General features: G+C 43.6%; 2 protein-coding genes across 2 annotated transcripts; one reads left to right on the top strand and one right to left on the bottom strand.

The window, feature by feature from the left end:
- The first annotated feature begins 14029 nt into the window (after window positions 1–14029).
- LOC125510932 (protein argonaute MEL1-like) lies at window positions 14030–22823 on the top strand. The gene is made up of 22 exons (XM_048676222.1): window positions 14030–14833; window positions 17006–17211; window positions 17305–17454; window positions 17556–17689; window positions 17787–17896; window positions 18004–18110; window positions 18478–18616; window positions 18693–18809; window positions 18985–19092; window positions 19177–19248; window positions 19559–19678; window positions 19772–19940; window positions 20028–20149; window positions 20255–20395; window positions 20540–20682; window positions 20765–20827; window positions 20906–20969; window positions 21077–21212; window positions 21321–21394; window positions 21483–21577; window positions 21660–21691; window positions 22411–22823. The coding sequence occupies exons 1-22, from the start codon at window positions 14144–14146 to the stop codon at window positions 22596–22598; spliced, it is 3180 nt and encodes a 1059-aa protein (XP_048532179.1). The 5' UTR covers window positions 14030–14143; the 3' UTR covers window positions 22599–22823.
- Window positions 22824–24044: 1221 nt separating this feature from the next.
- On the bottom strand, window positions 24045–31826 carry LOC125510933 (cactin-like). Its single transcript, XM_048676223.1, has 13 exons — window positions 31458–31826; window positions 31281–31372; window positions 29922–30018; window positions 28869–28940; window positions 28718–28780; window positions 28488–28628; window positions 27362–27457; window positions 26714–26992; window positions 26281–26422; window positions 26042–26193; window positions 25270–25443; window positions 24591–24857; window positions 24045–24506 (listed from the first exon to the last, which is right to left on the bottom strand). The coding sequence occupies exons 1-13, from the start codon at window positions 31770–31772 to the stop codon at window positions 24387–24389; spliced, it is 2010 nt and encodes a 669-aa protein (XP_048532180.1). The 5' UTR covers window positions 31773–31826; the 3' UTR covers window positions 24045–24386.
- Between the last annotated feature and the right edge of the window lie 34717 nt (window positions 31827–66543).

Here is a 66543-nt window from a genome sequence, read left to right as displayed (position 1 = left end):
ATTAGGATTTGTCACTCCGATTGTCGGAGAGGTATCTCTGGGCCCTCTCGGTAATGCACATCACATAAGCCTTGCAAGCATTGCAACTAATAAGTTAGTTGTGAGATGATGTATTACAGAACGAGTAAAGAGACTTGCCAGTAACGAGAATGAACTAGGTATTGGATACCGACGATCGAATCTCGGGCAAGTAGCATACCGATGACAAAGGGAACAACGTATGTTGTTATGCGGTCTGACCGATAAAGATCTTCGTAGAATATGTAGGAGCCAATATGGGCATCCAGGTCCCGCTATTGGTTATTGACCGGAGAAGTGTCTCAGTCATGTCTACATTGTTCTCGAACTGTAGGGTCCGCACGCTTAACGTTACGATGACAGTTATTATGAGTTTATGCATTTTGATGTACCGAAGGTTGTTCGGAGTCCCGGATGTGATCACGGACATGACGAGGAGTCTCGAAAGGGTTGAGACATAAAGATTGATATATTGGAAGCCTATGTTTGGATATCGGAAGTGTTCCGGGTGAAAACGGGATTTTACCGGAGTACCGGGAGGTTACCGGAACCCCCCGGGAGCTAAATGGGCCTTAGTGGGCTTTAGTGGAAAGGATAAAGGGGCAGCCCAAGGTGGCCGTGCGCCTCCCCCCTCCCCTAGTCCTATTAGGACTAGGAGAGGTGGCCGGCCCCCCTCTCTCTCTTTCCCCCCCTTGAGGATTCCTATTCCAACTAGGATTGGGGGGGAATCCTACTCCCAGAGGGAGTAGGACTCCTCCTGGCGCGCCCCAAGGCATGCCGCACCTCTCCCCCCTTGCTCCTTTATATACAGGGGCAGGGGGCACCTCTAGACACACAATTGATCCCCGTGATCGTTCCATAGCCGTGTGCGGTGCCCCCTGCCACCATATTCCACCTCGATCATATTGTAGCAGTGCTTAGGCGAAGCCCTGCGACGGTAGAACATCAAGATCGTCACCACGCCGTCGTGCTGACGGAACTCTTCCCCGACGCTTTGCTGGATCGGAGCCCGGGGATCGTCATCGAGCTGTACGTGTGCTAAGAACTCGGAGGTGCCGGAGTAACGGTGCTTGGATCGGTCGGATCGGGAAAACGTACAACTACTTCCTCTACGTTGTGTGATCGCTTCCGCAGTCGGTCTACATTGGTACGTAGACAACACTCTCCCCTCTCGTTGCTTTGCATCACCATGATCTTGCGTGTGCGTAGGAATTTTTTTGAAATTACTACGTTCCCCAACACTTGGACCCCACGTCAAGGAAGGAAGGAGAAGCTCACGAGGGTAGGGGCGCGCCCACCCCCCTGGGGCACGCCCCCTGCCTCGTGGGGCCCTCGTGGCTCCCCTGATGTGCTTCTTCTGCCTATATAACTCCATATACCCTAAAACTTCCGGAATAGAGATTAGATCGGGAGTTCCGCCGCCAGAAGCCTCCGTAGCCACCGAAAACCAATCTAGACCCATTCCGGCACCCTGCCGGAGGGGGCAATCCCTCTCTGGTGGCCATCTTCATCATCCCGGTGCTCTCCATGACGAGGAGGGAGTAGTTCTCCCTCGGGGCTGAGGGTATGTACCAGTAGCTATGTGTTTGATCTCTCTCTCTCTCTCTCTCTCGTGTTCTTGAGATGATACGATCTTGATGTATCGCGAGCTTTGCTATTATAGTCGGATATTATGTTTCTCCTCCCCCTCTTCTCTCTTGTAATGAATTGAGTTTCCCCTTTGAAGTTATCTTATCGGATTGAGTCTTTATAGTTTTGAGAACACTTGATGTATGTCTTGCCGTGGATATCTGTGGTTACCATGGGATACCATGTGCCACTTGATGTATGTTTTGGTGACCAACTTGCGGGTTCCGCCCATGAACCTATGCATAGGGGTTGGCACACGTTTTCGTCGTGATTCTCCGGTAGAAACTTTGGGGCACTCTTTGAGGTTCTATGTGTTGGTTGAATAGATGAATTGAGATTGTGTGATGCATATCGTATAATCATGCCCACGGATACTTGAGGTGATAATGGAGTATCTAGGTGACATTAGGGTTTTGGTTGATTTGTGTCTTAAGGTGTTATTCTGGTACGAACTCTAGGGCTGTTTGTGACACTTATAGGAATAGCCCAACGGATTGATTGGAAAGAATAACTTTGAGGTGGTTTCGTACCCTACCATAATCTCTTCGTTCGTTCTCTGCTATTAGTGACTTTGGAGTGACTCTTTGTTGCATGTTGAGGGATAGTTATGTGATCCAATTATGTTAGTATTGTTGAGGGAACTTGCACTAGCGAAAGTATGAACCCTAGGCCTTATTTCCACACATTGCAATACCGTTTACTCTCACTTTTATCACTTGTTACCTTGCTGTTTTTATAATTTCAGATTACAAATACCTTTATCTACTATCCATATACCACTTGTATCACCATCTCTTCGCCGAACTAGTGCACTTATACAATTTACCATTGTATTGGGTGTGTTGGGGACACAAGAGACTCTTCGTTATTTGGTTGCAGGGTTGCTTGAGAGAGACCATCTTCATCCTACGCCTACTACGGATTGATAAATCTTAGGTCATCCACTTGAGGGAAATTTGCTACTGTCCTACAAACCTCTGCACTTGGAGGCCCAACAACATCTACAAGAAGAAGGTTGTGTAGTAGACATCAGTGTCCAGCGCCAGTTCCTGTTTTCTGCTTGTTTTTGGCTTTGTAGGACATCAATATATACCGAGGTCAAAATCACGTACTAATTTAATACGTTTTTTGGGCAACAAGGGACCCTAGAAGCTTCAGCAGAGTGCGGGAGGAGCTACGAGGAGCCCAAACGCCCACCGCACGCCCCCAGGGAGGTAGGTGCTACTTGTGAGCAGCATTGGATTTCCTCGAAGAGGAGAGAATGATGCAGTACAGTAGAGATAAGTATTTCTCTCAGTTAAGAATCAAGGTTATCAATCCAGTAGGCGAACCACACAGAACCTTGTTAGCAGCACCTACACACACAAAGGCAAATACTTGCACCCAACGCAAACAAAAGGGTTCTCAATCCCCTTGACGGTTATTGCTAGGATTAAATCTCGTAGTGGTACATAGATAAAATAAAATACTAGACAAAATAAAGGAAATAAAATTGCAACGATGTATTTTTAGATTTTTATATATGATAAAAGTAGACTCGGGCCATAGTTTTCACTAGACTTCTCTCTCAAACACATAGCATACGGTGGGTAAACAAATTACTGTTGGCAATTTATAGAAAAACGCATAGTTATGACAATATTCATGGCAATGATCATGTATATAGGCATCACATCTGAGACAAGTAGACTGACCGCTATACAGCATGCATCTAGGGTATTAAGTATAAAACAGAGTAACGCCTTAAGCAAGATGACATGATATAGATAAAGTAAATCCAAGCAATATGAATAAAGCCCATCATTTTATCCTTAATGGCAACAATACAAATACATGTTTGTTCTTTTTCTGTCACTGGGATAGAGCACCGCAAGATTGAACCCATCACAAAGCATCTCTCCCATTGCAAGATAAATCAATCTAGTTGACCAAACTAAATGGATAGATCGGAGAGAAATACAAAGGTATAACAATCATGCATAATAAAGTTTAGAAAAGACTCCATTAATATTCATAAATATTCAGATCATAAACCCACAATTCATTGGATCCCAACAAACACACTGCAAAAGAGAATTACATCGGATAGAACTCTAAGAAGGTCGAGGAGAACATGGTATTGAAGATCAAAGAGAGAGAAGAAGCCATCTAGATACTAGCTATGGACTCGTATGTCTGTGGTGAATGATACGTCTCCAACATATCTATAATTTTTGATTGTTCCATGTTGTTATATTATCAATCTTGGATATTTTATAATTATTTTATAGTCATTTTATATCATTTTTTGGTACTAACCTATTGACATAGTGCCAAGTGTGAGTTACTGTTTTTTCCATGTTTTACATCGCAGAAAATCAATATCAGACAGAGTCCAAATGCCATGAAACTTTATGGAGAATTTTTATGGGTCAAAAGGAACACAACGTATAGCTCGCATTCTTCCCGGTGAGCCTGCGCACTCAAGGACAGCTTGCACGCCTGCGCACCGGATGGCGCTCGCACGCCTCCCGTTCAGTCAAGGTCAAGCAGCTGTCCGCACAGCACCTCCTACAGCCATTAAAACCAAGACACGTGGCGTCATGTGAATGGTTAACATAATTTTGGATTTACTAGAATTTAAAAACCAGGCATCTCAATATTTTTCTGGCAATCAACGGTGCCCCGGTGTTTGAAATTCATTCCCATTTCTTGCATGGGACCTAAGCATGCACCCAAGGACACATATTTGATTTTTCAACCAATTCATATGCACTAGAGCATGTGCATGTAGTTTAAATTTGAATTATGCACATAAATGCATTGAAAACTTAGTTAATGCATAAATATCCAAACGAACCCCGAAAAATCACAAAAATTCACACAACACTCCTGTTGTTCTATGTTGACACGAGAAAAAAATTTGAAAGCAATAAGAGGCAATGGATATCTTTTCGTCCACAAAGGTGGAACGTTCCCTACCGAAAACCATCATGCTTGTTGTGAGAATCTCCGGTTTGTGAGAAGCATATACCCAAACCTGCCCCAAATGAGACAAAATTTGTACCACGGCATGTTGATGCCGCTCCATGATAGCATGCCAAGTTTCATGAATTTCAGACGAGTTTTGGATTTACTAGAATTTAAAAACCATGCATCTCAGTGTTTTGCCGGCAATCAACGGTGCCCCGGTGTTTGAAATTCATTCTCATTTCTTGCATGAGAGCCAAGCATGCACCCAAGGACACATATTTGATTTTTCAACCAATTTATATGCACTGGAGCATGTGCATGTAGTTCAAATTTGAATTATGCACATAAATGCATTGAAAACTCAGTTAATGCATAAAAATGTCCAAACGAACCCTGAAAAATCACAAAAAATCACACAACACTCCTGTTGTTCTATGTTGACACGAGAAAAAAAATTGAAAGCAATAAGAGGCAATGGATATCGTTTCGTCCATAAAGGTGAGATGTTCCCTACCGAAAACCATCATGCTTGTTGTGAGAAGCTTCGGTTTGTCAGAAGCATATACCCAAAACCTGCCCCAAATGGGACAAAATTTGTACCACGGCATGTTGATGCTGCTCCATGATAGCATGCCAAGTTTCATGAATTTCAAATGAGTTTTGGATTTACTATAATTTAAAAACCATGCATCTCAATGTTTTGCCGGCAATCAACGGTGCCCCGGTGTTTGAAATTCATTCACATTTCTTGCATGGGACCTAAGCATGCACCCAAGGACACATATTTGATTTTTCAACCAATTTATATGCACTGGAGCATGTGCATGTAGTTCAAATTTGAATTATGCACATAAATGCATTGAAAACTCAGTTAATGCATAAAAATGTCCAAACGAACCCTGAAAAATCACAAAAAATCACACAACACTCCTGTTGTTCTATGTTGACACGAGAAAAAAAATTGAAAGCAATAAGAGGCAATGGATATCGTTTCGTCCATAAAGGTGAGATGTTCCCTACCGAAAACCATCATGCTTGTTGTGAGAAGCTTCGGTTTGTCAGAAGCATATACCCAAAACCTGCCCCAAATGGGACAAAATTTGTACCACGGCATGTTGATGCTGCTCCATGATAGCATGCCAAGTTTCATGAATTTCAAATGAGTTTTGGATTTACTATAATTTAAAAACCATGCATCTCAATGTTTTGCCGGCAATCAACGGTGCCCCGGTGTTTGAAATTCATTCACATTTCTTGCATGGGACCTAAGCATGCACCCAAGGACACATATTTGATTTTTCAACCAATTTATATGCACTGGAGCATGTGCATGTAGTTCAAATTTGAATTATGCACATAAATGCATTGAAAACTCAGTTAATGCATAAAATGTCCAAACGAACCCCGAAAAATCAGAAAAATTCACACAACACTCCTGATGTTTTATGTTGACACGAGAAAAAAAATTGAAAGCAATAAGGGGCAATGGATATCGTTTCGTCCACAAAGGTGAGGCGTTCCCTACTGAAAACCATCATGCTTGTTGTGAGAAGCTCCGGTTTGTGAGAAGCATATACCCAAACCTGCCTCAAATGGGACAAAATTTGTACCACGGCATGTTGATGCCGCTCCATGATAGCATGCCAAGTTTCATGAATTTCAGACGAGTTTTGGATTACTAGAATTTAAAAACCATGCATCTCAATGTTTTGCTGGCAATCAACGGTGCCCCAGTGTTTCAAATTCATTCCCATTTATTGCATGGGACCTAAGGATGCATCCAAGGACACAGATTTGATTTTTCAACCAATTTATATGCACTGGAGCATGTGCATGTAGTTCAAATTTGAATTATGCACATAAAATGCATTGAAAACTCAGTTAATGCATAAAAATGTCCAAAGGAACCCTGAAAATCACAAAAAATCACGCAACACTCCTGTTGTTCTATGTTGACACGAGAAAAAAAATTAAAAGCAATAAGAGGCAATGGATATCGTTTCGTCCATAAAGGTGGGATGTTCCCTACCGAAAACCATCATGCTTGTTGTGAGAAGCTCCGGTTTATGAGAAGTATATACCCAAACCTGCCCCAAATGGGACAAAATTTGTAGAACGGCATGTTGATGGCGCCTCATGATAGCATGCCAAGTTTCATGAATTTCAGACGAGTTTTGAATTTATTAGAATTTAAAAACTACGCATCTCAATGTTTTGCCGGCAATCAACGGTGCCCCGGTGTTTGAAATTCATTCCCATTTCTTGCATGGGACCTAAGCATGCACCCAAGGACACAGATTTGATTTTTCAACCAATTTATATGCACTAGAGCATGTGCATGTAGTTCAAATTTGAATTATGCACATAAAATGTATTGAAAACTCAGTTAATGCATAAAAATGTCCAAACGAACCCTGAAAAATCACAAAAAATCACACAACACTCCTGTTGTTCTATGTTGACACGAGAAAAAAAACTGAAAGCAATAAGAGGCAATGGATATCGTTTCGTACCCAAAGGTGGGACGTTTCCTACCGAAAACCATAATGCTTGTTGTGAGAAGCTCCGGTTTGTGAGAAGCATATACCCAAACCTGCTCCAAATGGGACAAAATTTGTACCACAGCATGTTGATGCCGCTCCATGATAGCATGCCGCTCCATAGCATGTCCATTTTTTTATTGTTTCATGCTACCATATTATTACTTTCGTATACTTTTTATGCCAATTTTTATTATTTTTCTGGACTAATCTATTAATTTAGTGTCTGGTCTCAGTTGTTGTTTTCTAGAGAAAATCAATATCTATGGAGGTCAAAAACTTCTAAGAATTTAATACGGGGTTTTCAGGGCACGGAGGTTCCAGAAAAGCACCGGAGGGGCACGAGAGGAGCCATAGGGGCCCCACGCGGCCTGGTGGTGTGACCAGGGCCTTGGCCAATGACTATTCCATCACCACGGTGGCAACCAAAGGCAGGCACCCACCCTACAACTACAAGCGAATACACCTCCTTCCTCCCCCACTTCGGCTGATAACATCGATGAAGGAGAGAGGAAAGGGGGTGGTGGTGGTTGAATTTAACGGCCCTGGGCCGAACTTCGGTGGAGATAGGAAAGGGGGTGGTGGTGGTTGAATTTAACGGCCCTAGGCCGAACTTCGGTGGAGATAGGAAAGGGGGAAAAGAGAGAGCAAGTCGGTAGTTTGTAGTTTGTTGATGCAGAGTGGGTTGGCTAGCTATCCAGACCGGTTGTGAGATAGTTTGATCCAAGAAACCATCTCAACATTTGTTGTATTCATAGGTTAGATATTAGTGAACTGATAAAGGTTAATTGAAGAAATCTACCCAGATCAGATGTAACTTGACACATTTCTCGAATAAGTTCTATTTGTGATGATGTTGCCATTTCTAAATCAATCTCGTGTGGGAGAAGTCTATTTATCATGTAGACATATGTGTAGAAATCTCACTTGATAACGAAAAGACCGAGGAGAGACGCATACTTACTCTTTAATTGGTTTTACCAATGCATCAGAATTGATTTAAATGTTTTTACACGCATACGTACTCTTAAATTAAATGCACCAAATAAAACCGAAGATCGACAAAGTGCATGTACGTACCAAAAATCAAAGATTTCTCACCCGTTGGCAGCTCAATCATTCTCCGTCGATCGGAACCGCAGCAGCGGCCACAATTTGAATCGAAATTCGAGAACCCCCCGTGTAGATGAGGATTGCTTCCTGCAGACTTATTCCACTACCAGCAACATGGACGGCTTGAGAGCAAGCTAGGAAAGTGGCTGGCGACATGCCGGTGAATGGCGAGATGCCGGAGATTAGTGTGGTGATGTGCTTCCTTTTTGCTTGATCTCTCTTTCCCTATCTACCTCCTCTCCTGATCTAATCGTTTCCATAATTTTTCCACTCCAGTTCTTCCCTTCCTTCGCGTATTTTTCATCTGGTGCTCTGTTCTTGCGTAGATCCTAATCTCATCCGCTCTTCTTAATCTTCCATCCTTCTTGTCTAACCATCAATCCAAATATTCAATCCCTCACTCCTCTTATCCCAGCCTTCTTCTCACCGCCCAAACTTGCTCGCTCAAGTTCCTATGGATCTAAATAACCTCCCAGCCATTCATAGAGGAGGAAGAGAATAACTTAAACCTGCTGGGCGACTTCCGGCAAATGTCCGACGACTGGCGTGATGCCGTCTTCTTCCTCCTCGGTGCAGTTCCCCTTCCTCCTCTATCTCCTTTCTCCCCCTTCCTCCTCTATCTCCTTTCTCCATCCCTTGTTTCCCCTGAACTCCATCTGCTTCACCTCTCTTGCCCATAGCTGTTGCCTCTCCCAGATCCCCTTTTCTCGTTTCCTTTCTTCAACGAGATTCTTGGCTGGCAGCAAGCCGGCCTTGCCGTCCGCCTTCGACACCTCTGTCTCCGCCTGCCTCAGCAGTAGCGGGGCTGAACCACCGCCTGCCGTGACCCGCCTGTATTGCCGCCTCTGTTAAGGCCCGTGGTCTCGCCTCGCTCTCCACCTAAATCCTAGCGGGGCTTGCTGCTGGCTCTCCCCAACCTCTGATGCTTGTCTGATTTTTCTAGTTTACTCCATCAATCAACCCTTATCATCAATTTGAGTGGATCTCATGGGGGGTCAGTTGGGAGAGGAGATGAAATTTGATGCTGAAACAAACATGAGTATGGCAGATTCTTTTTAGCCTCGGATGCCATGAAAGCGATAGCTTGGAATTGTCTGGGTATGGGTCGGGGTCTCAGCAATGATCGTATGCTTTTTCTGGCTAATTTGATACGTTCTACTAGAGCCCAGGTAACCTTTGTTTCTGAGATCAAATCTTCTAAGGTTCGATCAATTGATCTTGTTAATAGGTTTGATGTTGCTAATAGCTTTGTTGTTCCTTCTAGAGGTGCTTCCGGTGGGCTGTGGCTTATGTGGAATGATGAACTCAAAGTTTCTGTTCATAGTGCCTCCTTTCACTATATTCTTGCTAATGTAGTTCATCTAGCTTCAGGTGTCCACTTTTGCTTGATTTGTATATATGGTGACCCCTATCATAGGCAGACTAGTACTATCTGGAGTCAAGTTGCTGCTTTTGTGTATGATAACCTGGGGAAGCCCATGATGTGTATGGGTGACCTTAATGACATTTTGTATGAAACGGATGGTTGTAATGGTAGTATTAATTATTATCGTTTGTCTGCTTTTCGTTTTCTTGTTAAAAATTGTGGTTTTTTTGATATTGGTTTCAGTGGTCCTGCGTACACTTGGCGTAACAAACAACATACAGCTAATCCTATTTATAGACGCCTAGATCGATGCCTGGTTAACTCTGAGTGGTGTATGCATTATCCTAATACTAAAGTGCTTAATCTTCCTATTATTCTCAGTGATCATGCTCCCATTCTTGTCTCCACTGATGGTAATTTTGTTAAGCCTAAGCAAACATTTAAATTTGAAAACTGGTGGTTACTTGAGAAAGATTTTAGCAACTTTGCTAAATCTGCCTGGAATAATTGTACATCTCACTCCTTTGCAACAAAGTCTTCTTCTTTGGCAGGTTCGTTGAAAAAGTGGTGCAAGAAGAAAAAGCCTCTTCAGCAAGAACTTTTGGAACTTGAATCAAGTATCAATCAGATACAGCAGCTTCCTTTACAGCAGCAAAATCATACTTTGGAAGGTTCTCTCACTCTTAGGTATGAGCAAACTCTTTCCAAACTTAATCAGTTTTACAAACAAAGAAGTACAAAGGGTTGGGCCACGGCTGGTGATCGCAATACTAAATTTTTTCATCAGGCCGTGATCAAAAGAAGAAAAAGGAATATTGTTTGTTCTGTTAAGGATGAGAATGATGTGATTCATTTTAAGCCTAGTGCTATCACTAATACTTTTGTCAACTATTTTAGGTACATCTTCTCCTCGCCTAACAATGACATTGGAAGACCTTTTCTCAATACTCACTTGCCTGTCAACTCTTTGGATCCTACTTATTTTCTTCCTGATAAAAATGAACTTTTGCAGATTCTTAAAGAAATGAAGTTGAATGCTTCTCCAGGTCCAGATGGTTTTAATGTGGAATTTTATTTGGCTGCTTGGGATTGGATAGGGGAGGAGGTCACTCAACTTGTGATTAACTTTTATCAAACTGGTATTTTACCTCCCCACATTAATGATACTAATATTGCTCTAATCCCAAAGAAGTTAGTTCCTCAGGTTCCTATGGATTATCGTCCCATTAGCCTTTGTAATGTTGTCTATAAAATCATTGCAAAATCGCTAGCTAATAGAATTAAGCCACATCTTCCGAACTATATTGATCCTGCTCAGCAAGCCTTTATTGAGGGTAGAAGAATTAGTGACAACATTATTATTGCTCAAGAGATTACTCACTCTTTCTCTCTTGCTTCATGGAATCATCATGCTTTCATGCTAAAAATAGATCTGGCTAAAGCTTTTGATCGTTTAGAGTGGAACTTCATTGTGTCTGCGCTTGCACGTAAAGGGTTGCATCGTCATTTCATTAATTTGGTGTATTCGTGCATTTCTTCTCCTACTTTCTCTGTGCTTGTTAATGGGCAGCCTTCACATAAATTTAGAAGTTTCAGAGGCATTCGTCAAGGCTGTCCCATGTCGCCTTATTTGTTTGTTATTGCTATCAATGAATTGTCTATTGCTCTCAATGAAGCTCTTGCTGCTCAAAATCTTCAAGGAATTTCGCTTGGACCAAATTGCCCTTCTATTCATTCTCTGTTGTTTGCAGATGATTTGTTGGTTTGTGGGCAAGCCACTATTCAGGAAGCCACTACTATGGCTCAGCTCATTCACCACTTTTGTTCTATTTCAGGTCAAACTCCAAACTGGGCTAAATCTGCCATTCTCTTTAGTTCTCGAGTTAGTCAACCTACTAGACAGGAGATTAAGCAAGTTTTTCCTGTTTCCTCCATGGATACCAATTTCACTCATCTTGGTCATCCGCTTATTCTTCCTGCTAAAAATAGAACTGCCGCCTATAACTTTGTTCTTGATAAATTTATGAATAAATTGCCTGCTTACAAAGCCAATATGCTTTCTCATGCTGCGAGGCTTGAATTAATTCGCTCTATTTTCTCTGCTATTCCTGTTTATTATATGTCTAACATCCTGTTCACAAAGAAGTTTATTGCAAAGCTCACTGCTGTCATTAGAAATTTCTGGTGGACAGGTGTTAGGGAGAATGATTCTTCAAGGAGTCTTTGTATTCGTGCATGGAAAGACATATGCAATTCTAAAAAAGAAGGTGGAGTGGGCATAAGAAATTTGAAGGCAATCAATGAGAGTCTTGTTCTTGCAGCTGCTTGGAGAATTGCTAAATCCCCTTTTTCTCAGCTATATTTAGTTCTTAAGGCTAAATATTTTCATGACTCCTCCATTTGGGTTGCTCATTCTTCTGCTCCTAAATCTGCTTTTTGGGCTTCGGTTTTAAAAATGATTCCTAAATTGAAAGCTCATTCTTTTTACCAATTAACTCAAGGTAATATCTCTATTTGGAGCACACCTTGGTGCTCCCTTTGGACTTCCATTCATGAACATCTCATTATTCAAGAACCGGGATTTAGATATCCTTCTTTAGTTAAGGATCTTTGGCTCCCTGGACAAAAAATTTGGAATAATGAGCTTGTTCATTTACTTTTCCAGCAACCTATGGCCTCAATTATTCTCCAAACTGATATTATCAATGATGATGGTCCAGACTTGCTTTGTTGGGATCTCACTCCGAATGGCATTTGTTCTTCCAAATCTGCTTATAAGCTTTGTTTGCAGGACATTCATGCAGTAACCAGAAATGCTCCTTCTGTTCTTTCTTTGGAATTGAAGAATCTTCTCAAAATGGTTTGGAAACAAAAATAGGTTTTGCCTAGGGTACAAACTTTTGCGTGGAGGGTTCTTAGAAGGGCATTGCCTACAGGTTTGCGAGCTAGTCGATTCTCTGTTCATATATCTAAAAACTGTTGTAGGTGTGGCCATCAGGAGGATGAATCCCATTTATTTTTTCTTTGTCCCTTTGCTCGTGCTGCTTGGTTTGACTATCCTTGGTTTATTAGGTCTGATGTTTTAATCCAAGGTCATACTTCCATGCATTCTATCCTTATTGCCTTGCTTCAAATGGGACATCCTAATGGTTCTATCTCTAACATTCTTAATTTCTTATGGTGTCTTTGGAAGGCTAGAAATGATTTTCTTTTTGACAGGAAAAACGCTCTACCTCATCATGTGCACATTGCTACTATGGCCTTGTCCTCTGATTCTTATAAGGACTTGCCTCATTTCTCTAAGATGCAGGTGATGCCAAAAGTTCTTTGTCCTCCTGATCATCTTCCTACGCAGGGTCGAACTCTTAAATCGGATTTGCTCATTACGGGGACCAAAATATTTTCTGACGCTACTTTCAGAAGTTCAAAAGTTCCTGGTCTATTACAGGGAGCAGTTGCTACTGAAATAGGGGTCTATCTTGTTTTGCCTCAAGATCGTTTTGAAATCAATGTGCAAATTCAAGCATCAGCTCCTCCCACTACTTCTCCTCTACATGCAGAAGCTCTGGCTCTTTCTTTTGCAGCTCAAGTGGCTAATAAGCTCAATATTCTTCAGCCAACCTTTCTCATGGATTGCCTCTCTTTATCTTCGGTGGCTGCTATCGGCAAGATTGTGGAATCTACCACCCCTTGGAGCATCAGGAAGCCTTTGGCTGATTTCTTCAAGCATGCTAATAGCTTGCAACCTCGAGTGTTTCACATTTCTAGGGAAATTAATGGCATAGCACACAATGTAGCTCATCAGGTTCTTCATTCTAAGGTTGAACCTCAAGTTTGTTGCTTCGCTTCAGCTCATAGACATAGTTCCTGTCCTGTGGTGTCTCTTCTCTCAAATTTTCAGGTACAGGAGTTTGTAATTCACGCTGTACACTGTTTCTGAGCTGAAATGAATTTGGCGCTTCGAGCGCCTTTTCTTGTTCAAAAAAAAAAGAAAAAAAAGAACCCCCCGTGTACAGCACCGTTTGCAGCTGACCCAAACCCAAACCCAACCGTGGTTACCATCCCACCTGACCCAAACCGCTCTACCATGGTTACTTTACCAAAGCAAACCAGGTGCGGACAGCCGCACAGTTTGCAGAAAAGCCCCTCGCGCCGCAGCGCATTCCCGAGGACGCCCCCCCGCGCGCGCGTTCTGATCCGCGCACCCGAAGCGAACCCAGATATTTCTCCTCTGTACGACGGCATTTTACACGCCGGTCCTGACGGAATCGCGTAATTCGGGCCACATCCCCCTCCCTCTCCCACGTACGGACCACGCCATGCGCTCACCACCCCGCTGGGCTAGGGTTTCGCCCACTCGCTCACCACCCCGCTCCGCCTATAAAAGCCGCCTCGTCCGCGCCGATCCTCCCACCAACTCACCGCCGTCCTCATCCACTCGCTCCTTTCTTCCTCTCCAATCCACCGCCGCCGCCACCCTAGCCTAGCCCTCCCACCACCACCACCGCTCTCCCTCTCTCCCGCCATGGCCTACCGCGGAGGCGGAGGCCGGGGAGGCCGCGGCGACCAGCAGTACGGCGGAGGCCGGGGCGGTGCGCCGGCTGGAGGAGGGCGCGGGGGCGGCCGCGGCCCCACGGGCTTCGTATGGCCGCCTCCGGGCGCTCCGTCGGCGCCGCGTCCCGCCGCGCCGGCGCAGTACGCGCCGGCCGTCGCTATCTACCACAACCCCAACGCCACGGGGCCGCACCAGGGCGCCTACCAGCACGGCGTCGTCGTCCGCAACCCCGCCCCGGCACCCTACGTCACCGTCCGCGCGCCTTCGCCCCCGGTCACCATCCGCGCGCCCTCGCCCACGCCGGCTACCATCCGCGCTCCTGCTCCGACGCCCTCGCCGGCCGCGGCCCCGTTCCAGCCGGCCCGCGTCTCCGCCCCCGCTCCCGCTCCGCCGACCCCCGCGTCCGTCGCCAAGGAGCTCGAGCAGAAGCTCTTCGTCACGGAGACCGCGCTGGCGCCGCCCGCCGCGGCGGCCGCGGCGGCGATCGCGGCGACGCAGCCCGAGGAGGAGAAGGCCCCCGACGTGGACCTCGCGCCGGTGTCCAAGAAGGGGCTCGCCCACCCGGCGCGGCCCGGCGCCGGCACCGTGGGCAAGAAGGTGATGATCCGCGCCAACCACTTCCTCGTCAACGTCGCCGACAACAACCTCTTCCACTACGATGTGAGCTGAACCCCATCCCGCTCCCTTACGTACCATCTCCGTTCACGTACTAGCTAGTTCTTGTTCGGATCTGGCGTTCCATGCATGTTGTCGTATCGTACGTCGTTTTTACGTTGTCCGCGCTAGCTTGCTCGTAGATCTACCAGTATACGATTGTGATGGTGCAGTTTTCTCCCGCTCTGCTTTCGTTTTTCTCCATGCGACGTGCGTCTCCGACCCCATCCATCCATCCATGGATGCTTGGTCGAGCGCTGTCGCTACACGTAGTGACGCCTCGGTGCTTCTCTCTTTTGCCGTTATAAAATCTTTGCGTTTTCTCCCGCTACATGCATGGATGGTTTTCTCCTGTTCTCATGCATGAACAGTGAGTTCTTGGAATGCAAAAGCCATCCTGCAGACAGTAGCTATCGCTTCTTGTTTCGTCGCTGTCGTTGTTATCTTGGAAACTAGCAGCAGTAGATGTAGACATTATTTCGGCAACTTTGCGGTCAAGGCTGCAGATTCTTGGGATCCGTTTTGGCTATAGACGGCAGGGGGTCGCCGTGAGATCCCGTCCCATGCAAAGCCACGTACCTTTTTCTTTCTTTGATTCATCTCCTGTGTCTTTTCCCGGCGTTCTTCTTTTGTGAAAGTGTTTTCGGGGATGGTCTTGGTCTTGTGGTTTCCGTCTGGTCCTTGTCCTCGTTCGGGGACAGAAGGGCAAAGCAACGAACGTACCATCCGTCCGTTGGGACATGGCAGACGCATCCGTCCGTCCGTGTACGTGTCTTTCATACATTTTGGGCAAAGCAGGAGGCCTGTTGGTGTTGTTGCCCTTGCCACCTTTGTTTGTGATTCCTCTGGCTCTGCCCTGCCTGCATGCATGAGGTCCCGCGGCAGCTTTTGGTTTTGTCTTTGGTTCAAAGCATGCAACGCCGAGGCCGTGCTCGGATCTCCTGTGTCGCGCACCTCGAGCGCAATTCCGTGTGGCTCTCTGTGTTTGCATCTAGTCCGTCAACTTTCTTTTTTGGGAGAGATTCTTTTCCCCCTCTCGGTCCAGCCTTGGACGTTTCCTCTTTGTGTATGTATGTGGGTGGAACAACAGTGGTGGATCTGTTTTTTTTTCGCTGAATGGTCGACACGTACGGGGATTTAAATATTAGTACTGTTTTTGACGTGAGGTTTAATATTATTGTTTTTCAGCTTTTTACAGTGAGCTCTATTTTGCTTTAAAATCTCATTCTCTGCTCATACATGTATATGCGTACCTCCTTTGTTGCCAAACTATTTTATATTCCAAATGCAAAAAAACTACTTTATATTCGTCTAGTACATTTATATATGGTAAATTGGCGACGAATTATTTTGCTACTCCTCGTAACAAGTACCCCTACAGTATCTGGTATACAGTCCGTAGTTCCTTTCCCTTTTTTAAGTACATATATACAGTTCGATGCAAAAAAAAAGTACATATATACAGTACGCAGGTCCTTTTTTTTACTAGACGCAGTACGCAGGTCAGGTCCTTTTTTCTATACTATACACACGGTACACAGGTCCGCTTATTGTATTCCTGTACCGCATGATTGCACCAAGATTCGTGCCCTCGCACCCACCCCCACCATGCCGTCGCAGCCTCCCACTCAACCCCTCCTCACCCGGACGGAGCGCCGCCGCCCCTTCTCCGCCTCCGGCCTGCTCGCCCGCGGCCCGTCAGGAACCCTAGCATGGCCGTGCCAGAAAATTACTCTACTGTGCTGTGCCCCCTTGAGTATTGGGAGTTCGATTTGGGATCCAGACTTCTTCCCCCACTTGATTGACTCTATACTACAGGGCTTCTTCCGTTTCAACTGGATTTTTTTCTGGTCTCAGTAAGTCGAAATGGAGGCCGGCACATGGTATGTCTTGCCGTTTGCCTGCTACATTTCCAGTCCTGCGATGCCACTAGCAGCTAATTTCGTTTATTGCCTAATTTTGGTTTACTGGTTTCTTAAGATCCGCTAGTTTTTCTTTTCCCTCACAGATTGAATGAAGTATAGCATAAGTACTGAGAATTAAAATATTTCATTTGATTTTTTTTAAATTCATTGGACACTAATCAGAGGGCTAATCGTCTCTATTCTGTGTACTGAATGTAGAACAGAGTCTCTCTTGTTTGTGCATACATACTGATGTTGAAATGTGTTGCTGTAGGTCTCCATTAACCCGGAGTCAAAATCAAGGGCTGTGAACAGGGAGGTACTCAGTGAGCTAATCAAGTTGCACGGCAAGACATCCCTTGGGGGCAAATTGCCTGCCTACGATGGAAGAAAGAGTCTTTACACTGCAGGCTCACTCCCTTTTGAGTCTGAGGAGTTTTCTGTTACACTGGTTGATCCCGAAAAGAAAGACAAAGAAAAGTATGATTGGATTCTTTACCTTCAATCTTGTCCAACTTGATTACCCATTGTATTTGTTTTTTAGCTACTGACTTGTTCCCTCTTCATTTGCAGGGCTGAAAGGGAGTACAAGATCACCATTCGGATTGCTGGGAGGACAGACCTGTACCACCTCCAGCAGTTCCTCAAAGGAAGACAGAGGGATATGCCTCAAGAAACCATCCAAGTTCTTGATGTTGTCCTCAGGGAGTCACCATCCTGGAAGTATGACATCCACTTTCCAGCAGTTTATTGCCATCAGTTTTTCTTGATCATACTAACTAGTTCTCTAGAGCCCTAACACTATTGCACTTTTTTCATTGCAGCTATGTCACAGTGTCCAGATCCTTCTTCTCCACCACCTTTGGTCACAGAGGAGACATTGGTGAAGGATTAGAGTGCTGGAGAGGTTACTACCAGAGCTTACGTCCAACCCAGATGGGGCTGTCACTCAATATAGGTACTCCCCTCCCCTCCCCTGTCTGTTACTGTTACTGTTTTCCGATTGCAGTGTGTCCTAGCCTTGTTTATCTGATGATCTGCACTTCATTTTTCAGACATATCTGCGACATCCTTCTTCAAGCCTGTGACAGTGGTCCAGTTTGTGCTAGAGTTCCTCAACTTACGTGATGCCTCGCGGCCTCTGACAGACAGGGACCGTGTTAAGGTACTATTCGTCTATGCTAAGCTAGTTTTAGAATTCATGTTCTGTAGATTGCACCATGTTATTGTCTTGAAATAGTTGACTAATCTCATTGTATGCACTGTATGCAGATAAAGAAAGCACTCCGTGGGGTGCGTGTCGAAACAAACCACCAGGAAGACCAAATCCGAAGATACAAGATAACAGGGATTACTCCTGTTCCCATGAGCCAGCTCATGTAAATAACTTCCCTCAAATGCTATAATATTTTCCATTATGTATTTTCTCTCTATGTTCTGGTCCAACTAATCAGGGTTGCTGGAATATTAAAAAGATGTGTAGTTGTATAGATTTTTGGCTTATTGCATCTTCATTGATGTTGGTGTGTCAGGAACTGGTTAGGGGATTAATTTTGTTTACAACATTCTTCCTGTGGCATATGCTTTTGATTTCTGCAGCATAGCAAGATCTGTTTGTGCCAAATTGTTTCCTGTTCACAGTTTTCCTTAGGAATGTCTAGACCACAGTTAACTTTTTAGCATCTATCCATGATTGTTATTCCCTTTCTAATAGCACTCTACTCATGTTGTTTTGTTTGTTGTTAGATTTCCTGTTGATGAGAGAGGAACAAGAATGTCAGTTGTTCAGTACTTCATGCAAAGATACAAATACAATCTGCAGTATACTTCTTGGCCCTGCTTGCAGTCTGGAAGTGATGCTCGGCCTGTGTATCTGCCTATGGAGGTATTGTGTCCATGCCTGCTTCGTCATATTTGAATTATGCATTGTTTGCTCATGGTTCTCTACAAATTGATTGTAGGCGTGCAAGATTGTTGAAGGGCAAAGGTACTCTAAGAAATTGAATGACAAGCAGGTCACCAACATACTTAGAGCTACCTGTCAACGTCCCCAGCAGAGGGAGCAAAGCATTCGTGAGGTATGTACCTGTTGTCAACTGCATTCTGGAAATACCTGCCCATGTCTTCTCGCATGTGGTAGTTCATTCCAATCTGTTCGAACTCATGTAGTTAGGAATGTCCTTTTCAAGGCATATTTGTCATGTTTGCCTGTAATGTGTAGTCTTTCTCATGACACTCTTTTTCACACTGTAGATGGTTCTGCACAACAAGTATGCTGAGGACAAGTTTGCTCAGGAGTTCGGGATCAATGTCTGCAGTGACCTTGTCTCTGTTCCAGCCCGTGTGCTGCCTCCCCCCATGGTAAGAATGCTGTATTTCCCTCCTTTCTCTGAGCTGCTTCACTAGAAGGATTTGTAGTAATCACATCCTTTCTATGTGTTTCAGTTGAGATATCATGATTCTGGAAAGGAGAAAACTTGTGCGCCAAGTGTTGGACAGTGGAACATGATTAACAAGGTATTTCCCTGTTCATTGTCTTCACTCCCAATTTTACTATGCATTACTTTTTCTTGGAACTAAATACATGGAGAACCTGTTGTGTTTCTTCTTTGTTTGTTGTTAATGTCTTGGACAGGTCATTATTTTGTACTGTATGTAGCAACTCAAATTATTTTGCTTGATTGCATTTTATTGATCATGTAGTTTTCACACTAGTTACTTAAATTGAGAAACAGTTGAGCTTGTCTGTGACTTTGCTCGTCATTTTGTATGTAGTATATCGATGATGGTACAAATGATAGGTCTCATTTGAGTTTTTTTACTGCAGAAAATGATCAATGGAGGAATCATAGACAACTGGGCCTGTGTGAGTTTTTCACGCATGCGTCCTGAGGAGGTATACAGGTTCTGTTGTGATCTGATTCAGATGTGCAATATGACTGGAATGGTAAAAGGCTTGCATTTCTTTCCTGTTTCTCAGGCATTTATTATTTATGTGTGTATGTTATAGCTGACTGACTTGTGTTTTCCAACCCTGTAGTCTGTCAATCCAAGGCCACTTGTAGACAACCGATCAGCTAGCCCCAACCACATCGAGAATGCCTTGAGGGATGTATACAGGAGGACCACCGAAATGCTTGGAAAACAGGGAAGCGAAAAACAGCTACAACTGTTAATTGTAATCCTACCTGAAGTCAGTGGTTCTTATGGTATGCATATGGCTCCTCTGGTTAATCCCCTTCCACCTTCTCTTGGATTTCTGTAGATTTATGTGTGTGCCACATTTAATTTTGCAGGGAAAATCAAGAAGGTTTGTGAGACTGACCTTGGGATCGTGTCTCAGTGTTGCCTGCCAAGGCATGCTTCCAGACCGAACAAGCAATATTTGGAGAATGTTGCACTCAAAATCAATGTGAAGGTAACATAACCACCTGGTCTATGTTTTACATTCAGTTTCCATGGAATGTTGATTCATTGTCTACTTCGGTTTCTGTTGAATGTGATAATTCTGTGTCTTGACTAGGTCGGAGGACGCAACACAGTTCTGGAGAGAGCTTTTGTGCGAAATGGCATACCGTTTGTGTCCGAAGTCCCAACAATCATCTTTGGTGCTGATGTTACACACCCCCCACCTGGAGAGGACTCTGCATCATCAATTGCTGCGGTTAGTTCTTCCCCGTAGCTAACAGTTTGTCAACTCGTTATTTGTTTCTTTCTGATTTTATCTTTCAAATGGAATTATCATCTTGATGCACATACCTGTTGAGTACAAATAGGCTTAACCGTTTCTTATATTGGATTGATGTAGGTGGTGGCATCAATGGACTGGCCAGAGATCACCAAGTACAGAGGTCTTGTCTCTGCCCAACCACACAGGCAGGAGATAATCGAAGACCTCTTCAGTGTCACCAAAGATCCGCAGAGGGGTAATGTCAATGGTGGCATGATCAGGTGAGTTTTGTGATTAGTCAGAGACGATTGCTAGCAATTGCCCTGTGGATCAACTGCGAACCTGACATAATTTTCTCTACAGGGAGTTGCTGATTGCCTTCCGCAGGAAGACAGGCCTTAGGCCTGAGAGGATACTCTTCTACAGGTGCGTGCACAAATTCATGATACTCTTTTCATCCTGTCCATTCAATGGAACTGCCTGACCGATCATTCTCATGTACAGGGATGGCGTAAGTGAAGGCCAATTCAGCCATGTTCTGCTTCATGAAATGGACGCAATCAGGAAGGTAAGCCTGCAGCATATGATAACGTGCAAATATCTGTTTTGTCTACCTCTTCTGATGTTATCCTTGGCTTTTCTCATTCTGATGGTTCTTAATTTTGCTGTTGCAAGGCCTGCGCCTCGTTAGAGGAGGGGTATATGCCCCCAGTCACCTTTGTGGTTGTCCAGAAAAGGCATCACACCAGGCTATTCCCTGAGGTTCATGGGAGGCGTGATATGACCGACAAGAGTGGGAACATACTTCCAGGTTAGCAAATACACTGGTATTTCAATGTCACTGATTTACACCTATCTGCTACTTGTTGAAACATTGCTGACTGTGATTGGGTGCATTTCTGTTTCTGTTGTCCTGCAGGAACTGTGGTTGACCTCATGATTTGCCACCCTACGGAGTTTGATTTCTACTTGTGCAGCCATGCTGGCATTCAGGTAGACACTTTGTCCACATGTCCATTTGTTCCTATGCAGCTTATCTTCAGTGCTTGCATACTGAGTGTGTTTGCAAAATGCTCCTCAGGGAACTAGCAGGCCAACACACTACCATGTTCTTTATGATGAGAATCACTTCACAGCCGATGCGCTTCAGTCACTGACCAACAATCTCTGCTACACGTAATCCCCTCTCTTCCGCTCTCTCTTAATCTCTCTGTTGTGTTATGACTCTGATGATGGTTTAATTATGATCCATATGCAGCTATGCTCGTTGCACTCGTGCGGTCTCTGTTGGTGAGTTCCCTTTTTCAGTTTTCTGCCTTGATTTGCTTCAACTTTCATCTGTACTTTTTCTCTCCAAGTAGAGCATTCTTCTGTGGGCATTAATACTAGTAGACTAGGGGCATCATCTGCCTTATGCCTCTGCTATTAAATTATTATGTTTTGCTTATCCTGATAGTCCTAGCAGCTGCAGACTTGTACTGTATTTGGCATTAGTATTACCTTGTACCCGCCTGTGTGTGCCACTGTGCCTTCTCTGATGCAAGTTAGCAATCCAACCACACTGGTTTCTTTAACTCCTTAATGGATCTGTGCTTGAGGGCCTTTGGTCTAAAACTCTAAATAAGCATGTACTCCTGACAAAATGAACCTGAGTTTATAGATGAATACACCGAGTAGTTTCATTCCTTTGCTAGTTTATTGATGAATACACTGAGTAGTTTGCATTCCTCTGCTAGTTTATTGATGAACACACTGAGTAGTTTCATTCCTTTGTTCTGTGTCATCTATATATGTTTACATTGAAATCAACCCTCTGCTAGTTTATTGATGAACACACTGAGTAGTTTCCATTCCTTCGTTCTGTGTCATCTATGTTTACATTGAAATGAACAACACAGCATCTTTCCCCCTTGCTGTTTTAAGACTTGGTAACCTAGCTGTTGTTCTATTTATACAACCTGTGGCATTTACTTCCAGAAGAAGCTAACTTGGCTGAACTTGCTATGCAGTCCCACCGGCCTACTACGCCCATCTTGCCGCATTCCGTGCGCGCTACTACGTGGAAGGGGACAGCTCGGACGGCGGATCGACCCCCGGAAGCAGCGGTCAGGCGGCGATTGCGCGTGAGGGCCCTGTGGAGGTGCGCCAGCTCCCAAAGATCAAGGACAACGTCAAGGACGTCATGTTCTACTGCTGAGCTCCTGTGGAGCCCTGCCCTACCCTACCCTACCCTGAGTTGTGTGTGAGAGAAGCCTGAGATGGCGATTACCCTGTTTTGCCGTGGAGCCTGTTGCTCGTAGTTATCTTGTTCAGTTCGTAGTAGCCAGGAGGATATCTATGACTGTATTTGTTACCTTCAACTCTACTTGAGACCTATCCTATGCAAGTGGTTTAAGTTAACAAGTGGTTTTGCTAGTTGCCATATTGTTCTGTGCTATTCTTATCTTTGGGTTCTTTAAGTTTGATTCTTCTTAGCTTTGTGGCTGGGATCTGGTGAACTATTTTGGTTCTGGATTTTGGGTTTGTAACAGGTGCAAGTCAGAGGAGCAACTTGTTTGAGTTTCTCTTGGCTTGCACTCGGGCTTGTCCAGAATCCAAAACCAAGCTGGTTTCCACAGCCGAATTGGCCTTTGAACAATTGATCTTTGATTTCACTACTGCAGAAGAGTTTCCAGAGTCATCTGCATAGTCTTGTTCCATTTGGAATTTTTAACACTAGATTTCTCAAAGAGAGTTTGCTTCCAAGGACAACTTTTTACAAGTGCCAGTCTGCATCTTCTTTTGCCCAATGAAAGAAGGCGGGATTTTTAGTTACCACTGTGCCAACTTTTCACAAGTGCCAACCTATCATAGTTAGTATGAATTTCATGGAGTTTGTGGTTACAAGACACTGGCTGTGTGTCCTTCTAAACTTGTTCCTATTGAGGCTGTTTGAGTTGCTCAGCTTGAAGTTTCACATCCAAATTGGTCAGCCAGGAATTGGCGTTTGCATAATACATCTTTGGTCTTATTGCACAGAAGTCTTGTAGACAGAGTTCCATGTTGTGTCGTCATAGACAAGTTCTGATAGCACAAGTTCCATGTTGCTTCGAAGGAGTAAAACTTCTCAAAAGCATCAGACTGCACCTTTCTTTTTCCTATGAATGAACTTCAAAAGGCAAGATTTTACTCCCAACAATGAATTACACACTCCCTCTGTTCACAAATATAAATTGTTTTGGAAATTTCAATATGGGCTCCATAGACTGAAATCATGTCTGTATACATCCGATTCTGAAAATAGTTAGAAAATCTTATACTTTTTGAACGGAGGGAGTAGTTAGTAGGCATACAACCGATCGCAAAAGCCTAACCGCTGTGTCACAAGATTCACAGCACACTTTACTGTGTGCCGTTCTAAACTTGTTCCTTTCTGGAAGCTTCAGGCTCTACTTTTGCATCAAGGGTGAATGAAATCTCTGTCAAAAATCAAAAAGGTTCACAACACAGATAAGATACAAAGATGACAAGCTTCACAACACAGATATAAGCTACAAAAATGAAGTGGTTTACCACTTTATTTTTCTCATCCACTTTGAAGATGTATACCTGGCTAACAGCCTGAAATTTGTGCGAGCCTATGTTTCTTCTAACAATAATTAGCTCAAACTACACATAATATATCTGTCTCTTTTGTTGATTTCAAAAATATCCATCCCGCATGAAGGGCATAAGAATGCATAGCATACATATACAGATGCTTTGAATTTGTGCTACACCGTTATCTCCATTGAAATCAAGGTAGCAAGTGCCACAAAAACTTGATACAAACTATCCAATTGTTTGGTATGTTCATATTTTGGTACAGGAACTAATTCGAGCATGCTGACTCGGATGACTTCTGTGATGCGGGAGCTAGCCTGTAAGAACACACTATAAGCGAGAAACAGAGAACCAACTTCTAATAGCCCAATCAATGGTCCAGTTCTTTCTGCTGTGTGGGTATCTATCGCCTGTAGCGGTATCGCTTGAAGTTGAAATACAGATGAAGAATCCCACGCTCAAATGTGCACTTGAAGCCCTTCTTGTGTGAGTACTCCCACTCCTTGTTCACGATGCGGAAATACTGCCAAGGAAAACCAGAGTAGGTAAGTGGATCTTCCATGGAAACTGCGACAGCAAAACTGAAAAGGTGAGGCAAAAGGCTTACAATATCCTCGTATGGAGGGCCAGCATGAAACCTTATATGGCATGTCTCCCCAGCGCTTCCATCTTTCTCTATAGTATATATTGGTGCTTTTGATTTATCCACAAGATCAGGGTAAAATATGTTGAACTTGTAGCCCTGGACGATTTTAGGAGGCGGGTTGTCGTGATCATAATGAGTTTGATTGTATTTGTTCCACTCATATCCAGTATGCACACGATTGAAGTACTTTGGTTTCCTTGGTCGGTACTTGTCATGCCACCAGTAAACCTGTGAGCACATTAAGCAAGTATGTGAGAATCCAGCTGAGAGCTTGAGAGAGAATGGAGGTTCACTAGCAATAGCTTGATGCGTCAAACTTGCTAGAATTTTCTAGCATGTAAAAGCATATTATCATCCAAATTGCTAAGTAGATGATATCAAATATAGCTTCAGAATAATATAAATATCCAACTCAAAAAAGTAATATTAATATATACACAACTTCAAATTCAATGAAATTTGCAATCCTTGGTTCCTGACTACAAGTGAATCCAGCATATCAGCATAATGCTGGAAATTACGGGTATGCATATAGTGATATATGTTTAGGAAGAATAATGATATGGTAGCACTCCTACATTCCTCAGATAATAAAGAAGACTGTAGTATTCTTTGTGTCCAGAAGGTAAGTGAGTCTAACCTGTGAATCCAGGTTCACTTCAGCACCTGAACCAAACACAGCGTCCCCTTCCTCCATTGCTCCCATCGCTTTCATTGCCTTCAGCTCCAACTCATCTGGTTTTTTTGCCTTAGCTGTCATGACCTCCTTAACTTTCCTTTGATGCTCGGTAACTACAGCTTCACGTTGCCGATCCTGGAGAATATTTCAAAGGACAGAGCACATGTGTGAGACTGGCCAGCCAACCTCATTTCAAATTTGTAATGAACACATGAAATGTACCTACTCATGCAACAAATTGAGAGAGAAAAAAGCCCCCCTCCCCAGGGAAAGAAAATCGTTTTAAGTGTTCCAAAATAACCTTAGAACTAGGTTTTAGCTGGTTTCTCTTATTAACCGCTCAAAAATTTCTACTTAATGAAGAGGCAGAGCTCCAGCTGGTTGCTAAAAGAAGTCTGTGGTCCTAGGATGCATTAGCATTACCATCAGAAGTTACCCATAAATGAAACTAAGCTTTTTTCAGGGTAAACATGCATGAAGGCCTAGAACTGCTCGAAAGATTATCCTAAGATCTTGGTGGAATGTTGCCCTATCGCAACTTTACAATTATTTCTATCATAGGCTGTTGATTTAACTTGCTAGTGGCACAACAAGGTGTACTCAATTGCTATCGAGTAGTATATAATAATCTAATTAATAACAAGATAGTTTTGACTGCATACATAACCATTACTATACGGGCCAGCATTCTATTACTGTAAAAAGCACAATGTTACTGAGAGTGACTCTGTACCAGTTCTGCCTTGTCCTCATCAGGATCAATTGCATCTTCATCTTCATTGCCATGCATTAGCTCAGGCGAGAAGGAGCCATCTTCCTCATCCAAATGGCTCTCTGTTGCTTCAGCTATATGTTCTATAGGTTCTGGTGAATATCGTTTATCATCTGCACATGGAGAAGGTATCAGAAAGACAGACAACCATAGTTATCTAAAAGAAAGGGGGTGTTAACTGATCATAAGTAAATTTAAACCTTCTTCCTCGTCGTGCATCACATCCTCCTCTTTAGTGTCTAATTCTTCATCAGCTTCTACAGCCTGTTCAGGAGCGCCAGCATTCTCTAGACGATGCAGATGCTTACGTAAGAGAGAAGCATGGATTTCCCTCAGGCAAGCCTGTGATACAAATAAGAAATAAGCCACTCTTTTATATGAGAGGTAACGTTGATCAACTGTATGTTCAGATAGTTAGAGAACGCAGCTCCACATGACGAACCAGACTGCAAATCATGTGGCTTCGAAGATAATGTTACAGAAACAAGGTCAGATTAAGGTAGTTGTGCACCATTATGCTTGTGTTGTACAAATAAAACAAAGAATCTATAATGGTATAACCAGAAACCACATTTGCTTTGGTCAAATTAAGAGCTATTATCACAAAAACTGCGAACTACAAACATGACATACCTTTGCTTTGTATATATGAAGGCGTTTCAAAATGGCCTCCCAGTATTCAACAACTTTTGCAGTTCCAGAGCGCATCTGGGACTCAATTTGATTTTGCATCTCTTCTAGCTCTGTGGAAGTCTTACCCTCCAAGAGATTTTTTACATCCCCCTCAATACTTGCATGCAAGCCTCTCTCTTCAACCTCACGGGGTGGTTCCTCACCACGGACCCTAGCCCGGTCCACGGCATCTCTTTTCCGAGCCTCGCCTAGCTCCCAATCACACACTACCATGAGTGCCTGATGAGTTCCAAATTAAATTGTGTCAACACATATAAACATTATCGATAAACATACAGCCATGAAACGAAATAAACTTAATATTAGCGAGATTTCTTGCCATATTACAAACTCACTCTCAAGTTTGGTTTCGTTTCAGTGAGAAATTAAGGGTTAGATTGTATATACCAAAGCTAAAGAACATGTCCTGACATACCATACGAAAATAGAAAATGACAGAACAAAATACCAAATACTGTCAGCTGAGGCTGCCAACTACTATTTAGCTCATTCAGCAGTAATACGGTGTGTATCATTGGAATAGATGACTCAGGATTGCTATGGGACAAACAATATTCAGGAAGGTGTGCAAAGACATTAGACATGTACCTCCCAGTACTTGACATTTACTTGGCTTTCCCTGTCCAGATCGAGATGCATCTTAATGTCATCATGTAACTCTTCCATCTCCTTCACTGTTAATCCCTGCAATTTAGCAAATTACATATGCTTCAGTAATTGTCGAAGAAAGATGGATCCCCTTAAAATGTGGGCTTGTTCTATGAAGGTAGTGGGGCCACATGGCACAGCTATGTTTTAATACATTGAAAGAACTATAAACAGGGAGATCCATTTTCTCTCGTTTTGCACACTAATTGCTGATGGATTGTTACTTGCCAGTGCAATGGCCTAATGCAGACGCAAGCTTGAACTTGTGCAACAATTTGTTCAATACTTGGTGACCAATGAGATCTCAAATCTGTCAAGTTTGGAATTGATTGTACTGCACTTGCATGCCAACATGTCTGGCCTTCAATTTAATATAATACTCATGGCTGGCAGACAATTTTGTGAGTGAAAATAAAGAGAAACAAGATATGTATGAATGGATTTTAGTTTTAGAGCTTGATAAGATACCTATGAATCCCATAGATGGGAATAAACCAATACTTCTATGATGGAGAAATTCAAGAGAAGAAGATTACTTAATTAAGTTTAGTACTGCATATTCTCCTAGGGAGCATACAACGTGGAAACATGAACGCTCATAAAGAAAAAATAACAATCTCATTTGTCCAAAACATAACAAAAACTTACAAAAGCCTAAGCCCTAATGAGCAGAAAAACAACAAAAAGTGTTGGTGTAGTTTCAGTGGAACAAGGACTTACTCCCCCGTTGCCGAATAAATTTCAGAAAAAAAAACATACTGCAAACTAACGGCACACAGAATGGATGGAGTGATATAACTTAAATGTTAATCATTATAAGAAAATCAATTCACTGGTAAATACACGGAGTAGTGAGAATTTGGCAGCCCAGAGGACTGAACCATCACCGTAAGTATACATTATTCCATTGTCAAGGCTGAATAGGTCTGAAAATATGATGTGCTTGAGTGCAGCACTTAAAATGTAGAACGAATAATGAAACTTATTTTGAGGTTTCTTTTAAGTGCAAGCATACAGCAACCCTTTCGTGAATGGTATCAAACAAGGATGAAGAATAGGTATATACCTTGAACACCAAGTAGGGCTCATTTAACTCAACATCAAATTCGTCCGCAAAGTTAAGATTCTTCAGGAGAACATCAATAGGCTTTGTACGTCCCTCCCGTAACCTGATCTCAGACCTAAATTTGCTTTGATCAAAATGAAACTGCATTCCAACATACAAAACTGTTTAATAATGGACACATGTTAGTTCAACAAAAGTTATATCCTATTTTCAGGATGTGAAGTACGAACCTCTTCCTCTTTCTTCTCCCAATCTTGAAACTCAGCACGTGCTCTTTCTCTGGCTAACAATGCCTACAAAATACAAAGTAGGTATTTAGTTGCACAAGCAATATTACTTGAAACCAGATATGACTTATGAAAATCAGGGATATATACTGACCATTTCCTCCTCATGCTGTGCTTTTTCAATTGCTCTTTCCTCCCTTCTTTTCTTAACCTTCTCTATTTCAGCCTAAATTTAAAGTGCAAGAAAAGGTATTAGGCACCAGAACAAAAACAGAGAGTCATAGACTTTAACCTTTCTTAAAAAAAAAAAACGGGAGGATATATATTTGTGGTAGCCATCAAACAAAAAAACTTGTACAATGCATAAGACCAATGGCCCCTTTTTGCAGGGAACAGATCAACACATATGATGTTCACGAATGTGTGGAGGCACATGTTTACAATTAATATGCTTTATTTTTTTGAGAGGGTGTTTGCAGTTATACTCATGTTTAGAACATGATCTGGTGAATACTTCAGCAGGTAATGCTTTATCTTCTATATCTAAATAGCTAGCCCCCACTAACTATTTCTCTCAACATGCAAGCATGCCACATCATTGCACAACATGCATGAGAAAAGGCCCACCCCCACTATCATATGTCTCTCAACATGCAAGCATGCCACTTCATCATGACATGCATGAAAAAAAGACTTATCTCAACATGTAACATACATGAGGGTTTTCATTCTATTATGCTATATACATTTAATAAACATTTTACAACTATATAGTAATCAAGCACAATAAATTATACTATGTATTTTTATTGTTAGCTTTTTATATTATTACTTCAAATATTCATGTTTCATACAACGAGTCACATTGAAATATGTTGCAAAATATTCCCGCAACAACGTGCGGGGTATCATCTAGTTTAATATAAGAACAGGCACTTCCACCACCACCAAGTCAGAATGAACAGTGGGTATTCCTATTTCTTCAGAAGATGATAAGAACATAATGCTAATCTGGTGAGCAATCACAAGGCAAAGGTTGTTCATCTGGAAATAAAATAATCACAAATCTAAAATCTAGACTTTGTTAATTGCATGAAGATTCATTCTCATGTTCAGGAAATATAGCAGTGATACTTATATAGGCTTCAAAGTTCAAATTCGTACTATAAGAAATAGTGCTAGTCAAATTTACAGTTTATAAGAGTACCATTCTTTCCCTCTGCCTTTTCTTTTCAGCTTTGACAGAGATGTCCACCTTCTGCCCTTCAGTTACAGCGCGATCAATCTTCTTTCGCCAAACAAAGCTGCAACGATATAAGGTTCAGTTTTGAGAGTCCTTCTTTAGGTATGTCATACTAAAACAACTATCCAGAGAAACCTTAAGAGTAGCATGTAACAGTTTGGGATATCGAACAATCTATGATCTGCAATGCAGTCAATATTTTGTTGTACTCACCAATAGAACTGAACATAAAAAATAAAAATATCACTCAAATTATGTTTTCAGTGGTCTAAAAACTGTGTGCAAAAAAACTACACCAGAACATAACACCGGGCATAATAATAGCTGAAAACCAAAAAATCTTATACAGCAGTTAGACCATAACCTGCAACCAAATTTACTGGCAAATTAACATGAACAAAATTAATCACAGGGTGCATCCTAAATTGTATGAGTAAGTTTGGACAAATAACATTAACCATGTGAATTGTCAATTTGTATGGTAAATTCCGAAACGGGTCTTCTGAGGACACAAATGTATAAAATACAGTTCTAATGAAGTTCACATTGCTGTAATTGCAATCATAGACAATCTTAAAGAGTGGACCCTATTGAATCAATATACAGTCACAACCCCATCAGAAGATGCATATCGCAAACTGAGGAAATAAACTTGATCTACTTAGTTAGTACTTCAAGAGAATTGTTCATGGCAGCATCGCTGATAATACACACAAGTTGATGCATCACTAAACTAAGTACACAATTCGTCATGAATTTGTAGAATATGAAACCTAATTAATCACGGCATCTATTCTAACCCTGAGCTATGAGCTGCATCCAGCAAACTTATGAATTTCACAACTGACAAATAACACCTATGCCAAGTACAAGTGATTCTGCAGAAGCATTAAAAAGATAAACCACCTTGGCACCTTCCATAAATACAATTAATCCAGCTTAGGTAGATGCTACTCGAATTTGGAAAATCTGATTGGAGTGCACTAGCCAAGAACATTTTGTTATTTCCTACAGCATATGCATGTCTTGAGGTCATATGTGTTAATCGAGCTTGTTTATTACTACTTGTTTACTTATCAAGAACAAGCCATCAAAAATTTCACACTGTCAATGCGCAGAAGCCAGAAGCCCAAACTTTAAACGGTTATAACAGATTCAGAGCAATAGGCACACCGATCCAGTAGAGGTATCTCGGTTCTAGGGCATCAAAGGAATAGTATCCTAGCAGCAGCAAACAGGTGCCAACCCAAGTTTCTACTGGTAAAGCAAGCATCACCAATGCAATGTGTGATATTATCGAAAGAAGGGGGCGAATGCGCATACTTCTCTGTGAGGTTGGGATCGCCAAAAGGGTTGGAATCGTTGGAGTAGCCCGACACCGCGTTGGCCTTCATCTTCTTGGCCACCTTCTCGGCCTGCAGAACCAGCACCATCAACAAACAAGTCAGCAACGGAAACCCTAGGGGCGGGGCAGGAGGCCAGCCGGGCGGAAACCCCCACCTTCTTCTGCGCCTTCTTGGACATGTACTCCAGGATCTGCTCCTCGGTGACGCCCCCGCGCTTGGCGCTCCCGCTCCGCCTCCTACGGCGGTCCCCGGAGTCGGAGCCGGAGCCGGACGCCTGCGAATCGCTCGCGCCGCTGGAGGAGGAGGAGGACGGGGCAGCCTTGCGGCGGCTCCTGCGGCGGTGGCGGCTCCGGCCCCGGCGGGGCGAGCCGCCGGAGTCGGAGTCCGGGTCCGAGTCGGACGGCGACCGCCGCCGCCGCCGCCGCGACGAGCTCCGGCTGCCCTCGGCGTCGCGCTCCTTCCTAGGCATGTCGGCTACGGGGGGGAAAGGCGGCTGGTCGTGGAGATTTTGGCGTGCCGATGGAGCCGAGCCGATTAACTGAACAAGTTAGGGCTGGCGGTATCTAGGCCGCACATCATACGGTGGCGCGCATCGTGATGCAACACATCATCGACGACAAACAATACTCTGAAACGGAGAAGAAAATTAGCAAGTCAGTACGAAAAACATGCCGACTTTGCGTTAATGTAAAAAAAAAACATGCCGACTTTGCCAGTTTTTTTTCGTTTGACATCATTGTGATTTTGTGAGAGTTCCTCCAATATAGTAACGTCGAAAATTAAAATGTTGAATGTACAGCGCTTTCATGTGCTCGTGTGTCTTTTTTCACCCTCTTGACCAGTGTAAGTAAAAAAGATAACCTACATACAATCAAAGCACATTGAAATATGTGGTAATTCATTCCCGTGTCATCTAGGTTTTTATAGAAACAGAAACCTTGGTCTAGCAGTGGACCCGCTTGTCGGGAGGAAGCGATGGGGTGGTTGTCATCCCTGTGTGTCCTACTCTAATTAGCGTTATTGTTGGCATGGGCCTATTTCTCACGCACCTCGTCTCCAAAGCCCTCTACCTGCACCCTATGCCTCAACTTCAACCTCCGCCACCTTATAATCTATCTGCCTCCCAAGTCGCCTCCACAGTATGATGTCAGGGTTAAAGGTATGCCACAGGGGAGAGGAAGAGGAGGAGCCGCTACGAAGGAGAAGGCGAAGGTGACGCCAAGGGATTCTAGTCGTGCACCATGTTGGAGCTCCTCAACGAGATCAAGGAGGACGACGAGGCGAATGGGGGCAAAGGAGGATGTGGCGGCATTGGGTAGTGTGAAGGTTTGTGGAGATTGTTGGGGAATGTTGCATGGGAAACAAAAAATTTCCTACACTCACCGAGATCTAATCTAGGGGATGACCATCTACAAGAGGAGAGATTGGATCTACATACCCATGTAGATCGCTAAGCGGAAGCGTTAAGAAACACGGTTGATGTAGTCGAACATCTTCGCGATCCAATCATGATTCGTCTCGCGAACTCTCGATCTAGTGTTGAACGGACGGCACCTCCGAGTTCAACACACATACGGCTTGATGACGCCTTCACCTTCTCGATCCAGCAAGCGATGGTGAAGTTGTAGCTCGAGTCCTCCGGCAGCACGACGGTGTGATGGCGGTTGGAAAGGGATCATTGTGACGAGAGATTCTCCAACCACTATGTTTGCATTTTTTTGCAGCTCGCATGGAGGGGATCAAGCATTCCTTTGTTTTCTTGTGCATTAAGCCTTCAGGAAGGAACCACAATTTATCTTGTGCAGTTCAAGACTCGCCGGCTGGTCCAACTATAATGCAATGCAACTCAACAGATAGCTTCCTGGACACCCATAGTCTTTGTTGTTAAGGATGTTATTACTGTAATCAGGCACTATGTACGACTATATAGGAATGATTTTTTATCTTCTTTCTTTGCTCATAGATTTGAATAGCACATTTATCAAGTGGTCTTACTTACAGTTCGGTATAATATGAGATACAAGACGAGGTCGTTCAAAAAAGTGCTTTCACGTAATAGTAACAGTATGGAGGTAAGGAGGAGTTGTTTGTTGGAATCCACAGTGGATTGTATGTTATTTGCTATTAGCCAAAGCTTAGGCAATTTTGTTGAGATTGTTTCTCTTCTTTTATCCTTTATTAGTTCTCAGGGCACCTGGTTCTTTTGTCTAGCTCTATATCCACTCAACTTTGATGTATTTTTTAGTGTTGAAATTCTAACATGCAGGGTTTTTGAATGGTTGACTGCAGGGGTACTGTCCTACATGTTCTCTTATGCAACATTGTACAATTGGCCTAGCTAATTGAGTGTACGCTAAATTTCACATTTTTTTGTAGTTTCATCTGCTGGGATTTTTAAGGTAGTATAAGTTTTTGGTATTTTGTACATAAAATGTTGTTTTCTTCCTGATGTACACACTTTAGTCTTCGTGTTGTTGATGCAAGTAAACAGTTCACATTTTTTATTGATCCACCATATTGTTTCTCTCTTTGTTTTATACTTGCCCATATGGTTATGTACTAGAGCATGACGCGCGCTTTGCCGCGCCTATTCTTTGGTCGTGGGTTAAGTCCCCTATGTTTATTTTGTATGCGGTCTATTTCAATTGGTTGGCTTGTTGTGTGTATTTGTCATTTATTTGTGCTATATAGCAGTGATAATCATGCTTAAATATTTTTATAGAAGTATCCATCTAGCTAAATTAATGAACAATTGTTGTGTGAGCTTCGTTCAATATCCCCGAGTTTAATTTCTTGCTCAATGTTTATTAGACGTGGAATATTAGAAAAATGAAAGAACAGAATGGTAATTCTAATCATAGCTACACTCTGGTTGGATGCAAGAGAGTAAATTGCTAGCTTTGCATGTTTCCCATCTACTGCTTGCTTCCAATGTAAGCAAGCTCGACCTCGTCAGCGGTGGAGTACGTGCCAAGCCAGAAGTCGTGTCCCTCGTTGTAGAACTCCATGCCAAAGTTGCCGGACGGCTTCGCCCGCACGCCGAAGACCCCGTCTTGCCTTCAAGATCTTCTTTGACGGCATAACTTGGGGAGGGGGGGGGGCTGCGCGACGGTCAAATCTGGTCGGGTGGAGGTGGGGTGTGGGCTCGGGCCGGGGACGTGGTAGCGAGCGGCAATGGGGTGGGGGATCGGGGCGGGGGCTTGGTGGCGGGCGGCGGTGGGGTGGGGGCTTGGTGGCGGGCGGCGGTGGGGTGGGGGCTCGGGGCGGGAGCTTCACGGTAGCGAATCGGGCGGCGGGTGGCAGCGGCAGAGTCACGGAACCAGTGGCTGGGGGTGTTGGCGGCCAGATCAACAGAAGATGTTCCACTCGCTCCACTGCTCGCTCAGAAAAATAGACTATTTTTTTAAAAAATAAATATGTTAGTTTAGTTAAAATATGTTCAAGGATTTTTTAAAAATATGTGAATTCACAAAATCATGAATTATAGAAAATGTTTATGAGTTTAAAATATATTCATGTATTGAAAAACATTTGCAAATTAAACAAGTTTCAGATTTTAAAAATGTTCGCAAACTTTAAAAATACCCGTGAACTTCAAAATTCTCATGAATGTAATAAATATTAATGAAGCTAAAAATATAAATTATTATTTTATTTTTAATGTTCACAAATTTTATTAAGCGGTCATAATTAAAACATGTATGAAAATAAAGAGAGGAGGGGAAATAAAACTAAGCAACAGACAACCTTACATGCGGGTCCCACAACGACCCCACAAACCCCGATGCACTAGAGCGCTTCAAATCGTGGGAGCTTAGTATCTCTATAGATTGCAAACCGAGGAAGCAAGTTTGTTATGATAACATAACAAAAAAGGGATTTATGCGTGAACCAGATACGATGAACCTTGATTTGCTATACTTTTAATAAATGTCCACATGCATCGTTTTGATGCAGAGGTCGAGGTTCTTTCTTCCTTTTCAAAAATAAATAAATATATGAAGCAGATACGCAGCCTGGCACGGGCATGGTGAAGGCTAGCTTCTACAAATTCATTTTTGTTGTTTTTATGCATATTACCGTACATGGCTGTATGTTTGATATATATTTATATTTATTCAGATCTGCCACGTGTTGTAACTCTAGAAGAACTCTTGCAGATTTTTTTGTCTGATCTTCGCGTGTGTTGCGTCGTCAATCATTGAAAGTATAGCTCGAACTATTGAGAAACAATGTACAACCACCTGGTTACGAGCTTAGCTATGTTCATTTTAATCTCCGGCATTTTTCATTTACAAAAAGTATGCACTGCTTGGTAAAAGGAATGAGTTCATGGTGTGTCCTGTCACCTCTCTCACACACTTACATTAACTTCTATACAAGTTGAAGTTAGCACATTATATTTGTTTTCACAATGCAATATGAGATACGTTTTTTGCTTTGTTGACTTGTGTTAATCCCATCTTGCAAACACCTCTAAATTGAATGAATGATTGATTTCACTGCTTGGTTGAAATGTGTTCAGGTACAATCCCTTTAGGCCATTGTTTTTAACTACATGGACAATGTGGAGCTTTATCTCCGACGAAGCCATGTTGATTTTTTACGACTCACAGATTTCGATTCTTCAGAAGAACCTTAAGTTATGGCTCATGTGAACTTAATCTAGCAGCTTGCTTTGCTAATATTAAATACTTGAGAGGCATGTCTTGCGTGTAATAGATGAAATGGATTTTCTTTTGTGGTATCATACAATCAGTCTGTCGAGGTTGGAATTACGTGTAAAAATAAGGTATATGTATCACTTGCTATTAAATAAGCACTCATGGATCAAATACAGTGACATTAATTCACAACTTAATACTATTCCAATATGAAAAATTACAGGATGATTGAAGGTGAACAACCCTGATACATTTTTTCAACAAAATTTCATGGAAAAAGAAAGCTTTTTTCATGAAATGTTTTATTAATCATTAAATGGAGGAAATAAAACTTGGATACAAATGAAGTGGAGAACGACATGAGTAAACTATTAAAGTTTTGTTCTTCACAAGTGCAGCAGACGTTTGGATGCAAGACATGCAGCTCAAAATTCTTCCTAATGTTACACGTGCATTGCGCGTGCAAACTTACTAGTTCATTAGGGAGGGGGGTGTAACGCCCTCGATGCGGCTATATCTCCCACGTGTCGAAGCACGACTTAGAGGCATAACCGCATTGAAAGCAATGTCGCAAGTGAGGTAATCTTTACACAACCCATGTAATACATAAGGGAAAGAGATACATAGTTGGCTTACAATCGCCACTTCACACAATTATATGAATAAAAGCATTACATCAATCAGATACAATCAAGGTCCAACTACGGAACCAAAATAAAAGAAGAACCCCAAATGCGACAAAGGTCCCCGATCGACCCCAACTGGGCTCCACTACTGATCAACTAGAACGAAACTGTTGGAAATATGCCCTGGAGGCAATAGTAAATTAGTTATTATTATATTTCCTTGTTCATGATAATCGTTTATTATCCATGCTATAATTGTATTGATAGGAAACTCAGATACATGTGTGGATACATAGACAACACCATGTCCCTAGTAAGCCTCTAGTTGACTAGCTCGTTGATCAATAGATGGTTACGGTTTCCTGACCATGGATATTGGATGTCGTTGATAACGGGATCACATCATTAGGAGAATGATGTGATGGACAAGACCCAATCCTAAGCATAGCACAAGATCGTGTAGTTCGTATGCTAAAGCTTTTCTAATGTCAAGTATCATTTCCTTAGACCATGAGATTGTGCAACTCCCGGATATCGTAGGAGTGCTTTGGGTTGCCAAACGTCACAAGTAACTGGGTGGTTATAAAGGTACACTACGGGTATCTCCGAAAGTGTCTGTTGGGTTGGCACGAATCGAGACTGGGATTTGTCACTCCGTGTGACAGAGAGGTATCTCTGGGCCCACTCGGTAGGACATCATCATAATGTGCACAATGAGATCAAGGAGTTGATCACGGGATGATGTGTTACGGAACGAGTAAAGAGACTTGCCGGTAACGAGATTGAACAAGGTATCGGTATACCGACGATCGAATCTCGGGCAAGTACAATACCGCTAGACAAAGGGAATTGTATACGGGATTGATTAAGTCCTTGACATCGTGGTTCATCCGATGAGATCATCGTGGAACATGTGGGAGCCAACATGGGTATCCAGATCCCGCTGTTGGTTATTGACCGAAGAACGTCTCGGTCATGTCTGCATGTCTCCCGAACCCGTAGGGTCTACACACTTAAGGTTCGATGACGCTAGGGTTATAAAGGAAGTTTGTATGTGGTTACCGAATGTTGTTCGGAGTCCCGGATGAGATCCCGGACGTCACGAGGAGTTCCGGAATGGTCCGGAGGTAAAGATTTATATATGGGAAGTCCTGTTTTGGTCACCGGAAAGGTTTCGGGGTTTATCGGTAATGTACCGGGACCACCAGGAGGGTCCCGGGGGTCCACCAAGTGGGGCCACAAGCCCCGGAGGCTTGCATGGGCCGAGAGTGGTGAGGGACCAGCCCTTGAGTGGGCTGGTGCGCCTCCCACAAGTCCCAAGGGGCAGCTAGGAGGAAAAAAAAGGGAAACCCTAGGCTTAGATGGGCCTAAGGCCCACCCTAGGGGGCGCCTTCCCTTCTCCCCTCTTGGCCGCCTCCCCTTTCCCATCTAGGGCTGCCGCCCCCCCTAAGGGTGGGAACCCTAGAGGGGGCGCACCCTCCTCCCCTCCTCCTATAAATAGTGAGGCCTAGGGGCTGCCCAACACATGATTTGATCTCTCCCTGTTGGTGCAGCCCTCCCTCTCTTTCTCGTCATATCTCCTGTGGTGCTTGGCGAAGCCCTGCAGGATTGCCATGCTCCTCCATCACCACCACGCCGTTGTGCTGCTGCTGGATGGAGTCTTCCTCAACCTCTCCCTCTCTCCTTGCTGGATCAAGGCATGGGAGACGTCACCGGGCTGTACGTGTGTTGAACGCGGAGGTGCCGTCCGTTCGGCACTAGGATCATCGGTGATTTGGATCACGACGAGTACGACTCCATCAACCCCGTTCTCTTGAACGTTTCCGCTTAGCGATCTACAAGGGTATGTAGATGCACTCTCCTTCCCCTCATTGCTGGTCTCTCCATAGATAGATCTTGGTGACACGTAGGAAAATTTTGAATTTCTGCTACGTTCCCCAACAGAAACAACATAAAGGACAAGATCTTCATCGAGCTCCTCCTGAGCTTGGTTGCGTCATCTGCACGGACTCATCGGCACCTGCAAACTAGTTTTGGAAGTATCTGTGAGCCACAGGGACTCAGCAATCTCGCACCCTCGCGATCAAGACTATTTAAGCTTATGGGTAAGGTAAAAGGTATGAGGTGGAGCTGCAGCAAGCGACTAGCATATATGGTGGCTAAACATACGCAAATGAGAGCGAGAAGAGAAGGCAAAGCATGGTCGATAAAAGTATGATCAAAAAGTGATCCTAGAACAACCTACGTCAAGCATAACTCCAACACCATGTTCACTTCCCGGACTCCGCCGTAAAGAGACCATCACGGTTACACATGCGGTTGATGTATTTTAATTAAGGTCAACTTCAGGTTTTCTACAACCGGACGTTAACAAATTCCCATCTGCCCATAATCGCGGGCACGGCTTTCGAAAGTTCAAAATCCCTACAGGGGTGTCCCAACTTAGCCCATCACAAGCTCTCACGGTCAACGAAGGATATTCCTTCTAGCGGGAAGACCCAATCAGACTCGGAATCCCAGTTACAAGACATTTCGACAATGGTAAAACAAGACCAGCAAAGCCACCCAGATGTGCCGACAAATCCCGATAGGAGCTGCACATATCTCGTTCTCAGGGCACACCGGATGAGCAAGACGTCGGGTGGGCCAGCCCAGAGTTGCCCCTGGTAGCTTCGGACATCGCTCAGTTGGACCAACACTCAGAGGAGCACTGGCTCGGGGGGGTTAAAATAAAGATGACCCTTGAGTCTGCAGAACCCAAGGGAAAGAAAAGGCTAGGTGGCAAATGGTAAAACCAATGTTGGGCATTGCTGGAGGAGTTTTATTCAAGGCGAACTGTCGGGTTCCCATTATAACCCAACCGCGTAAGGAACGCAAAATCCGGGAACATAACACCGGTATGACGGAAACTAGGGCGGCAAGAGTGGAACAAAACACCAGGCATAAGGCCGAGCCTTCCACCCTTTACCAAGTATATAGATGCATTAATTGAATAAGATATATTGTGATATCCCAACAAGTAAACATGTTCCAACAAGGAACAACATCTCCATGTTCCAACAAGGAACAAACTTCAATCTTCACCTGCAACTAACAACGCTATAAGAGGGGCTGAGCAAAGCGGTAACATAGCCAAACAACGGTTTGCTAGGACAAGGTGGGTTAGAGGCTTGGCTTAACCATATGGGAGACATGATAAGCAAGTGGTAGGTATCGCAGCATAGGCATAGCAAAAGAGCGAGCAACTAGCAAGCAAAGATAGAAGTGATTTCGAGGGTATGGTCATCTTGCTTGAGATCCCGCAAGGAAGAAGAATGAGTTCATGAAGAAGATAAACGGACGTAGTCGAACGGATCCTCACACACACGACGTTATCGGAACCAACCCGAAGAAGCAACACCAGAAAAGAGCAAACAACATAGTAAACAACCACCACATAATCATGGCACGATGCACAAACAAGTATGATGCATGTCCGGTATTATGAGGCATGGCATGGGAAGATGCACAAGCAATCCTACAAATTAAGTGGAGCTCAATATGCAACTCCGTTGCATATTGACGAAACACCACGTGACTTATTTAGTTCGATCTTGTTTATGTACCCAACAATATTAAATGTTGTTAAACATGGCAAGAGGGTGAAGCAAAATAAAACTACCTATCTAGTCAAGTTTAAATGAGGCCGGAAGCAACGAACAACAATTCCGGTAAGTCCCCATATGCATATATTAGGTGTGGTACTGTTCTGCCCTAAACACAATTTTAGAGTTATTAAACATGCAAAGTAAAGCCACCATGTTAAACTAGGCATTTTTCTACCCCATTTACATATAAAATTTATTAAATTCCGAGTTACGGTTATTTAGTTATGAATTAAATCATTTTACATGGCATAGGGGCAAATATATGCAAACAACATTTTAAACATGGATGAAAATTGGAAATTATTAAACTAGACAAAATTCTAAGCAAGTTTCATATATAAATCATTTTAATCCGATGCACGGTTTATGAGTTATTATATGCATGATCTAGAGGGACTTTTCTGCAATTCTGTTTAACTGGATAAAAGAACAAATTCGCAGACGCTGAAAAAAAACACGCGGGCCAAAACTGGCAGGCTGGCCCAACAGGTAAAAAAACAAAAGGGAAACGCTGGGGTGTGGCCTCACCCATGGGCTTCGGCCCACAACGGCGAGGAGAGGGGCGCGCTGGGCCTCGCTGCAGGAAACGACCCACACGGTCACGAGGAGGCCGGCCCGGTCTCGTTGAATCGAGATGAACAGGGCAGCGGTTCGAGCTCCTGCTTGATGCAAAAAACACAGAGGCCGGTGGCGGGGCATGGAGGTCGACGGCGACGGGGAACGCGGCGGCGCAGCAAATCCAAGAAGGCGAGAGGCGGAGGGCCGCGGGTGCTGGGACTTGGCGAAGGGGAAGACCACGGCAGCGGCGGCTAACGACGCGACAGCAGGGCGATGCAGGAGTCGACGCGGTGCTGGACATGGCCGGAAGCAGAGGAGGCAAGAAGGGCGGCGGTGGTGGACTCGAGGCGTGATGAGCGGCGGCGGCGCTGGACCCTGCGAAGCCAGGGAGGTCCAGGGCGCAGGGATCCGGCGCGGTGGCCCATCTGGTCTTGATCCGAGCGATGGAAGCAGCGGCGTGGGACTTGGCGATGGCGACTTCCTCCTTGCGGTTCCTGCACGGACGTCCCTGGGAGAGAGAGAGAGAGCAATATTGATCGAGAGGGACCGAGAGACGACAGGAGGAGGAGAACGAAGGGAAGGAGAGGGACGCGAGGGGCTAGCCTGGCAACGGCTCCGCTGCTGCTGCTGGACGACAACGAGGAGGCAGGAGTAGGGGGCCTCGGTTGCTACTACAGTTCGCGTGCTCCAGCACGGGCGGAGCCATCAGCGAGGAGAAGAGATGTGAGGTGCGCTCGGGAGCTGCGTTGTTGCTGCGGCCTCGAGCAGAAAACAGAGGAGGAGCTCCTCTCTTGTGGGCTGGATCGAGGCAAGGAGGAGTTGGTGGCGAGCGATGGTTGGTGGGGAATGGATCCCGAGGGGGATTTGGTTGGCAACGGGACAAGCTCCCGAGGAACATGGGTGGCGGTGGCGGAAGGATTAGATGGATCGATGGGACATGACTAGGGTTCCATCTATTTATATAGCAACGAGAATTTTGGTTAGGGGTATTTGGTCCCTCCGATTTTAATCGGACGGTCGAGAAATAAAAGATAGGAAGACCAAATAGGCAAAAAAGGAGATGTTTTGTAGATGTTTGGGGATGACCCGGATCCGACAGTGGCGATAGTCCGCGTCGGGTCCGGGACAGCTTTTCTGACGTGCGCGCGAGGGGGGCCGCGGGCTGACGAGAGAGGTTAGGCAGGACCTGGCGGCGAGTGGTAGTTGTTGCGGAACGTAGTAATTTCAAAAAATTTCCTACGCACACGCAAGATCATGGTGATGCATAGCAACGAGAGGGGAGAGTGTGATCTACGTACCCTTGTAGATCGACAGCAAAAGTGTTAACTTGGTTGATGTAGTCGTACGTCTTCACGGCCAGACCGATCAAGCACCGAAACTACGACACCTCCGAGTTCTAGCACACGTTCAGCTCGATGACGATCCCCGGACTCCGATCCAGCAAAGTGTCGGGGAAGAGTTCCGTCAGCACGACGGCAAAGTGAGGAGTCCTACTCACGGAGGAGAGAGAGGAGGAAGGGGGGCTGGCCCCCTCTCCTTGTCCTATTCGGACCAAGGGGGGGAAGGGGCGCGCGGCCCATCTCTGGCTACCTCTCCTCTCTTCCACTAAGGCCCACTAAGGCCCATATATCTCCCGGGGGGTTCCGGTAACCTCCCGGTACTCCGGTAAAATCCCGATTTCACCCGGAACACTTCCGATATCCAAACATAGGCTTCCAATATATCAATCTTTATGTCTCGACCATTTCGAGACTCGTCGTCATGTCCGTGATCACATCTGGGACTCCGAACAACCTTCGGTACATCAAAACGCATAAACTCATAATATAACTGTCATCGAAACCTTAAGCGTGCGGACCCTACGGGTTCGAGAACAATGTAGACATGACCGAGACACGTCTCCGGTCAATAACCAATAGCGGGACCTGGATGCCCATATTGGTTCCTACATATTCTACGAAGATCTTTTATCGGTCAGACCGCATAACAACATACGTTGTTCCCTTTGTCATCTGTATGTTACTTGCCCGAGATTCGATCGTCGGTATCCAATACCTAGTTCAATCTCGTTACCGGCAAGTATCTTTACTCGTTCCGTAATACATCATCCCGCAACTAACTCATTAGTTGCAATGCTTGCAAGTCTTAAGTGATGTGCATTACCGAGAGGGCCCAGAGATACCTCTCCGATGATCGGAGTGACAAATCCTAATCTCGAAATACGTCAACCCAACATGTACCTTTGGAGACACCTGTAGAGCACCTTTATAATCACCCAGTTACGTTGTGACGTTTGGTAGCACACAAAGTGTTCCTCCGGCACACGGGAGTTACATAATCTCATAGTCATAGGAACATGTATAAGTCATGAAGAAAGCAATAGCAACATACTAAACGATCGGGTGCTAAGCTAATGGAATGGGTCATGTCAATCAGATCATTCAACTAATGATGTGATCCCGTTAATCAAATGACAACTCTTTGTCCATGGTTAGGAAACATAACCATCTTTGATTAACGAGCTAGTCAAGTAGAGGCATACTAGTGACACTCTGATTGTCTATGTATTCACACATGTATTATGTTTCCGGTTAATACAATTCTAGCATGAATAATAAACTTTTATCATGATATAAGGAAATAAATAATAACTTTATTATTGCCTCTAGGGCATATTTCCTTCAGTAGTGAGCTGTGTAGACGGTCTCGTGCTGAGAGAAGAGAAGAGAGGGAGGCCCGGCGACTGTTTCCGGAGACCGAAAATGTCCGACGTTAGACCGGCTATAATGCCGTTATAGTTTAACGGTTAGGCTATCAAACGAACTCCGAATGCGACGAAAATTGACAGGCGGTCTACCTACACTATAATAAGACCGCACACCAACTTTCAACCCATTCCGAAAACATTTTCCGGCCACTTATAACATACTATTTCGGACATGCCGCGGGCGCGTGCAAGTGTGTCTGGGCTCAGAACGGACAACAGAAGGAACTGGGAAACCCGAACGGATGCAAGTTTTGAAAACATGATGATGCAATGCACATGATGACATGATAAGATGCGACATGCAAGCAAAAACAACGCACCAACAGCGAATAACTGGAGGACACCTGGCACAACAGTCTCGGGGCGTCACAACACTCCACCACTACGAGAGGATCTCGTCCCGAGATCTAGAATGGCCCCGGAGAGACAACGGAAAAGAAAGAGAAGAGGTAAAACTAAGTTGCTCCTTTGACAAACGAGTGAAACCAAAGAACCTTGAAAAGGTTAAGCCATTTCGAGAAAATAATACAACGGAGACGAACGAAGTTTAAAACACTCCATTAGGAAAGAGGAACAAGGAAGAACAAATTCGGACAGCACTCCGGTTGAAACAGAAGTCAAAAACTTGATAAAATGAAAAGAACTTGAGCAAAAGGGCACAACACTCCGGTTAAAACGGTAAGCACGAAAAGAACATTATCTTTGCTGAAACGAGATGATGGTTGAAGAAAGCAACATCACAATGCCTCTGAAATAAAAGAATAGAAGATAGATAATTGCCATAGGAGAATTGAGAAGAAAATGCCAACTTCTGCCACAAAAGAGCTTGAAGAGGCATCTTTAGGTGAAGGGTCGAACGGAGTTGTTGGAACACCAACAACGAAAAGAATAAGCTTGATATGGTCTTATGGAGTACATCTCAAATTATGAGGTGACAACCTGCCACTCACGGGAAAAGAATTGGATTGGTATGAACAAGGAGACGGGAAAGCTATTACACCGGGAGGATAGATGAAGAAATTGGATCATTTATAAGCACCATAATTAGCAACAATCCTTAGGGAAAGTTTTAGGTGAAATATAACCCCAAGATAATTCCAACGAAGAGGTTGATGGATTTAAAATACCCCATTCTCGATAACTTGTGAAACATGAAATAAGAACTCAAATTATCAAGAATGACATAGTACCATCTCCAATAATACGGTTGAAAGAATTGCACTCCGGATAGCAAGATGAAGAAAACTTGAGCTCCTCAGAAAAGAATCTTGATGAAAACTTCGAGATGGAATTAAATCCTTTATGAAACATCATGTAGAGCCTCCATGAAGAACTCCGGTAACAAAGGGTAACGACAAGAAAGAGAAGTTGAAAACACAAGGTGAAACCTTGCGATGATTGGAAGAGCTCTGCGACGAGATAAGTTGAAACTTGGAGCTCCGGAAAAGAAAAAATGAATCAAGTGAAACCGAGAATTTGATGAGCCTCCGTAATAAATAATTGAATATACTCGATGAAACAAGAATAAAAATTACATTATGCTTATCCTTCACCCATTAAATTGATGACAAGCAATGGATTTGGCATACTACTTATTCTCGTAGAAAGGATTAAAAGAGATATATCAAAACTTGAGAAGGTCTTCAACGAACCACCGGTAGAATTGAAATAACGAATAAATTGATGAGGAAGAGAAGTCTTGAACGAACCACCATAAGAATTGAAAAAGAACGAATAAAAGATAACGAATCACCGGGAAGAATTAGCAAATGAACGAAGATGCTTGAGAGAATCTAGATACATGAGAACGAAGGGATCACGAACTGATTAGAGATCACTTGACGATGCACCGGTAAGATTTGGAGAACGAGAGCTGAAAGCTGGAATGAATAATAATGAGATGATGGCCTCCGGAGAATCAAACTGAAAAGACTCCTGAATTTGCACCGGATGGGTGGAAAGAATAGTCACAAAGAAAACAATTATGAGAGGATGGCCTCGAATTAGAACCACGAATCTCTGAGAGAACGGATAAGACATGGAGGTAAAACTCTTCTTCGGTCTTCAAAATTCCGAGAATGACGACGAGAAACACCACCATGAATTATTTAGACACTCCGGAATGAAGAATGGAAAGGTTGAGCCAACGATGAAAAGAATTTAACCGATCTTGGAGAAAGACATTTGACTGATGACAATTCATTCTTACGTTAAACTTTAGAAAAGAATTTGAAAAGCTCCGGAAAAATAAGAAGAGTCAGGTAAGATCCTGGGAAAAAACCTGTGGGTTAGGGCCCACTCAAGAGAAAATACCGTTAGAATGATTAAAAAGAGAGATTTCACCGGTTGAATTAAAAGACTTGAATGAGATAACATCCTCGAAAGAACTTGAACGAATGTAGAGTGGAAACACGAATCTTCGAGATATCTTGAGCACTCCAGAACAATAGAATGGCAAGCGGGGAAGATTAAGAGGTGCACTGGCATAAGTAAGCATTGAAACGATGAAAAGATATGATCAACAAAGATTGCCTTGAAACCACCGGAGAAGAAAAGGAATGAGGAATGACGAACTTTGAAGCTATGTTAGAATCTTCAGGAGAATCACCGGATAAGAATATTGAAAGAAAATAATGAAGAGACTTCACATGAATAAAACGGATACTTGATTCAGAAATCTGAGTTCTTGAAGGAAAAGGGTGGGTGGGCGGGAAAAACAAAGGCAACTTGGAGACGGATTTGAGAAGAAGTGATAATTGATCTTACGGAAGTTGAAATGGTCGGATCCACTAGAAGAGAAGCACACCGGTTGAAAAGGATTGACATGACAGTCTCGATGACCGAGAAGGATTAGTACTCACATAGGAGTATGGGAACACCGTTTAGGAAAGGTATGGAATCAACATTTGACTTCGAAGCAACTCGAATACCACAACTCAAAAACAAAACAAAGGATTGGCTTGCAGAATAAGCCGGAACAAACATATGATAGAGATTTCGTCTGAAGTTTTTGTGGTGGGGCCTACACGGGCTCGATCGTACAGCACCATCATGTACAAGGCAGTGCACATGACATACGGAGCGTCCCCGAGTCGGCATAGCCAAGGACTCTTTAAGACACAACGAGACCACTATAAAACCGACCGTGGATAGGCGGACCACTAGACGTCGAACCCCAATTTCATATCATACATCTGTTGGAAAGATATCCTAAGAGCTACTTGAATTCCCACCTATGAAACTCCCGAACCTTTCCGGTTATGCAATCAGGTGTTGGGGATACAGGGGAAGCATAATATCTCACCCAAACTAGCAAATCCTACATCCAGCTGTATCCATCCTTCAACACATAACCAAGAAACCTTCGGAAATCATTTACCTCAACCTTTGAAAAGCATCCGTTATACGAGTTATGGCAATACTCCCGAACTCCCGCCCCAGTACTGGGTGGCGTCGAGGTTATCTCACCAACGAACTGCATAAAAGAGATTTTCAATGTCGGCGTACTAAACTCAGGTATTCCAGAACTGCAATGATAAAATTGTGACGACAACACCTCGGAGCTCAACTCCCCAGGACACTTCCACAAAACCCCTGACAGGAGGCACCAAGACAATGTTCTCGTCACAAAACCATCGGAACGATTCCAAGATACCCATGTGATCCTAAATTTTTCCTCGAGAAAGGACCCGATTCCAGAAACAATCCCTTATTGCTTTCGGATCTGAGACAGGAGGTATACCCAACTGTTTTTGGGTGTCCTATGAAGATGCATTTATCCTCTTTGGGTTCGAGCTTATCAGCCTGAAACTTTTTCACATAAGCGTCGCAGCCCCAAACTTTTAAGAAATGACAGCTTAGGTTTCTCTATACCATAGTTCATACGGTGTCATCTTATCGGAATTACGTGGTGCCCCTTTTAAAGTGAATGTGGTTGTCTCTAATGCCTAACCCATAAACTATCGTGGTAATTCGATAAGAGACATCATGGTATGCATCATATCCAATAGGGTGCAGTTATGATGTTCGGACACACCATCACACTATGGTGTTCCAGGCTATATTAGCTGTGAAACAATTTCCACAATGTCTTAATTCTGTGCCAAACTCGTAATTCAGATATTCATCTCTATGATCATATCATAGATATTTTATCCTCTTGTCACGACGATCTTTCAACTTCACCCTGAAATTACTTGAACCTTTCAATAATTCAGACTCGTGATTTATCAAGTAAATGTACTCAACATCTACTCAAATCATCTGTGAAGTAAGAACATAATGATATCCACTACATGCCTCAGCACTCATTGGATTGCACACATCAAAATGTATTACTTCCAACAAGTTGCTTTCTAGTTCCATTTTACTGAAACCGAGGATTTCAGTCATCTTGCCCATGTGGTATGATTTGCATGTCTCAAGTGATTCAAAATCAAGTGAGTCCAAACGGTCCATTTGCATGGAGTTTCTTCATGCATATACACCAATAGACATGGTTCGCATGTCTCAAACTTTTCAAAAACGAGTGAGCCCAAAGATCCATCAACATGGAGCTTCTTCATGCGTTTTATACCGATATGACTTACGTGGCAGTGCCACAAGTAGGTGGTACTATCATTACTATCTTTTGGCATGAACATGTGTATCACTACGATCGAGATTCAATAAAACATTCATTTTAGGTGCAAGACCATTGAAGGTATTATTCAAATAAACAGAGAAACCATTATTCTCCTTGAATGAATAACCGTATTGCGATAGATATAATCCAATCATGTCTATGCTCAACGCAAACACCAATCTCGATGGTAGAGGGAGCGTGCGATGCTTGATCATATCAACATTGGAAACACTTCCAACACATATCGTCAGCTCACCTTTAGCTAGTCTCCGTTTATTCCGTAGCTTTTATTTCGAGTTACTAACACTTAGCAACCGAACCGGTATCTAATACCCTGGTGCTACTAGGAGTACTAGTAAAGTACACATTAACACAATGTATATCCAATATACTTCTATCGACTTTGCCAGCCTTCTCATCTACCAAGTATCTAGGGTAATTCTGCTCCAGTGGCTGTTCCCCTTATTACAGAAGCACTCAGTCTCGGGTTTGGGTTCAACCTTGGGTTTCTTCACTAGAGCAGCAGCTGAATTGCCGTTTCATGAAGTATCCCTTCTTGCCCTTGCCCTTCTTGAAACTAGTGGTTTCACCAACCATCAACAATTGATGCTCCTTCTTGATTTCTACTTTTGTTTGTAGCGTCAAACATCGCGAATATCTCAAGGATCATCATATATGTCCCCGATATATCATAGTTCATCACGAAGCTCTAGCAGCTTGGTGGTAATGACTTCGGAGAAACATCACTATCTCATCTGGAAGATCAACTCCCACTCGATTCAAATGATTGTTGTACTCAGACAATCTGAGCACAAGCATTGAGCTTTTCTCCCTTAGTTTGCAGGCTAAGAAAATCGTCGGAGGTCTTATACCTCTTGACGTGGGCACGAGCCTGAAATCCCAATTTCAGCCCTCGAAACATCTCATATGTTCCGCGACATTTCAAAAATGTCTTCGGTGCCTCAATTCTAAACCATTTAACATTACCGAACTATCATGTAGACATCAAAACGTGTATGTCAGATGTTCGCAACATCCACAGACACGTTCGAGGTTCAGCACACTGAGCGGTGCATTAAGGACATAAGCCTTCTATGAAGCAATGAGGACAATCCTCAGTTTACGGACCTAGTCCGCATAATTGCTACTATCAACTTTCAACTAAATTTTCTCTAGGAACATAACTAAACAGTAGAACTGAAGCGCGAGCTACGACATAATTTGCGAAGACCTTTTGACTATGTTCAGGATAATTAAGTTCATCTTATGAACTCCCACTCAGATAGACATCCCTCTAGTCATCTAAGTGATTACATGATCCGAGTCAACTAGGCCGTGTCCGATCATCACGTGAGACGGACTAGTCATCATCGGTGAACATCTTCATGTTGATCGTATCTCTATACGACTCATGCTCGACCTTTCGGTCTCTGTGTTCCGAGGCCATGTCTATACATGCTAGGCTCGTCAAGTTAACCCTAAGTGTTTTGCATGTGTAAAACTGTCTTACACCCGTTGTATGTGAACGTAAGGATCTATCACACCCGATCATCACGTGGTGCTTCGAAACGACGAACTTTAGCAACGGTGCACAGTTAGGGGAGAACACTTCTTGAAATTGTAATGAGGGATCATCTTATTTACTACCGTCGTTCTAAGCAAATAAGATGCAAAAACATGATAAACATCACATGCAATCAAATAATAGTGACATGATATGGCCAATATCATATAGCTCCTTTGATCTCCATCTTGGGGCTCCATGATCATCTTGTCACCGGCATGACACCATGATCTCCATCATCATGATCTCCATCATCGTGTCTTCATGAAGTTGTCTCCGTCATCTATTACTTCTACTACTATGGCTAACGCTTTAGCAATAAAGTAAAGTAATTACATGACGTTTAGTTGACACGCAGGTCATAAATAAATTAAGACAACTCCTATGGCTCCTGCCGGTTGTCATACTCATCGACATGCAAGTCGTGATTCCTATTACAAGAACATGATCAATCTCATACATCACATATATCATTCATCACATCCTTTGCCCATATCACATCACATAGCATACCCTGCAAAAAACAAGTTAGACGTCCTCTAATTGTTGTTTGCATGTTTTACGTGGCTGCTATGGGTTTCTAGCAAGAACGTTTCTTACCTACGCAAAAACCACAACGTGATATGCCAATTGCTATTTACCCTTCATAAGGACCCTTTTCATCGAATCCGATCCGACTAAAGTGGGAGAGACAGACACCCGCTAGCCACCTTATGCAACTAGTGCATGTCAGTCGGTGGAACCAGTCTCACGTAAGAGTACGTGTAAGGTCGGTCCGGGCCGCTTCATCCCACAATGCCGTCGAAACAAGATTGGACTAGTAACGGTAAGCATATTGAACAAAATCAACGCCCACAACTACTTTGTGTTCTACTCGTGCATAGAATCTACGCAATAGACCTAGCTCATGATGCCACTGTTGGGGAACGTAGCAGAAATTCAAAATTTTCCTACGTGTCACCAAGATCTATCTATGGAGAGACCAGCAATGAGGGGAAGGAGAGTGCATCTACATACCCTTGTAGATCGCTAAGCGGAAGCGTTCAAGTGAACGGGGTTGATGGAGTCGTACTCGTCATGATCCAAATCACCGATGATCAAGTGCCGAAGCACGGCACCTCCGCGTTCAACACACGTACAGCCCGGTGACGTCTCCCACGCCTTGATCCAGCAAGGAGAGAGGGAGAGGTTGAGGAAGACTCCATCCAGCAGCAGCACAACGGCGTGGTGGTGGTGGAGGAGCGTGGCAATCCTGCAGGGCTTCGCCAAGCACCACGGGAGAGGAGAAGGACTTGGGAGAAGGGGAGGGCTGCACCAGAACATTGGTATGGCTGCCCTCCCACCCCCACATATATATAGGGGCAAGGGAGAGGGGGGGAGGCGCAGCCTTGGCCCTTCCTCCAAGGAAGGGTGCGGCTAGGAGGAGTCCCTCCTCCCCAAGGCACCTCGGAGGTGCCTTCCCCCTTTAGGACTCTTCCTTTCCTTATCCTTTGGCGCATGGGCCTTTGGGGCTGGTGCCCTTGCCCATATAGGCCAAGGTGCACACCCCTACAGCCCATGTGCCCCCCGGGGCAGGTGGCCCCACCCGGTGGACCCCCGGGACCCTTCCGGTGGTCCCGGTACAATACCGGTGACCCCGAAACTTGTCCGGTGACCAAAACAGGACTTCCCATATATAAATCTTTACCTCCGGACCATTTCGGAACTCCTCGTGACGTCCGGGATCTCATCCGGGACTCCGAACAACATTCGGTAACCACATACAAACTTCCTTTATAACCCTAGCGTCATCGAACCTTAAGTGTGTAGACCCTACGGGTTCGGGAGACATGCAGACATGACCGAGACGTTCTCCGGTCAATAACCAACAGCGGGATCTGGATACCCATGTTGGCTCCCACATGTTCCATGATGATCTCATCGGATGAACCACGATGTCAAGGACTTAATCAATCCCGTATACAATTCCCTTTGTCTAGCGGTATTGTACTTGCCCGAGATTCGATCGTCGGTATCCGATACCTTGTTCAATCTCGTTACCGGCAAGTCTCTTTACTCGTTTGTAACACATCATCCCGTGATCAACTCCTTGGTCACATTGTGCACATTATGATGATGTCCTACCGAGTGGGCCCAGAGATACCTCTCCGTTACACGGAGTGACAAATCCCAGTCTCGATTCGTGCCAACCCAACAGACACTTTCGGAGATACCTGTAGTGTACCTTTATAGCCACCCAGTTACGTTGTGACGTTTGGCACACCCAAAGCACTCCTACGGTATCCGGGAGTTGCACAATCTCATGGTCTAAGGAAATGATACTTGACATTAGAAAAGCTTTAGCATACGAACTACACGATCTTGTGCTATGCTTAGGATTGGGTCTTGTCCATCACATCATTCTCCTAATGATGTGATCCCGTTATCAACGACATCCAATGTCCATGGTCAGGAAACCGTAACCATCTATTGATCAACGAGCTAGTCAACTAGAGGCTTACTAGGGACATGGTGTTGTCTATGTATCCACACATGTATCTGAGTTTCCTATCAATACAATTCTAGCATGGATAATAAACGATTATCATGAACAAGAAATATAATAATAACCAATTTATTATTGCCTCTAGGGCAATATTTCCAACAATAGAGCCTATGGCTGAAGCATAGGGAACACCTTTCATTTTCTCTCTATCTTCTGTAGTGGTCGGGCATTGAGTCTGACTCAACTTCACACCTTGTAACACAGGCAAGAACCCTTTCTTTGCTTGATACATTTTGAACTTCTTCAAAATCTTGTCAAGGTATGTGCGTTGTCAAAGTCCAATTAAGCGTCTTGATCTATCTTTATAGACCTTTATGCCTAATATGTAAGCACCTTCACCGAGGTCTTTCATTGAAAAACACTTATTCAAGTATCCCTTTATGCTATCCAGAAATTCTATATCATTTCCAATCAGTAATATGTCATCCACATATAATATCAGAAATGCTACAGAGCTCCCACTCACTTTCTTGTAAATACAGGCTTCTCCAAATGTTTGTATAAAACCAAATGCTTTGATCACACTATCAAAGCGTTTATTCCAACTCCGAGAGGCTTGCACCAGTCCATAAATGGATCGCTGGAGCTTGCACACTTTGTTAGCTCCCTTTGGATCGACAAAACCTTCCGGTTGCATCATATACAACTCTTCTTCCAGAAATCCATTCAGGAATGCAGTTTTGACATCCATCTGCCAAATTTCATAATAATAAAATACGGCAATTGCTAACATGATTCGGACGGACTTAAGCATCGCTATGGGTGAGAAGGTCTCATCGTAGTCAACCCCTTGAACTTGCCGAAACCCTTTTGCGACAAGTCGAGCTTTGTAGACAGTAATATTACCGTCAGCGTCAGTCTTCTTCTTGAAGATCCATTTATTCTCAATCGCTTGCCGATCATCGGTCAAGTCAACCAAAGTCCACACTTTGTTCTCATACATGGATCCCATCTCAGATTTCATGGCTTCAAGCCATTTTGCGGAATCTGGGCTCACCATCGCTTCTTCATAGTTCGTAGGTTCATCATGATCTAGTAGCATGACTTCCAGAACAGGATTACCGTACCACACTGGCGCGGATCTCACTCTAGTTGATCTACGAGGTTCAGTAGTATCTTGTTCTGAAGTTTCATGATCATTATCATTAGCTTCCTCACTAATTGGTGTAGGTGTCACAGAAACAGTTTTCTGTGATGCGCTACTTTCCAATAAGGGAGCAGGTACAGTTACCTCGTCAAGTTCTACTTTCCTCCCACTCACTTCTTTCAAGAGAAACTCCTTCTCCAAAAAGCTTCCGAACTTAGCAACAAAAGTCTTGCCTTCGGATCTGTGATAGAAGGTGTATCCAATAGTCTCCTTTGGATATCCTATGAAGACACATTTCTCCGATTTGGGTTCGAGCTTATCAGGTTGAAGCTTTTTCACATAAGCATCGCAGCCCCAAACTTTCAGAAACGACAACTTTGGTTTCTTGCCAAACCATAGTTCATAAGGCGTCGTCTCAACGGATTTTGATGGTGCCCTATTTAACGTGAATGCGGCCGTCTCTAAAGCATAACCCCAAAACGATAGCGGTAAATCAGTAAGAGACATCATAGATCGCACCATATTTAGTAAAGTACGATTACGACGTTCGGACACACCATTACGCTGTGGTGTTCCGGGTGGCGTGTGTTGCGAAACTATTCTGCATTGTTTCAAATGTACACCAAACTCATAACTCAAATATTCTCCTCCACGATCAGATCGTAGAAACTTTATTTTCTTGTTACGATGATTTTCAACTTCACTATGAAATTCTTTGAACTTTTCAAATGTTTCAGACTTATGTTTCATTAAGTAGATATACCCATATCTGCTTAAGTCATCTGTGAAGGTGAGAAAATAACGATATCCGCCACGAGCCTCAATATTCATTGGACCACATATATCTGTATGTATGATTTCCAACAAATCTGTTGCTCTCTCCATAGTTCCGGAGAACGGCGTTTTAGTCATCTTGCCCATGAGGCACGGTTCGCAAGTACCAAGTGATTCATAATCAAGTGGTTCCAAAAGTCCATCAGTATGGAGTTTCTTCATGCGCTTTACACCGATATGACCTAAATGGCAGTGCCACAAATAAGTTGCACTATCATTATCAACTCTGATGAGGACATCTCTTCTAATTGTTACACCCGCCGCAACTCCTACATCAGTTATTCCACTTGGTCCTATTACTAGAGCGCGGGTGAGACAAATTAATGGCCAGGTACTATCGCTTCTTCGTACATATGATTTAACAAATAAGAATATAATATTACACTCATGTTTGGATTTGCTTATACTTGAGAATAAAGGAAAGATTAAAGATGGAGACAATATGGGTTCAGATCAAATGGAGCAACGCTCTTGCATGCATGTCACATGTCCTATCCACCAAGCATGTCACGTACGCATGCATGAAGTGCACTAGGACAAGAGACTTGGATTAATGGCCCAACATTACCACGTGGGTGGGCCCTAGAGCTTTCGACCAGGCCGCCAGGTGCTTGCCGCAAAGTCTACCAAGACCAGCCACGTACGGCCTCGAGCAGTCCGATTTGTGGACAATAGATACCGCCTTCGACCGGAAGCAGCAGTTAATAAATAGCTATTATAGTTTAGGGTTTAGACTCGGGTTTTATTGTATTGTCTAGCCATCGCTACAATTCGCATCTACGAGACGTGTAGGACTACCGCCTTGTCAGATCCACAGTGGAACCCCAACTTTTCATCTAGTTCGTGTGCTCAGTTTATTATCCGCAATTTCAGTTGCAATTCACCTTTGTTCTTGCCGGTTCTTCGGTTGCTTGCAGGAACTTGAACCTCGTTGTTCAGGTTGATCGTGCCTACGGCAAGGTCAATAACCATCGGAGATTGGTTTAGCGATTGTCGAGGCGTATCGTCGGGTACGGTATAGCCGGATCGTCAAGGTCAAAATCCACCAAATCGATAATTATCCCCACTCTCATCGAAAGATCGGGCCCCGTCACATCAAGTGGTATCAGTTTTCAGGTTCATCGGTGAGAGATTTACAGTTTTCGTAGTTTAGTTTATTTTTCTGTCCTATAAACCCACGAAAAAGCCAAAAAAATTAGATTAGTTCATCCATTACACCTACCTTTTTAGCCTTTAGCAATTTTTGCATCTAGTATTTGCGTAGTTGAATTTTTGGTTGCATACATCCTAGAATTCGTGCTGGTTTAGATTAGTTTGAGAGAAAAATTTGTCTACTAGATCTAACCTTGTTTTTGTCCACCATATTTCCGCCACAACTTTCGTTAAAAAAATCAAAAAGCAAGTTTGCATCGATTTTATAGTTTGCCTATCCTTGCGTGCAATCCAAAGTCGCGTCTGTTGTACAAAGAAATCATTTGTTGTCCGCTGTTTTCTGCGCGTACACACACAGCGGTCTAATCTCGCGCAGTCGCCCAGACATCAGCCAGCGGGCGTCTGTCCATCCACGCGCTATACACACACACGCAGGTCATCAGACAACTCCTCTCTTGTGTCTGCCTCCACGCGCAATACACCATACATCCAGTGTACCAATATTTGTCACCTTGCGTCGTTGTTAGCTTTTGCATGCAGCTCAATTAGCACAAGTTACAACACTGGCATTTAATTTCTCTTAGCCTCATCTTGGTGTACGTAATTTCTGCTAGTAACCGGCTTGAAAAAGAAAAAGAAAAAAAAGTGAAGCAAAAGAAAAAAAAGAAAAGACAAAAAGACAAAAAAAAGAAAAAAAAAGGTTGCAACTTTCAGGCCGGCTAGCACTTTTGGTGCAATCTCTTTTGACGTTCAGAATTGTTCCTCTGCTATACACGTGATACTTGTTGGTCATTTTCTTTTGTCGCTCTTGGTCGCCATACGCTACGTTTACACCTCACTTATATCTAGCTAATTAGAGTTGTCTCAAATTTTCATCGGTTCCCACTCACGTGACTCAGTATCTAGGCTTAGATTGTTTTCTCTCTTACTAGTCGACCGCCAGCACTAGTTAGGAGTTTGAGCAATTATTCAGCTTGCATTACTTTTTGCTTAATTGTGCCACATATTGTGAGTTGAGGAAACCTTCACCAAGCTCCACTTCCTATATCGTATCTTGTTCGGTCCCTTGGTAATCGCTATATCAATCTTTTGATCACTTTTGACATCGCCAACGGCCGACAACCACTGCAGCACGGTAAGAACTGGTAAGAGCTTGGTAATTGCTCGAGAGTTGAGAGACATTTTCCACCGCCTCACTATAGTTACTGTAGGAGCAATATACTTGTGATTTTGTTCTTGTTCCGTCCTAACCATGGCAGGTGACGAAGACAACATGAAAGCCACGGTGGCACGCCTTGAGGAGGATGTGCATGCATACACCGAGCGGTTCACATCGTTCGAGGGCGCACTTGATAAGCGTCTCAAGTCGATCGAGGATAGCAATGAGACGTTCACCCAAACACTTGCATCTATTATGAAACGTCTTGATGCCCAGGATGCCCGTCTAGGTGCCGCCTCCACTTCCGCTCCGCATCTTCCAGCCACCAACACAGGTCTGCAACGAGCTCGTCGGGTCTCCCAGGAGACCCGGGGCACCCTCTTTCATACACCGATGCCGTCGACCAGCCCCGTCCTCGCAACGCCAACTCGATAGCCGACGACATCCAAGATGACAACTATGATGGTGATTCTGAGGATCCTGATGCAGTTAATGATAACAATGATCGTGATCATCGTCGACTACGCAATAATCAACAAGGTATGGGACGACACCAGCGTCCTCAGGTACGTGCCATGACGATTCTTTGGGTAGAATTAAATTTGTCATGCCTCCTTTTGATGGGAAATATGATCCAGATGTTTATCTTGACTGGGAATTACTAGTTGATCAAAAATTTGCTTGCCATGATTTTCCTGATGATAAAAGAGTTAGGGCTGCAACTAGTGAGTTTAGTGATTTTGCTTCTGTTTGGTGGAGAGCACATTGTCGTAAACATCCTAATAATATTCCTGCCACTTGGGAAGCTTTGAAATTAGTAATGCGTCACCGTTTTGTTCCTGGATATTATGAACGTGACTTGCTAAATAAACTACAACGCTTGAACCAAGGATCTAAATCTGTGGAAGACTATTATCAAGAATTGCAAATGGGCATGTTACGTTGTGGTTTAGTTGAGACTGAGGAAGTCCGCTATGGCTAGGTTCTTGGGTGGATTGAATAGAGAAATTTATGACATACTTGCTTATAAAGATTATCATTCAATGACCCGTTTATTCCATCTTGCTATACATGCTGAACATGAAGTGCAGGGTTCCAGACTGCGTCCTAATTTTTCTGCAGGTCGTACTTCCACATGGGCGTCGCGCACTCCTGCTGCCCCGTCCACTCGCACCTCTACAACAGCACCTGCAACCTCTCGACTGGGGCCTTCTTCATCAACTTCAGCATCACACACTTCGGCACCACTGAAAAGTACTACACAAATTCCAACAAAAAGTTCATCGTCATCGTCCGCTTCCTCCAAAAGAACAAAGGATATCCAATGCCACACTTGCAAGGGATTTGGCCATGTCATGAAGGAGTGTCCTAATAAGCGTGTATTGATCATTCGTGAAGACGGCGAGTACGACTCGCTAGTGATTTTGATGAAGACACATATGCCTTGCTTGCTACACATGAAGACGATGACACAAGACCGGAGCAAGAGGAAGAACATGTGACCGCTGACGACGCCGATAAGTACATGAGTCTTATATCACATCGTGTACTTAGTGCTCAGATTGTCAAAGCAAAGAAGGATCAACGTCACAACCTCTTCCACATCAAAGGAGTCGTCAAGGAGCGTTCCGTTCGCATAATCATTGATGGAGGGAGTTGTAACAATTTAGCAAGCATTGACATGGTGGAGAAGCTCTCCCTACCTTCCGCGACAACATCCACAACCATACTACATTCAATGGTTTAATGATGGTGGAAAGGTAAAGGTAACACGCATGGTGAGAGTTCCTTTTTCTTTAGGTTCATACCATGACACTATTGATTGCGATATTGTGCCTATGCAAGCTTGTTCTATGTTACTAGGAAGGCCATGGCAATATGATAAACAATGTTTACATGATGGTAGAACTAATCAGTACACTCTCACACATAAAGGAAAGAAATCATTCTACACCCTATGTCTCCTGAGCAAATTTTAAAAGATGATCTTGCTAGGGCTAGTAGAAACACAAATATTGAGCGTACTCAATCTGAAAATCAGAAAGTTGTTGATGAGTTAGAACAATTTAATAAGCTGCACAAATCTGATCCTAGCACATCTAAAGAAATTAAATTGAAAGGTGTATCTTTCTTAGCTACACGTGCTGAAATTTTTGAGTTAGATGCTCATACTGATGAATGTTATGCTCTTATTTGCAAAGAAGTTTTGTTTTCATTTGAGGATATGCCTTCTTCTTTGCCTCCTGTTGTCGCTAACCTTTTGCAGGAGTATCATGATGTTTTTCCAAAGGAAGTACCACCGGGGCTGCCACCTATGAGAGGAATTGAACATCAAATTGACTTGATACTGGCGCCTCATTACCCAACCGTGCGCCGTACCGACTAATCAGAGGAGACTAAGGAGATTCAGCGACAAGTTCAATAACTACTTGAAAAGGTTACATTCGTGAATCCCTTAGTCCATGTGCTGTACCAATTTTACTTGTTCCTAAAAAAGACGGTACTTCGCGTATGTGTGTTGATTGTAGAGCCATCAATAATATTACAATTCGATATCGTCATCCTATTCCTAGATTAGATGACATGCTTGATGAACTCAGTGGTTGTGGCTCAGTTGTGTTTTCTAAAGTGGACTTGCGTAGTGGCTACCATCAATTTCGTATGAAACTAGGTGATGAATGGAAAACTGCTTTCAAAACTAAATTTGGTTTATATGAGTGGTTAGTTATGCCTTTTGGATTGACTAATGCACCTAGTACTTTCATGAGACTAATGAATGAAGTTTTGCGAGCTTTTATTGGACGATTTGTGGTAGTATATTTCGATGATATTTTGATTTATAGCAAAGTCACTAGAAGGAACACTTAGACCATTTGCGTGCTGTTTTTTCTGCTCTGCGTGATGCACGTTTATTTGGTAATATCGAGAAGTGCACTTTTTGCACGGATCGAGTCGCTTTTCTTGGCTATGTTGTGACAGCGCAGGGAATTGAAGTTGATAAAGCCAAGGTTGAAGCGATCCAGAGTTGGCCGACCCCTAACTCGGTCACACAGGTACGAAGTTTTCTCGGACTTGCTGGGTTCTACCGGCGGTTCGTGAAGGATTTTAGCACCATCGCAGCACCGCTCAATGAACTCACAAAGAAAAATGTGCCATTTGTTTGGAGCGACGCACAAGAGGAAGCCTTCACTATTCTTAAAGATAAGCTTACACACACCCCTTTGCTGCAATTACCTGATTTCAATAAGATGTTTGAATTAGAATGTGATGCTAGCGGCATTGGTTTAGGTGGTGTTCTATTGCAAGAAGGCAAACCAGTAGCATACTTTAGTGAAAAACTCAGTGGGCCTGTCTGAATTATTCAACATATGATAAAGAACTTTATGCACTAGTTCGGACTTTGGAGACATGGCAACATTATTTATGGCCTAAGGAGTTTGTTATACATTCTGATCATGAATCACTCAAGCATATTAGAAGTCAAAGCAAACTGAACCGTAGACATGCAAAATGGGTTGAATTTATTGAATCTTTCCTTATGTTATTAAGCACAAGAAAGGGAAGGAGAATGTTATTGCCGATGCATTGTCTAGACCGCTATACCAATGTTATCACACTTGAACTTCAAAATTTTTGGACTTGAAAACTATAAAAGAGCATACGCTATGATGTCGATTTTAAAGATATATTGCTCAATGCAGAGAGGGTAGAACTTGGAACAAGTTCGTCATTAATGACGGATTTGTTTTTCGCGCTAACAAGCTATGCATCCAGATAGCTCTATTCGTCTTTTGTTGTTACAGGAGGCGCATGGAGGAGGACTTATGGGACATTTTGGCGTCAAGAAGACAGAAGACATCCTTGCTATCATTTCTTCTGGCCAAAAATGAGAAGGGATGTGGAGAGATATGTTGCACGCTGCACGACATGCCAAAAAGCTAAGTCACGATTGAACCCACATGGTTTATATATGCCTCTTCCTGTTCCTAGCACTCCTTGGGAAGATATATCTATGGACTTTGTATTAGGACTGCCTAGAACACGACGGGGGAGATAGTATATTTGTTGTTGTCGATAGATTCTCTAAGATGGCACATTTTATACCTTGTCATAAAAGTGACGATGCTACTCACATTGCTGATTTGTTCTTTGAGAAGTAGTTTCGTTTACATGGTGTGCCAAATACAATTGTTTCTGATCGTGACACAAAATTTCTTAGCCACTTTTGGAGGGTGTTGTGGACAAAATTGGGGACTAAGCTTTTATTTAGTACTACATGTCATCCTCAAACATGATGGTCAAACTGAAGTGGTTAATCGTACATTGTCTACTATGCTTAGGGCTGTTTTGAAGAAGAACTTAAAAATGTGGGAAGAATGTCTACCACATGTAGAGTTTGCTTATAATCATTCCATTCATTCCACCACAAAATTATGCCCTTTTGAGATTGTTTATGGATTTATACCTCGTGCACCAATTGATTTATTACCTATTCCATCTTCGGAGAAGGTAAACCTTGATGCTAAAGAACGTGCTGAATTAGTATTAAAAATGCATGAGATGACTAAGAAAAATATTGAACGCATGAATGCCAAATATAAACTTGCTGGTAGTCAGGGAAGGAAAAGTGTTGTTTTTGAACCAGGTGATTTAGTATGGTTGCATTTGCGAAAAGACCGTTTCCCTGATTTACGAAAGTCAAAATTAATGCCTCGTGCGGATGGACCTTTTAAAGTGCTTGAAAAAATTGACGAGAATGCATATAAGCTTGATTTACCTGCAGAATTTCGGGTTAGTCCCACATTTAATGTTGCAGATTTAAAGCCTTATTTGGGTGATGACGACGAGGTACCGTCGAGGACGACTTCGATTCAAGAAGGGAGGGGGGATGATGAGGACATCTCTTGTATTGTTACACCCACCGCAACTCCTACATCAGTTATTCCACTTGGTCCTATTACTAGAGCGCGGGCGAGACAAATTAATGGCCAGGTACTATCGCTTCTTCGTACATATGATTTAACTAATAAGAATATAATATTACACTCATGTTTGGATTTGCTTGTACTTGAGAATAAAGGAAAGATTAAAGATGAAGACAATATGGGTTCAAATCAAATGGAGCAACGCTCTTGCATGCATGTCACACGTCCTATCCACCAAGCATGTCACGTACGCATGCATGAAGTGCACCAGGACAAGAGACTTGGATTAATGGCCCAACATTACCACGTGGGTGGGCCCTAGAGCTTTCGGCCAGGCCGCCAGGTGCTTGCCGCAAAGTCTACGAAGACCAGCCACGTACGGCCTCGAGCAGTCCGATTTGTGGACAACAGATACCGCCTTCGACCGGAAGCAGCAGTTAATAAATAGCTATTATAGTTTAGGGTTTAGACTGGGGTTTTATTGTATTGTCTAGCCATCGCTACAATTCGCATCCACGAGACGTGTAGGACTACCGCCTTGTCAGATCCACAGTGGAACCCCAACTTTCCATCTAGTTCGTGTGCTCAGTTTATTATCCGCAATTTCAGTTGCAATTCACCTTTGTTCTTGCCGGTTCTTCGGTTGCTTGCAGGAACTTGAACCTCATTGTTCAGGTTGATCGTGCCTACGGCAAGGTCAATAACCATCGGAGATTGGTTTAGCGATTGTCGAGGCGTATCGTCGGGTACGGTATAGCCGGATTGTCAAGGTCAAAATCCACCAAATCGATAATTATCCCCACTCTCATCGAAAGATCGGGCCACCGTCACATCAAACTCTGCATCTTTTGGCTTCAACATTATGAATATGTGTGTCACTACTATCGAGATTTAATAAGAATAGACCACTCTTCAAGGGTGCATGACCATAAAAGATATTACTCATGTAAATAGAACAACCATTATTCTCTGATTTAAATGAATAACCGTCTTGCATCAAACAAGATCCAGATATAATGTTCATGCTTAACGCTGGCACCAAATAACAATTATTCAGGTCTAATATTAATCCCGAAGGTAGATGTAGAGGTAGCGTGCCGACTGCGATCACATCGACTTTGGAACTGTTTCCCACGCGCATCGTCACCTCGTCCTTAGCCAATCTTCGCTTAATCCGTAGTCCCTGTTTCGAGTTGCAAATATTAGCAACAGAACCAGTATCAAATACCCAGGTGCTACTGCGAGCATTAGTAAGCTACACATCAATAACATGTATATCACATATACCTTTGTTCACCTTGCCATCCTTCTTATCCACCAAATACTTGGGGCAGTTCCGCTTCCAGTGACCAGTCTGCTTGCAGTAGAAGCACTCAGTTTCAGGCTTAGGTCCAGACTTGGGTTTCTTCTCTTGAGCAGCAACTTGCTTGCTGTTCTTCTTGAAGTTCCCCTTCTTCTTCCCTTTGCCCTTTTTCTTGAAACTAGTGGTCTTGTTGACCATCAACACTTGATGCTCCTTCTTGATTTCTACCTCCGCAGCTTTTAGCATTGCGAAGAGCTCGGGAATAGTCTTATTCATCCCTTGCATATTATAGTTCATCACGAAGCTCTTGTAGCTTGGTGGCAGTGATTGGAGAATTCTGTCAATGACGCAATCATCTAGAAGATTAACTCCCATTTGAATCAAGTGATTATTATACCCAGACATTTTGAGTATATGCTCACTGACAGAACTGTTCTCCTCCATCTTGCAGCTATAGAACTTATTGGAGACTTCATATCTCTCAATCCGGGCATTTGCTTGAAATATTAACTTCAACTTCTGGAACATCTCATATGCTCCATGACGTTCAAAACGTCGTTGAAGTCCCGGTTCTAAGCCGTAAAGCATGGCACACTGAACTATCGAGTAGTCATCAGCTTTGCTCTGCCAGACGTTCATAACATCTGGTGTTGCTCCAGCAGCAGGCCTGGCACCCAGCGGTGCTTCCAGGACGTAATTCTTCTGTGCAGCAATGAGGATAATCCTCAAGTTACGGACCCAGTCCGTGTAATTGCTACCATCATCTTTCAACTTTGCTTTCTCAAGGAACGCATTAAAATTCAACGGAACAACAGCACGGGCCATCTATCTACAATCAAACATACATAAGCAAGATACTATCAGATACTAAGTTCATGATAAATTTATGTTCAATTAATCATATTATTTAAGAACTCCCACTTAGATAGACATCCCTCTAATCCTCTAAGTGATTACGTGATCCAAATTGACTAAACCATGTCCGATCATCACGTGAGATGGAGTAGTTTCATTGGTGAACATCACTATGTTGATCATATCTACCATATGATTCACGCTCGACCTTTCGGTCTCCGTGTTCCGAGGCCATATCTGTATATGCTTGGCTCGTCAAGTATAACCTGAGTATTCCGCGTGTGCAACTGTTTTGCACCCGTTGTATTTGAACGTAGAGCCTATCACACTCGATCATCACGTGGTGTCTCAGCACGAAGAACTTTTCACAACGGTGCATACTCAGGGAGAACACTTCTTGATAATTTAGTGAGAGATCATCTTATAATGCTACCGTCAATCAAAGCAAGATAAGATGCATAAAAGATAAACATCACATGCAATCAATATAAGTGATATGATATGGCCATCATCATCTTGTGCTTGCGATCTCCATCTCCGAAGCACCGTCATGATCACCATCGTCACCGGCGCGACACCTTGATCTCCATCGTAGCATCATTGTCGTCTCGCCAATCTTATGCTTCCACGACTATCGCTACCGCTTAGTGATAAAGTAAAGCATTACAGCGCAATTGCATTGCATACAATAAAGCGACAACCATATGGCTCCTGCCATTTGCCGATAACTCGGTTACAAAACATGATCATCTCATACAATAAAATTTAGCATCATGTCTTGACCATATCACATCACAACATGCCCTGCAAAAACAAGTTAGACGTCCTCTACTTTGTTGTTGCAAGTTTTACGTGGCTGCTACGGGCTTAAGCAAGAACCAATCTTACCTACGCATCAAAACCACAACGATAGTTTGTCAAGTTGGTGCTGTTTTAACCTTCGCAAGGACCGGGCGTAGCCACACTTGGTTCAACTAAAGTTGGAGAAACTATCACCCGCAAGCCACCTATGTGCAAAGCACGTCGGGAGAACCGGTCTCGCGTAAGCGTACGCGTAATGTCGGTCCGGGCCGCTTCGTCCAACAATACCGCCGAACCAAAGTATGACATGCTGGTAAGCAGTATGACTTATATCACCCACAACTCACTTGTGTTCTACTCGTGCATATAACATCAACATATAAAACCTAGGCTCGGATGCCACTGTTGCGGAACGTAGTAATTTCAAAAAAATTCCTACGCACACGCAAGATCATGGTGATGCATAGCAACAAGAGGGGAGAGTGTGATCTACGTACCCTTGTAGATCGACAACGTAAGCGTTAACTTGGTTGATGTAGTCGTACGTCTTCACGGCCCGACCGATCAAGCACCGAAACTACGGCACCTCCGAGTTCTAGCACACGTTCAGCTCGATGACGATCCCCCCGGACTCCGATCCAGCAAAGTGTCGGGGAAGAGTTCTGTCAGTACGATGGTGTGGTGATGATCTTGATGTACTACCGTCGCAGGGCTTCGCCTAAGCACCGCTACAATATTATCGAGGATTATGGTGAAGGGGGCACCGCACACAGCTAAGAATATGATCACATGGATCAATTTGTGTCTCTAGGGGTGCCACTGCCTCCGTATATAAAGGGCTCAAAAAGGGGGGGGTGGCCGGCCAAGTGGATGCGCGCCAGGAGGAGTCCTACTCCCTCCGGGAGTAGGACTCCCCCCACTTTCCTAGTTGGAATAGGATTCGCGGAGGAGAGAGAGGAGGAAGGGGGGCCAGCCCCCTCTCCTTGTCCTATTCGGACCAAGGAGGGGAAGGGGCGCGCGGCCCATCTCTGGCTACCTCTCCTCTCTTCCACTAAGGCCCACTAAGGCCCATATATCTCCCGGGGGGTTCCGGTAACCTCCTGGTACTCCGGTAAAATCCCGATTTCACCCGGAACACTTCCGATATCCAAACATAGGCTTCCAATATATCAATCTTTATGTCTCGACCATTTCGAGACTCCTCGTCATGTCCGTGATCACATCCGGGACTCCGAACAACCTTCGGTACATCAAAACGCATAAACTCATAATATAATTGTCATCGAAACCTTAAGCGTGCGGACCCTACGGGTTCGAGAACAATGTAGACATGACCGAGACACGTCTCCGGTCAATAACCAATAGCGGGACCTGGATGCCCATATTGGTTCCTACATATTCTACGAAGATCTTTTATCGGTCAGACCGCATAACAACATACGTTGTTCCCTTTGTCATCGGTATGTTACTTGCCCGAGATTCGATCGTCGGTATCCAATACCTAGTTCAATCTCGTTACCGGCAAGTCTCTTTACTCGTTCCGTAATACATCATCCCGCAACTAACTCATTAGTTGCAATGCTTGCAAGGCTTAAGTGATGTGCATTACCGAGAGGGCCCAGAGATACCTCTCCGACGATCGGAGTGACAAATCCTAATCTCGAAATACGTCAACCCAACATGTACCTTTGGGGACACCTGTAGAGCACCTTTATAATCACCCAGTTACGTTGTGACGTTTGGTAGCACACAAAGTGTTCCTCCGGCACACGGGAGTTACATAATCTCATAGTCATAGGAACATGTATAAGTCATGAAGAAAGCAATAGCAACATACTAAACGATCGGGTGCTAAGCTAATGGAATGGGTCATGTCAATCAGATCATTCAACTAATGATGTGATCCCGTTAATCAAATGACAACTCTTTGTCCATGGTTAGGAAACATAACCATCTTTGATTAACGAGCTAGTCAAGTAGAGGCATACTAGTGACACTCTGATTGTCTATGTATTCACACATGTATTATGTTTCCGGTTAATACAATTCTAGCATGAATAATAAACTTTTATCATGATATAAGGAAATAAATAATAACTTTATTATTGCCTCTAGGGAATATTTCCTTC

Source organism: Triticum urartu, chromosome 5 (assembly GCF_003073215.2).
Source record: "Triticum urartu cultivar G1812 chromosome 5, Tu2.1, whole genome shotgun sequence".
In the NCBI taxonomy this organism is placed as follows: domain Eukaryota; kingdom Viridiplantae; phylum Streptophyta; class Magnoliopsida; order Poales; family Poaceae; genus Triticum; species Triticum urartu.
Note: the sequence above shows the minus strand (reverse complement) of the source record. Positions and strands in the feature narration are given on the sequence as shown.

What these genes read in the sequence shown, in the direction of transcription:
- LOC125510932 (XM_048676222.1), top strand. Translation starts at nt 14,144, where the DNA reads ATGGCCTACCGCGGAGGCGGAGGCCGGGGAGGCCGCGGCGACCAGCAG. An exon ending in ACAACCTCTTCCACTACGAT is followed by an intron (nt 14,834 to 17,005) that starts GTGAGCTGAACC and finishes GTGTTGCTGTAG; the next exon opens with GTCTCCATTAACCCGGAGTC. An exon ending in GTTCCCATGAGCCAGCTCAT is followed by an intron (nt 18,111 to 18,477) that starts GTAAATAACTTC and finishes GTTTGTTGTTAG; the next exon opens with ATTTCCTGTTGATGAGAGAG.
- LOC125510933 (XM_048676223.1), bottom strand. Translation starts at nt 31,772, where the DNA reads ATGCCTAGGAAGGAGCGCGACGCCGAGGGCAGCCGGAGCTCGTCGCGG. An exon ending in GATCCCAACCTCACAGAGAA is followed by an intron (nt 30,019 to 31,280) that starts GTATGCGCATTC and finishes ATATCGTTGCAG; the next exon opens with CTTTGTTTGGCGAAAGAAGA. An exon ending in GATGCACGACGAGGAAGAAG is followed by an intron (nt 26,194 to 26,280) that starts GTTTAAATTTAC and finishes CTCCATGTGCAG; the next exon opens with ATGATAAACGATATTCACCA.